General features: G+C 45.7%; 2 protein-coding genes across 3 annotated transcripts; one reads left to right on the top strand and one right to left on the bottom strand.

Annotated features, from left to right (window-relative positions):
* Positions 1-42,921: 42,921 nt before the first annotated feature.
* Positions 42,922-54,427, bottom strand: PRDX5 (peroxiredoxin 5). The gene is made up of 6 exons (XM_078605965.1): positions 54,188-54,427; positions 50,012-50,146; positions 48,275-48,406; positions 46,136-46,174; positions 45,000-45,064; positions 42,922-44,319 (listed from the first exon to the last, which is right to left on the bottom strand). Exons 1-6 carry the CDS (start codon positions 54,275-54,277, stop codon positions 44,214-44,216), a joined length of 567 nt encoding a protein of 188 aa, XP_078462091.1. The 5' UTR covers positions 54,278-54,427; the 3' UTR covers positions 42,922-44,213.
* LOC144727262 (breast cancer metastasis-suppressor 1-like protein) lies at positions 53,500-66,940 on the top strand. 2 transcript variants are annotated; one of them, XM_078605963.1, is made up of 9 exons: positions 53,500-53,759; positions 57,324-57,467; positions 59,428-59,518; positions 60,098-60,225; positions 61,549-61,628; positions 62,007-62,103; positions 62,597-62,689; positions 64,522-64,586; positions 65,512-66,940. In XM_078605963.1, the coding sequence occupies exons 1-9, from the start codon at positions 53,552-53,554 to the stop codon at positions 65,575-65,577; spliced, it is 972 nt and encodes a 323-aa protein (XP_078462089.1). In that variant the 5' UTR covers positions 53,500-53,551; the 3' UTR covers positions 65,578-66,940. The 2 variants fall into 2 exon arrangements, with proteins under 2 accessions (XP_078462089.1, XP_078462090.1); XM_078605964.1 differs by lacking the exon at positions 53,500-53,759 and having other exon boundaries at positions 57,214-57,467.
* The last annotated feature ends 5,149 nt before the right edge of the window (positions 66,941-72,089 follow it).

Below are 72,089 nucleotides of genomic sequence, written 5' to 3'. Positions count from 1 at the left end.
CATCATGTTTGCAATGACCACAACACAAGTAGTCAATAAAGCAAACAAAAAGAAGCAACTCTGATAAGGATAATAATATGCACTGTCCTTGAAGTTGATTGTCCCACACCCGAGACGGCTTTCTTTAGAGCCTAGTCCCCATTGGTGTAGGGCCAGATGACACCAGAAGGCGTACAACTCAAAAAACAGTGCAATATCAGAGTATTGAGAGTTCGGGGTAAACATTTACACTATGAGATCTCTTTTACCAGTGGCAAAATATAATGGTAGGTTTTTACCCTTTTAACTGGTACAAAACTGACACCTTTATTCAAGGCATCATGTTTGCAATGACCACAACACAAGTAGTCAATAAAGCAAACAAAAAGAAGCAACTCTGATAAGGATAATAATATGCATTATATTTTGCCACTGGTAAAAGAGATCTCATAGTGTAAATGTTTACCCCGAACTCTCAATACTCTGATATTGCACTGTTTTTTGAGTTGTACGCCTTCTGGTGTCATCTGGCCCTACACCAATGGGGACTAGGCTCTAAAGAAAGCCGTCTCGGGTGTGGGCCAATCAACTTCAAGGACAGTGCATATTATTATCCTTATCAGAGTTGCTTCTTTTTGTTTGCTTTATTGACTACTTGTGTTGTGGTCATTGCAAACATGATGCCTTGAATAAAGGTGTCAGTTTTGTACCAGTTAAAAGGGTAAAAACCTACCATTATATTTTGCCACTGGTAAAAGAGATCTCATAGTGTAAATGTTTACCCGAACTCTCAATACTCTGATATTGCACTGTTTTTTGAGTTGTACGCCTTCTGGTGTCATCTGGCCCTACACCAATGGGGACTAGGCTCTAAAGAAAGCCGTCTCGGGTGTGGGCCAATCAACTTCAAGGACAGTGCATATTATTATCCTTATCAGAGTTGCGTCTTTTTGTTTGCTTTATTGACTACTTGTGTTGTGGTCATTGCAAACATGATGCCTTGAATAAAGGTGTCAGTTTTGTACCAGTTAAAAGGGTAAAAACCTACCATTATAGACATTCTTTGTACGCATTTTAATGCGTTTGTATACTCCTATAAGTGCGATCTGAGGCTCGAACACGTGTTTAATAGTTGCATCAAGTAGGGTTTCTTCACTATCTGTATTTGGACGCCACGGTGATGAGATGCTAACTACCTGGCCTGAAATCCAGGAGGTCGTGGGTTCAATCCCAACCCTGACGCCTGTAAATTTGGAGTTTGCGTGGTCTCCCCGTGGTCGCGTGGATTTTTTTTATGAAGTCCCCCAGTTAATTGCTCCACATTTAGAAACATGCGCTTCAGAGTATTTGGCTGGTATAAATGTCCACGTGACAAGCCACTTCGTCGATGAGCACAACTGGCTACGTACGGTGCGAAAGAAATTCAACAAACAAACATACTTTGAGCTATCATTTGTGACCAGGTCGCTTTTGAAAAAAACTAAAAACGATATATCCCAGTGGGACTTACCTGGTGAAATAAAAAGTTTGTTAAAATAATAGCTCACGACGTTTCGATCGCAACACAAGCAATCGTCATCAGGTGGGACAACCACAGCAAGAAAAAAACTGCTGAAGTAGGCTTTTTAATTTAGCAGCATTTTCTAAATTATCTTCCCATAGACTGCCATCTGAAACTACGTTGATAATTCTTCATAGGGTCAATAGGCACAACTGAACCACGGATTATCACCTGCATGTGTAGTGGAGCCCTTTTGTCAATCCGCTGCTGGATCATGAGCCCCCCCCACCTCCACCCGTCAAATATGAAGGCTATTTACCCATACTATTTGCAGGTCAGTTTTGCTGGTCAGTGCGGGTTGCTGAGAGAAGCCGGCAGCACCGTATCGGACACTGCTCGTGATGGCAGCCGTGGGCGGGTTGGCAATCGCTGATCCGTCACCGTGGCTCCACAGCGCAGTCGCGCTAACCACTTGCGCCACCGCTCCACGACCACGAGTGGACATGATGGGTAGGTTACACGACGCGAGTCATTCGCTTGCACTCGTGACTCCACGTGAGCCCCGTACAACGCCTCCTCCTCCTCCTGCTGCACTCGCTCTCCACGTCACGCGCTAATCCGGTCGTAGTGCACAACCCGCTGATTGCACCCCCCTCCCCCTTTTTTTAAATAAAGGAACCATGTACGATATGAACACAAATACACAATTGCAGTGTCTTTGAAGAATCGGCTTTAACCTTTTCTGCATGTGTGTTTAACTTCTTTCGCACCGTACGTAGCCAACCGTGCCAATCGGAGGCGCGGGGGAGAGCGGAGGACAGCATCCAGCAGCAGAGGCTTGACAATAGGGCCACACGACACATGCACGTGATGAGTCGTGGTTACGTTGTGCCCATTGAACCTCGAAAGTAGTATCAACGTAGTTACAAATGGCGGTCGATGGGAAGATGATTTAGAGAATGCTGCTAAATTTACTACCTTTTTATTTTACCAGGTAAGGTCGACTGAGCTATATCGCTCGTTTCCAGAAGCGACCTGGCTATGACAAATGATTGCTCAGCGAAGTGGCTTATCGAGCGGACATTTAAAGCAGCCAAATGCTCTAAACGCACGGATCCAAATATGGAGGGAGAAACCGGAGGACCCGGAGGAAAATTCACGTGGAGAACACGCATACTCCAAATAATATACAGACGTCAGGGTCGTGATCGAGCCCACGACCTTCCGTGTACCAGGTAATAAAGTTACCATCTCGCCACCGCGACGCCCCTGTGCGTGCATTGACCCCACCCGTGTATTCCGTGAAGCGTTCCGAGATTGAGTTTGTCCTCGGGGGCATTTCTCTCTTTAAGTAATGCGTATACCTACCAGCCGCTTTGGCATTAGCCCTAAGCGTGCAATGTACCACATCAACAATTGAGATGAACAAAAATCGCTGACAATTGCGCAAAGAGAAGCTAGGAGAGACGCAAGCTTGGACTTACGGTAAGAAGACAGAGGGAGGAACACGTGGATAGGAGAACACGGATTTACGCATGCCTTTTGCGTCATCTGGTCCAACACCATGTGAGACTAGGCTCTAAAAAAAGCTGTCTCGGGTGTGGACCAATCAATTTCAAGGACAGTGCATACATTATCAAAGTTGTGTTTTTTTTTGCATTCCGACAGCAGGTACTGTGGTCAATGCAAACATGACTCCTTGTAAAAAAGGTGTCAGTTTTGTTGCCAGATAAAAGGGTAAAAAACAATTATCTGTGTATGTATGTTGAAATTATTTCAAACCGTGCATAAGCCAACCGTGCTAATCGGAGGTCCGAGAGGAGGGCAACAACGTAGACGCAAAACGCAGTTCTAAAGAAATGAATTGTTAATCCAGATTCTTTTAAAATAATCATTCTAAACTGTAAAGAAAAGTAATCGGGCTCGGGCAGAGACACGTGGCGAAAGAGGATGGCCGATGATGGCCAGAGAGAGTCCCATTGCTTCCTCGTAATCCTTGTCCCAGGAACACCTTCTGATCATCGATATAAGTATACTCTTTGGTTCTTTCGGTAACGTCACGTAGAAAGAAAATGAATGTACTAATAGAATACGACGTTTCGATTGCAGCACAAGCAATCGTCATCAGGTAGAACTACATTTGAGAGAGAGACGAAACACAGACACGGAGACACACAGACAGACACACAAGCAGAGCGAGACAACACAGACATACAGAGAGACACACAGCATAGACACACAGAGACCCAATGTCTCTATGTCGTGGCCTTAAATAGAGAGAGGGGGGGCAGAGAGAGAGGTGGGAATGCTGGAGCAGAGAAATTAGCATACCCAGCAAGACTGGTATATTTTAGAAAGAGTTGTGTGGAAATCCACCCCGCGGTGGCAGGGGGAGAGAAAGCTTAAAATCAAGTTTATAATAGTATGCTATATATATAGATGACGGTCAATGGGTTCTGGTGCTCAAATCTTCAATTTTAATTTCCAGCGAGCGGTGCCCACTGTCGCACTCATTGTACCGACCCCACCTAAAGGACGCTCTGCAATTTGAATTTCAGCTCTTTAAATATTGATGGTGGTGGTGTTTTTTAGTTGTTGCTTACCAAATTCGAAAAAAATAATCTCTTCTTGTTATTTTGGTTACCGACCCCTGTGCCAGATACTGGGGCAGTGCTGCCGAGACCCGAGTTCGATTCACCCCCCCCCCCCCCCACAGCGCACGATGCTTCAGCCATAGCCCACCGCAACAACGCACAGACACGCACCCATCCTCTCCGCCAGCCGTTGCAAGGCCCGAGCGCCCCTGACGGCCCCTAGTGGCCTTGAGTACGGCCCCTTGACGTGCCGACACCCGACACAAAACACAACGCGTGACAACCCCCCCCCCCCCAATCATCATCATCATCGCCATGCTGTCAACCCCGAATGCTGTTTCACACGTGTGCGGCGGCCCTCAACACACCGACGATGTCTTATAGGCCAAAGTGTCCCTCCCCGTTCCTTCTCAAATTTTTTGCGACGGCCACTGCCCCCACACGCCGAGGCGTAGCTAGTGGGGGGGGGGGGGGGCAGGGGGGTACATATGTCCCCGGGCGCCAAGGTAAAGGGGCGCCAAGATGAGGCTTACAACGTTACATTATAACTTATTGCGGCGGGCGCGGCAGCCTGAAACTACTGCACAAATCTACACCTCAACCTAAAAGCCTACATGTCATGTAATTACATTTTGGTATGTGATTAAACGGGGCGGGGGTGGGGGGCGCCAATTTTATAGTTCGTCTCCGGGCGCAAAATATCCTGGCTACGCCACTGCCCCTACACGAATCCATGGAGGAGCAGGTACGATAAGACGGCCCCGCGGGCGCGCGCGTGATTGCAGCGAGAGTCGCTGTGGCTCCTTTCTGTTGCGCGGCAGCGGTGGCGTGCTCGCTGCCTCCGGCACAATAGGGAAGAGGCACTCCACACCGACCCATTGTCGCGATTTGACGCAGACTCAGGACCACGCAGCTGTCGTCCGCGTGACGCACATCGAGGGGGCCCGTGCACCGCGCGAGTAATTATATCACGCGCATCATTCGACAAAGCCCTTTGTCTCTTCCTATTCTACGCTCCGCCATAAACTGCACGCCCGTGTCGGTCGTGACGGTTTGTTTGACCATACTTCGCCATGCTGGTCGGTGCGGGTTTGGGGTGGGGGGTGGGGCTGGCAGGATCGGTTCAGAATTCAGATATCATTCGCCACTGGGTCACCGCAATACAAAGACAACTATCCCCTGTATAGCCTCTAACAGACTGTTGGGGCAAGTGCTGTTCGCGAGCACCTATGAAAGCCGACACGGCACACGATGGGGTGGGTGGCCAGCAGCACGCCCGACCGCCTTTGTCTCCCCAGTGGCGATGTTTACACGTCGCAGCAGGTACTCATTTGAGGCTGAGTCGACCTAGTGAAGGCAAACAAACGACTAAGACACACACACACCCAATGGCTAATTAAGATGACTGCATTTGCGGTGTATAACGATTTGTTTCGTGGTTGACATGGGCCCTCGTGTAAGGAATGCAACGGGGGGGGGGGGGGCACCGTTCAATTCCCCTCGGGCCCCGGTGCAGTTGCACCGCCTGCACACTCGATAGCCGCGCCACTGGTTCGTGAGAGCGGGGCCAGGTCGGAGACTCATTGAGAATTCACACGCGAGCGCTGTCCGTCTCGACAGCCATCAGGATTGCAAGGAGGAGAGAGGATATCACTCATGTTTAAGAGCTCCATTGATTATAGCTGTTGATCTTCTTGGTTCTTTCGGTGAAGTCACGTAGAAGGGAAATAATAAAATAATACAAATAAAACATAATAAAATACAATTCTCACGACGTTTCGGCCACAACGCAAGCAGCCGTCCTCAGGTGAAGAACAGGTCTGTCGGAAAGACTTTACCGAAAGAACCAAGAAGATGAATCCCTGCAGTCACGAAAGCTTTAAATCGAAATTTATAGCTGTTGAGTTATATACGTTGATGTTTAAGATGTAAGTGTATGCCACGCGCCATGTTGCTTTGGCTATTAAATATTACATTTGCTTTTTGATGTATCCTTAACAATGCATTGTTTATTTTTTGTTCTGCCCATTTGGATATTACATCTAAAATAAACCTAAATGTTTCACATATATAAAACCAAATGTTTTATTTTACATAAAATGACACTATTTGTGTTTTACCAGGTAAGGCCCACTACGCTGTAGAGCCCTTTTTCAGAAGCGACCTGGCAACATATGATAGTTCAACAAAGTGGCTTATGACGTGGAAATTCATAGCAGCCAAACATTCTACAAGCATTCTAGATTTGAAGTTTTCGTGACTCCGAGGATCCATACTCTTTGGTTTTTTCGGTAAAGTCACGTAAGTGAAAACAAATAAAAATTAAACAACTTTATTAAATCACAACGTTTCGGAAGCAACACAAGCATCCGTCATCAGGTGTGACTGCTCCAGCATTTCGATTTAAAACTTTCGTGACTGCAGGGATTCATCTTCTTGGTTCTTTCGGTAAAGTCACGTAGAATGGAAATAATTCTACGTGACTTTACCGAAAGAACCAAGAAGATGCTCCAGCATGTTTATAAATGTGGAGGAAAATACCGGAGGACCCGGAGAAAAATCCACGCGATCACGGGGAGGGAGAGAGAGAGAGAGAGCGACACGCACATCTCCCAAATTGCAGCAGGCGTCAGGGTCGGGATCGAGCCCACAACCTCCTGTATACCAGGCGAGGTAGTTAACACATCGCCACCGCGGCTATGCAACCCAAACCATGGACTGTTCAGCAAACCGCTGTCGTCAGCCCTTCTTCTTCAACGGAGGAGGAGACAAGCGGCAAACTCCACGAACTGCCTTTCTCTCTCTCGACGTCACTTCGTCGTGGTCAGCAGACGTCGACATATTCATGCCTCTCGCTGCTGCCACTCTGCGCAAGGGGACAATTTTCAGCGAGCTCTCCCGTGACGGCGTCTCTCGTAGTCGTTCATCGGCGATGGTTTGGTACGGCAAAAGAAGGGTAAGAAAAAAAAATCCTTCATGACACTGCTGACACTTAAAAGAGAGAGAAAAAAAAATCACAAAAGGTGAAATGGTTCGGCACACCTTTAGACAACGGTGTTCCACTTCCTCCTCCACCTGAATTCCGCACAGCCCCGGCTCAAAATATCCAAACAAATTACGGCGCATTAATAATATATATATACACACACACACACAGGTCCCCTTTCAACGTGCAAAGGAGAACGTGACATCTGTGTGCTTATATTCCAACCAAATTCTATTTTTTCAAATTGCCCGAGATTGCCGGATGATGCTGCGTAATTGTGCATCGCTGCCTTACTCCAATTTAGCTCCATTAAAGCTGTGCTGCAGCAACACACACACACAAAGACACAGATGTCTCGTGTAGCCTTAACAGTCTGTTGAGGCAAGTGCTGCTAGCGAGCACCTATTAAGGCCGGCACGGCACAGAGGGGGAGAGTAGTGAGCACCACGCCCAACCGCCTTTGTCTCCCCAGTTGCGATGTTTACACACCGCACTAGGTAGACTCATTCGAGGCTAAGTCGACCTAGGCGATGCACAGGCCCAGGCCCAGGCTCAGATAATCGTCACCGGTGTTGGCCGTCAGCGGGAATACTAACCCGGGTCACCAGGTTCGTAGCGCAGTTGCGCTAACCACCACTACACTAGCACTGCACACTCACTCACACTCACACCTGCATCCATTGTGAGCGTTGATGTGGTATGGAGTCGCACAGACAAAATAGCCGGGATAGAACACACAAAGCGAGCAGCCATCTGACCGCGAGACGCACTCCCCCCCCCCCCCCCCAACGTTGAGCCTTCGGGGCAAGTTCTGTTCGCGAGCACCTCGTTTATATTCCAACGTTCCGGGCATTGGTCCTTTTTCAGAGCAAGCTCATTATGGAGAGGCCAGATGATCGATCAACGTCGTCACCTCTCTGGCCTCTCTCCCTCTGTGTGCTGTGAAGAATGAGCCATATATGTGCAGTGTACTGCGAACATCTCGTCACGGTGGCGAGGTGTTAACTACCTCGCTTGGTATACAGGAGGTCGTGGGTTCGATCCGGACCCTGACGCCTGCTGCTGTATATTTGGAGTTTTCATGTCTCTCTCACCGTGGTCGCGTGGATTTTTCTCCGGGTCCTCCGGTTTCCCCCTCCACTTTTACGAGCATGCGTGGAGAGTGTTTGGCTGCTGCAAATTTGCACGTGATCAGGATTTTCGTTGAGCTACGACTTTTGGCCAGGTCAATTCTGAAAATTGGCTGTGTAGCTCAGTGGGCCTTACCTGGTAAAATACGAATTGTTTAGTAGTTAAAAAATATATTTATATAAAAAGGTATCCCTCGATTTACGAAACTAATGCGTTCTTTAAAAAACGCGCATAAAACGAAATTTCGTAAATCGGAAAATGGCTTTTCCCATTTATTTCATACCAACAAAACAGGGAATGTGTTTCGGGCAGTCATCCCAATTCTACTCCTAAACTAAAACTACATACACCTCGATCACTTTTCACGATCCGAAAAGAACAATAAAAAAAAAGATGAAAACGATTGACTGATAATAATTAATGAATTAATAAAAAATCACCTTCATGAGAGAAGTCACCAAAACATCTGCCGCACGTTGCAATGAGTGGAGCGGTGATGTGAAGGCGTTACTGCTGCCAATGCGGGGACACCCTGGACGCTGTCATGGATGGACGGTGACGACGGCCACAATGATGATGACAACGATGACAGCGACGACGACCACGGTGGCGACGACGACGGTGATGACGCAGCCTCCCCAGGTGGTTTCTATTTCGTTGAGCGAAAAGTGCCCGTGTCTTTTGTTGTTGTTGTTGTTTACGTGCGTTAACGCGAAATTTCGTAAATCAAACTTTCGTAAATCGAGGGATACCTGAACACATTCCTTTCCGAGGCAGTGTTATTAACAAACACCGTTGAGTTTTGTTCCGTGTGCTTGTGCACCACTGTCAACGCAGTTCTACTCGATATTTTACTTTTGTTTGAAAGCCGACAAGGCCTCACACTAGGACGCCTTCGTCTCCCTAGCACTTCGGCGAGATGTTAACTGCCTCGCCTAGTATACAGGAGGTCGTGGGTTCGATCCCAATCCTGACGCCCGCTGTATATTTGGAGTTTGCGTGTCTCTCTCCCCGTGGTCGTGTGGATTTTTCTCCAGGTCCTCTGGTTTTTCTCTCCACATTTAGAAACATGCGTTTTATAGTATTTGGCTGATATAAATTTCCACGTGTGAAAGCCACTTGTTTGAGCTATCAGTTGTGGCCAAGTCGCTTCTGCAAAAAAAAGCTACACTACCACTGCACACTCACTTAGCTGGTAAGCTCAACACAGTTTTGTCGTTTTTACTGTGATTGAAACACGGCAAGCGGGTAAATATTTCACTTTATTTAGGGCTGAGTCGACTTAGGAGAGGTCTAGGAATGGTCAGGTGGCAATACGGTTTGCCGGTTGCCACCAACGAGGAGGTAAACAAAAATAATTCCGAACATCTCATGATCCTGGTTCCTTGAAGAATGGAGAATTACGTGTCACTGACAATACCCGGACTTCAAATGATTGATATCTCAGGAGAACTCACAGGTTCCCCAGGACAGCAGCTACGTCAACAACAAGAGGACGATCCCGGGATAACCAGGCCAGGTTGGCAACCCGAGGTGGCACGTGCCACCGATGTGATCCACAACAGGGAATCGATCCTCGGTGGCCGGGATCGTCTTAGAGCGTGCAGACGATTGCAAAATTGCTCACCAAGACACAAAAGTCCCCCGTGCAGCCTTTAACAGACTGTTGGGTGGGTGGTGGCCTCCCTCTCCCCAGTCCTGATGCTTACACAGTGCACCAGGATACTAATTTAAGGCTGAGTCGACCTAGTGGAGGCCCACGGGCGGTTTCAATATTCGTCACTGTTATTGATGGTGTGCAGGAATTGAATTCGGGTCGCTCGGTTCGTGGCGCAGTGCGCTGAACACTGCACGATCGCTTCAACAACAACCCCCATTCACCACTAAGTGGTGGTCCTCCGGTTTTTTCTTCCACATTTAGAACATGCATTTAGAGTATTTGGCTCCTGCAAATTTGCACGCAATAAGGCACTTGGCTGAGCTATAATTTGTGGCCAGATCGCTACGTAGCTCAGTGGGCATTACCTGGTAAAAAAAAAATTAGTTTATAAGTAGTTTAGTTTAAATTCTCATTTCCAACTTTCATCACCGAGCTGAGACGATGCCACTGTGGGGTAGAATGAGGTCCTAGTTGGACACCCAGCAACGCAGTGGAAAAAAGTTACATGCATTTTACAGATGACAAGCCATTGGTCAGTGGGCAGATCAATTACTTGTGCCCACATCCACTGTTCTGCCACTATATAGCCAAGCAGGTGTTCTTGCTTGACCATGGGTTGAACAGATGTTGAGCAGCCTACTATTGTTGTTATTGAGCTGATCTGGATCATGCCTTATAATAACTCTAGCCCAGGTGCCTGCGTTAGGACCCACTCAGGCATGACAGTCACCCAACAGGATGACTCTATCCCGAGGGGCCACTTTAGCCAGCACCTGTGGCAGGAGGATACATAAGGAGGCATCTGACTCATCAGCCATACCTGTATCCCTCCACTGATGTTTATCTTCGGTGGGTACATAAGCCACCACCACCATTCCTCACCTCCAGGTTGATTTTTATTTTATTTTACTTTTATTAATTTTAATGTTTAACCTACGTGACTTGACCGAAAAAAACCTAAGAATATGAATCCTTGCAGTCACGAAAGCTTCAAATCTAGAAACATGTACTACCAAAACCCTGCAGCCATAGCTGGCTACGAGCGACGTAAAGGGAACAGCTGATTGGAATCGGCCTCATCCAATGGCACTGCTCACAGCCACGACAGCCTTACCGTCCGGCACTATTGAGGATGGTGGGGGTTGTTTTTTGGCAGACAGGACCGATCCCCACACACACACACTCACAAATGTGTTAACACAAAGTTACTTTTACATTTTCTTGTCTGACCTACAGTATTCTACCGGATTAAACAAGACTCCGCCAAAGTTAGACGGACCTTCAATTTGTTCGCCGTGTCAATAAAGCTTTACAAATCTTGTTACACACACACACCGACCTCATTATAAGATGCACCCCGACCTTAGCTTTAGAATTCGGAGCGGAGGGGGGGGGAGGATTCGTGGGTCTACTAATCTGGAGAATAAGGTACATCGCAAATCGCAGTGTTCTCTGCTCAAATCTTTCCATGGTAACGTGGAATTTCAACGGGCTGGCTTCGGGAGGCCACCGATGGAGAGATGAGCATCCGCTGCATTGTTCATCTCAGCAGAGAGAGAGAGAGAGAGACACCACCGACTCTTCGACATTTCTAGGTAGAACGTGCCAGCCACTGGAAGAAGAACAACAACAAGAAGAAGCAGAGATGTACCTTGGCGTGTTTATTTTTTATTTTTGGCCTAGATGCTGCCGCGGTGTTCATGGTCGACACTTGGATTTGCAATCCACGTGTTATCCGATTCGATCAACCGGCACAGCAGTTGAAACAACGGCCGAGTAAAATGTTATTAGTATTCATCTCCCTCCCACCTCTCCGCCTCTCTCTAGCCAGCAGTATGCAGCACATCGCAATTAGTCGATCAGCATGGACATGCCTATGATGAGGTTAAATGCGGATCCTCTGACCTCTTCCAAGACGTCTTGGCAGTGTGGAAGAGAAGGCCTAATTACCCACTTCGAGGGGTCTCGAGGGCTCCCTCCCGAGGAGGGCCGCTCTGCCCTTCTCTGTATTAACAAGCACGACCAGAATGTACAAACAAAGATCCCCCGTATAGCCTGTACACAGACTGTTGGGGCAAGTGCCGTTAGCGAGCAGCACCTATGAAGGCCGGCACGGTACACGGAGCAGCGGGGGTGGCCAACATCACGCCCTAGGCAATGATTTTCCACACCGCACCAGATACTCAATTGACGATTAGTCGACTTAGGGGAGGTCCAAAACCGGTTCAGATAATCGTCACTGGGTGTTGGCCGTGAGCGAGGAATCGAACTCGGGAAACCAGGTTCGTAGCGCAGCGCGCTAACCGCTACACCACCGCTCCCCCTGCACGCACACACACGCACGCATGAACGGTAAGAGAGAGTGGGGGGGGTGGAAAAAAAAACTGCCCGAGATTAGCCTAATGTTTTGATCAGCAGTTGAACTCTGACAAGAAAACCCCGCACCCACGGTGCCGTGTGTGGACAGGACTGGGCGCGCTGCCTTGCGCTGAGACGTGGCCGTTATGCCGGGGGCCCTTGAGATGGAGAGGGTGAAAGGTTGCTGAGAACCCATCTCGAGCGAGAAGAAAGGAGCGGTTTGAAACGTGGATAACCCCCGGCGATGGGAGTGTGGTGGGCTTGGCGGTGGAAGAGGGGAGAGGGGGGGGTGACCAGTAGGGTGGTGTTTAAGGCGGGAGACGAGATCGAGACTGACCCATTTCTCTCTCTTCGCTATTAATTTCCAGCGAGCGGTGCCCACTGCAGCACTCATTGTACCGACCCCACCCAAAGAGCGCTCTGCGATTTGAATTTCGCGATCTCGCGAACGTGAGCTGCTAGCCCCGGGCTCGGCAAAGCCTGCGGGTTTCGGCTTCGCATGCGGCTCGGCTCTTTAAGGAGCGCTGCCTCGCGACGTCATCCATTGAGACTCACCGTCTCGTATCCACACAGATTGCGGCTCGTTAAATATTGATGGTGGTGGTGTTTTTGTTGTTGTCGTTGTTTACCAAATTCGGAAAATGTCTCTTCTTGTTATTTTGGTTGCCGCCCCCTGTGCCAGATACTGGGGCAGTGCTGTCGAGACCCGAGTTCGATTCACCACCCCCCCCCCCCACAGCGCACGATGATGCAGCCACAGCCCATCGCAACAACGCACAGACACACACCCATCCTCTACGCCAGCCGTTTCAAGGCCCGCGGGCCCCTGACGGCCCCTGGTGGCCTTGAGTGCGACCCCTGACGTGCGGCCCGCGACGATACGCACATTTCATTTACGGACGTTGAACTTCTAATCGCACCGTACGTCGCCAACCGTGCTACTCGGAGGCGCGGGATGTAAACCCCCCCCCCCCTATCGTGCTGCTGTCAACCCCGATGGGTTAAGATGTGTGTGGCGGCCCTCACGCCCTGATGGTGTCTTATCGGCGAAAGTGGCACCCCTCTAAGAAAATAGCGAAGGACTCAGCTGCTGCTACTGCAGCATCGGCAATGGTGCACACGTAACAATAACAGCAATAACAGTAACAATAACAACAGCAATAACAACAACAATAGCAACAATAACTACAATAACTACAATATCTTCTTGGTTCTTTCGGTAAAGTCACGTAGAAGGGAAGTAATAAAATAATAAAAATAAAACATTATAAAATAATTCTCACGACGTTTCATTCAGACGCTGTCTCTCCGACATACCTGGTCTTCACCTGAGGACGGCTGCTTGCATTGTGGCTGAAACGTCGTGAGAATTATTTTATTATGTTTTATTTTTATTATTTTATTACTTCCCTTCTACGTGACTTTACCGAAAGAACCAAGAAGATGAATCCCTGCAGTCACGAAAGCTTTAAATCGAAACTACAATATCAGCAACAAATAGCAACACATTAGTCAATGACAAAGGATATGCATGTGATGGGTAACGTTTCGGAAATATATCTATAGATAACACTTGTTTATAAGGACCGCATGGATTAATATTCATTTTTATATAAATCTATTTTGCTGCCTCGGCGAAGCGGCAGGCACGCTGAGCACACAATCCAGAGGTCTGAATCCCAAATGAAATTTTAATTTTTTCCCCGAGAAAAAACCCAATTGAGAAAAGACGCTCTTTTTCACCGCACGCTCGCCAGTTTCCATCTCCCGGCGTGGAAGTTTTAAACAATGAGCGCATTTAATAACTCCCCCGACACAGCCACGTCTGTCGACACCGAAGAATACATATGTTGAGAACACCACAGTTAGACGGTTGGCAGGTTGCGTGTGGTGGGATAAAGCGTGGCTCCTCCCATCTCCCTCCAACATATCTCGCGAGCATGAAAGAGTAGGGCAAAAAACTATCTTCTGGCAGCAGTGGCAAGAGCAGGGAATTGCAGGGCTGCGCCTTTACCTTCACTTTGTAGTCACAATACAGTGACTCCTCTACTTACAAACGAGTTAAGATCCAGAGGTCTGTTCGTAAGTCGATTTGTTCGTAAGTTCAACTTTACTCCTGTCGATTCCAAACATGCTGTACGCCGTGTACACTAAACACGGGGGATGGCTTAAATAGTTGTATAACCTCCCATAGATGTAGATGCCACTGGTTCTTCACATTCTGCCATCTATTGCGCGGCGGTTGAACTTACGACTCTCGGTCTGCACAGGCAACTGGACTTACGCACAGTTTTGTTCGTATCTCAGAAAGTTCGTAAGTCGAATGTTCGTAAGTAGAGGAGCCCCTGTATACGTAATAATATAACAAATTCATCCTCAATAATCCCTCCCTCCAGTGGACGCTCTTTCACCAGCAGTGCGGTGAGCAAGTAATTGCAGGGCTGCTCCTTTATATTAAAATTAAAATGTTAACTTCAATCCATGTAAATAGCGTCCACTGCGTCTATCTCGCCTGCATTCTGCTACGCTTTCGTTTGTTATAAATAATGTCACTTAAAATAGCGGACAGTCCCTTTGTCAATCCACTGCTTGATGATGGCGTCTGCGTTCCTTGTCGGTCGCCGTTGTTGCTTGACCATAATGCACCACGCCGCTCAGTGTGGGTTGGTGCAAGGGGTGGGTTGCTCAGGACAAGATCAGATTTCACTCGCCACTGATGTTAGACGTGGCCGGGTAATTGGACATAGGTCACAGGATTCGTAACCTAGTGATGCTAACCACTGCGCCACCACTCCCGCCCCCCTCCCCCGCCACTAAGGATACATAGCGTAATAAATCTATAGATATTTTCAAAAGATGATGACAGTGAATGCATTGTCTCAAAGTTGAAGTCACTTTTAGTTTAGGCGGATTTGAATGGAACTCAAGTTTATCGAAGTTCATCATAGCACAGTGCGCCGGCTACTGCACCACACACACACACAAACACGTGTGCATACATATATGAGAGTGTGTTTTGGATATCGCTATAGAGGGTAGCCTCATTAGCCTGCTTGTGGCCAAGTTTGTAGAAGTCCCCCATTTCCACCGCATCGATTATCGTTGCACAGGGCATGTCTCAATAATCTACACGCATCGTTATTAGCGATTGCACCGAGCTACTAATTGTTTCGGGGGAATGTCGCAGTCATTTTTGTTGGGGTCGTTTGTCAGTTTGCTCGTGACATGAGCAGCCAATAGAGAACTATTTTACACGACTCCATTCGTTTCAATGACGTTACAGACGACGTATGCATGTATGTGGAACTGTAGAGTAGCCGTCTTTCGCCAACACAATTTAACCTCGATATAAAAATGATGACTCGTAAATGCCCCGGATTTAATACGACGTTAAAAATAATCACGTACACCCCTTCGTCAATCCGTTGCTGCAGGACGGTCCCCCAAGTGCCGTGTCAGTGCTGGGTGTTTGACCATACTTCACCACACCGGTGAAGGGTTTCGTGGATGTATGTTGAACTTATTTCGCACCGTGCATAGCCAACCGCGCTAATCGGAGGTGCCTGGCTTCTCGCGAACGCTGAGGAGCCGGAAAAGCCCCTCTCTGCACCAGCGTGGACGGCACCCTCGTGTTCACCTTCTGTAGCGCTCGCTTGTGTCACCGTGGCGTGCGCGATGACCACCACCACCACCACCACGTGACTTTTCTTTCGTGTTGTGCGCGGTGCTTTTAGCGCCACAGCGCGTGGATTTGTAGCGTTTCCTTTCATTTGTTTGCTGGTGACTTTGTGTGTTTCATATCGGAATCGCCTCCAGTTCAGTTGCTGCTGGCAGCAATAAAAGTTGTTTATAAAGTCAAAAGTCTCTCAATCTCTCACTCTCACTCACGTGTGGTTTCGGATTGTGCCGCTTGCTGTCGGAGCTTCTTCAAAAGCTGAATTTGGTCTGGAGGAGCAACCGGTACGTGGGTGGAGGGGGCAAACGTCGGACATAATGCAAAACGCGGGTCAGAGCCCGACAACACGTGGGAGAGGTTGTATAATCAAGACACGTATACTCGGCGATGCTGCTGCTGCTGTTGCTGCGTTGGCAGTGGTGCACAATTAACACGAACAACAACTAGAAACATATTCGTCCACAACACTGTGGCGTTGAACGAACAAAAAGTATTTAATCGACGACGCTTCGGGCACATATATATTACATTGACTGGTAAAGAGTCGGTTATGAATATTACTACGAAGTCATTTTGCATCGCACAATGTCCCTCCTCCAACACAACAAGAAGAAGAAGGGCCATTGCCCGAAACGTCGCCGATTACATGTAAATTATTTCAAGGCTGCAGCGTCATTGGCGATCGTGTTGAGTGTTTCTTCACGCAACGGAGACTCCTGGCTGTGTCTTAGCTCAAGCAAATACTCTGGGCACGAATTCGTTGAGATAATTCGGTACGAGAAACACGAGGACACTCAACAGGCATCGGGTGGTCCCTGACTCGGTGGTAAGAGGACACATTCCGTTCACTCGCACAGCACGGAGGACAATTTGACAGGCCATACCTTTACAGATGCACACGAGTTCCCATTTCAGCACGGTTGGCACATCCGATTAGCACGGTTGGCTACGTACGGCGCGAAAGAAGCTCAACATACCATAAGTAATTCCCCCCCTTTTCGCGACCCTATTACGCTGGTTCCTATTATCCGCAGGAACTGTAGGGTCCGCGAAAAGTCCCATTATCCGTGCCCGTATTGTTCTCATTATCCGCAATTATTCACGACTTTTCCCATCATTTATTGTGGAACGACCTCTTACATTAATGGGCAACATTTGCGGATGATAAAATCCGCGATGTTTGCGCCCCACATCACCGCGAATAAGAGGGGGTTTCTTGTCCATTATTCCGTCACTCATCACATATATGTACGCACATACAAATATCCCTCGTGTAGGCTTAACAGACTGTAGGGGCAAGTGCTGTTAGCGAGCACCTATGAAGGCCGACACGGCACACGATGGGGTGATTCGCCAACACCACTCCCTGCCCCCTTTGTCTCCCCAGTGGCGATGTTTACACGCCGCACGAGGCACTCATTTGAGGCTGAGTCGACCTAGGGGAGGCCCGGGACGGTGTCAAGTAATAATCACTGGTGTTGGGCGTGAGCGGGAATCCAATTCGGGTCGCTGGGTTCGTTGTGTAGCGCGCTGACCACTACAATACCGCACATAGAGTCCACGACGCACATAGAGACGTGCACAACAATGAATGAGCCTTGCACTTTCAACTGTGTCATCTGCATGATGCATTTCTTGGCCCGAGATCAACAATGCTGCAGGGAGTTGAGCGCGGTTCGGGGGAGCGAGAGGAAAAGAGGAGCGCAGAGAGAGTGAGGGAGAGTGAGAGAGAAAGAGAGAGAGAGGAGAGAGAGAGCGCAGAGGGGAGAGCGAACGGGTGCTCACGGTCGGAGGATAAAGGAAGTGCTTTGCAGCCAGGAATGAGGAGGTACTGTAGCTGCTGCCCTTTTGTCTACCTTGCAGTAATGAGTGAATGCACCCTTAATTCGGGAGACCTATGGGAAAACCCAAGCCACCACGGGGCAAGAGAAAAGAAGAAGCCATGGACACGGATCGGTAAATTAACGAGGAGGGCCTTTGTATGCGATCCCGTTGATGGGGAGGAGGAGGAGGAGGGAGGGACTTTTTTTTCTGAGAGGGCATCGTGGGGGTAGTCGAATCCGGGGTGAGGAGGCAAAGCTTTGGAGTCTCGGATTTGTTGGGTCGGGTGGGTGGGTAGATGGGTCATGGGGTGGATATGGGGAGGAGGGCCTGCGTGTGAGTGAGAGAGGCAACGTTGCGGGAGTAGGAGGAGCTGTACAATTGCAAGTTCAGCGCACAAACAATCGCTCCGTGCTTACTTGCACACAATGGCAGGTGCACAATGGGGTCAAGGAAGGGGCTTTTTTTCTTTCCTCTCGTGAATAGAAAACTCGTACCCGAAGCGCCGCACGAGGTTGTTGCGCTCCGTACCGCGGGGTTTAGATAAAGGGGGGTGGTCAAAGTGCGCTCTGCTGTCCGCTGGACAGGTGGTTTGATTTGTGCCGATGCACGGCCACAGCAGTGGCGCTGTCACCCACTCACCCTGCCGATACTCTGGGTGATGTTGACTGAATACGCCACACGATCAGCAGCAGCATAATCATAATCAGCAGCAGCAGCCATGGTCAATCCACTGCTGGATGAAGGTCTCCCCGAGGCTGCCCCTAGCTTCTCACGATTCCACAACGCGAAAAATCAACCTGCGAGCACCCTGCACGCGAGCTGATTTTACATCGCTCAATCGCCTCGACGGGCCCGTCCCTGCGGGCGCGTTCCGTCTCCCAGGTTCACGCCACTCCGTTATCATTCACGACCATCGGCCAACGTTGGGCATGTTGACCGCGGTCGAGAGCGGCGGTCGTCATTGCGTGGCCCGCGGGCCCCTGGTGGGCCCTGGTGGCCTTGAGTGCGGCCCCTGACGTGCGGACCCACCCCGACACAAATCGTGAAAACAGCCCCCATCATCATCATCATCATAGTGATGCTGTCAAACCCCGATGGTGTTTCAAATGTGTGGCGGCACTCAGCACACTGATGTGTCATCGGCCAAAGTGTCCCCCCTGTGAAAATGTTAGTGAAGAACACCCGCTTAGCCTAGCGCCCCAACGGTTATCAACCTCCACCCAGCAGAGGCCCTTCCGCCAGCAGCGATTCGAGCACCCGGGGGGATGTTGTTTTTGTTGTTGTCAGAGCTGCTGCGGCCGCGTGTTCGTCCCCGCTGCCGCGAAGCTTCCGAAATTGACATCAGCGGACAGCATTGACGCGTCGCTACGCGCCTGGGACAAGCAAAGATTGACGTTGCATCCAGTCGATATTGATCCCCGCCCGCCCGTCCAACCTCGAGAGTGCGGGGAGCACGAGTTGCGAGCTGGGATGTGAGTGTCTCCTCTCGGACTCGCCACCCCCAATGTTTCTCCCCTTCCCTTCGTCTCCTTTTATGTTGGACATCTGTGGGAAAAAATAAGAAGAGCTTCACAGCTCATCGGATTTCGCCAGGCTATGCTCCTTCTCGTCCTCTCCGTTCACAATCCCAGCTGTCTGTCGGTCTGTCTCTCTCTCTGTTTTTTTTTACACGATCAGAGGAAGCAAGAAGATGCTCGGTGTAGTCGGCACTTTGCTTCGTTCATCATTTCGGTTTTTTTGTTTTTTGTTTTCAGTGCTTTGCTTTATGTGCCCCCCCCCCCACCCCTTTTTAAATGAAATATTTCACAAAAGATTTCACGCTCTGCTCTCCTCCTTCTTACCCCTTCCCTCTCTCTCTCTACCCCCTCTCTCTACCCCCCCCCCCCTTCTCTCTACCCCCTTTCTCCCTACTCTATGTCTATGTTCCCCCTGTTTTCTATGTAATATTTAGATTTTTTTTGTTACTACGACAAGTGCTGCATCTGCACCCAGCCCTTCTCGCAGTCCTACGGCCTCCGACGGGTATCTGATATCTGCATGCAGAGCTCCCCGTCTTTTGCCACCGAGCACACGGCCTCCTCCAGCGCCCACTGCTCATTGAAGGCCGGCGCCGCGCGGGTCAGCCGCTGTGTTCTCACTCGTAACCGTGCCCAATCGCAACTCCGTTATATATGCCCCGACGCCAGTTTAACACGTGGTAGGAGTTCTAGATTTGAAGCGCTCGTGACTGCAAGGATTCATACTCTTAGTTTTTTCGGTAAAGCCACGTAGGTAAAAAATGAAAAAAATAATAATATATTATTTTATTTTTAATAAATTATTTTATTTTTATTATTTTTAATTTCATTTTTTGCCTACGTGACTTTACCGAAAAAACTAAGTGCACGTGGAAGGAGGCTTTCGCGACCAATGTCATCCATAATAGAGGGTTTTTTTGGGTTAGATCGCGTAAATATATCAATGTGTCGTTAAACCCGCCACCACCCGACACAGGCAATTAGTAAGGTTTGTCACGTAAACAGAACGTGGCCAATTCGTTACTCGTACTGCAACACCGGTGTGTGGAGAGCCAAGCCACGACGTTTACTGGCGAAACGTCGTGCCCCTACGCGTCAAACAGAATCAGAATCTTTATTGAGCCCGAATAAAGCCGATGAGCTATGCAGCTCTTTTTCACAAACCTCAGGTAATGGGCGCGTCAAACAATCCCGCCACACTGACTATGTTCCGTTCTTCGCTAAAAAAAAATAAACTCTCACTGATTATATATTCTTAGTTTTTTCGGTAAAGTCACGTAGGTAAAAAAATGTAATTAAAATTAATAAAAAAAATAAAATAATAAAAATCACGACGTTTCGGAGGCAACACAAGTCTCCGTCGTCAGGTGGGACCGTCACAGCCAGATTTGCTGTATCAAGTGAGGCAGGGATTCCAAATCTAGAATTCTCACTGATTATCCCTCGCTTACCCCCAACTCCCCCTCCCCCCCTCCATCATGAACACCGCCATCCCTCTGATCAACCTGCCTACACCCTTCGTCGCACCCGCTCGTCCACCAACCCCTCGTCGTCACTTTCGTCGTCGTGTGTTGCACGCGCCATCATATTCGGCACGCACCAGATTGAAAACGAATTTCTTTAGAACAGTTTTTGTTGTTGTTGTTGTTGTTGTGTTCAGGTTGTTGTCCTTCCACCTCCAATTAGCGCGGTTGGCTACGTACGGTGCGAAAGAAGTTCAACAAACATACATCTCCGGAACGTATCCCACGCGAATAACGAGAGAACCAAAATCCAGGCAAGGCATGACAACAGATAAATCATTCTGGTGGTTGCACCTCGCCGTGTAATGATGGTTATGGATCGCGCAAGACCCTCTCGCTCGCTTCATCATTAGCGCTAACCTACTCGGGCTAGCCGGAGGAGACCTTCAATAGATTGTTGTGTTCCGTGAAAACGTGAAGTGTCTCATTACCGGCTCAACAGAAATGTGTCGCCGTATTGATTCGGAGAGAAGATATCATCTGGGCGTGAGTGAAAGGAAAGTTGTTAAAGTCACGCGATGCTCGCGAGGCTCGCTCTCTCTCTCGGCGTTGCCATTAAGCAGTAGCCGGGGACGAGTCCTGACGCTCTGCAACTTCGAGCGAGGAACGGACGGACGGATGATAGACAAGGCGAGTGTTCATCTTCTTGGTTCTTTCGGTAAAGACACGTAGAATGGAAATGATGAAATAAAATAAAAATAAAAACATAATAAAATCATTCCCACGACGTTCCGGCCACAATGCAAGCAGCCGTCCTCAGGTGAAGAACAGGTCTGCATAATTATTTTGTCAAGGCGCTCTCTCCCCCCCTCCATCCCAGCTTAAATAGTCGCTCCAAGCCTGGGGTTGTCATTCAGACTCTGTCCCCTTGACAGACCTGTTTTTCACCTGAGGACGGCTGCTTGCGTTGTGGCCGAAACGTCGTGGGAATTATTTTATTATGTTTTTATTTTATTTTATTATTTCCATTCTACGTGACTTTACCGAAAGAACCAAGAAGAGCAATCCCTGCAGTCACGAAAGCTTTAAATCGAAATTTAAAGTGAGTGTTGTGTGTAAAAAAAAAATGTTAATTGAAAATGCAACGCTCTCATGGAAGAATAAAAATAAACCGCGCACACACGCACACACGCGCCCAGAGTGAATGATTTTGTGTAACGCCCCTTTCTTAAAAACCCTCGAGTTAATGTTTGGCAAGGGGTAATGTAACGTACGCGTGTATGTATGTTTAACACGTAGGCTTTCGCGACCAATATCATCCATAATAGAGTTTTTTTTGGGTAAGATCGCGTAAATATCTAAATGTGTCTTTAAAACCCGCCACCACCTGACACCAATCTGGCTGTCGCCTGATGAAGCTAGTTGTAATTACTGGCGAAACGTCGTACTCAGATTGTAAATGTTGTGGCTTGGCTCTCCAACACACCGGTGTTGCTGTACTAGTGACGAATTGGCTATGTTCTGTTTACGTGACAACCGTTGCTAGTTGGTTGTGTCGGGTGGTGGCGGGTTTTAACGACACATTTATACATTTACGCGACTTAACCCAAAAATACCTCGATTATGGGTATTGAATTTCTTTCGCGCCGTACGTAGGCAACCGCACTAATCGGATGTGGGAGGGGGACAAGCGAACTAGACACAATAAAAAGCAGTTCTAAAGAAATGGGTTTTCAATCCAAGATTTAAAAAGTGCATAGCTGCAGTGGCTTCCTAATACCGGCAGGGAAGAACGTTCCAGACGGCCGCAGAAGCGCATGTGAAAGCACCCGATGCGGTGACCGTCTTTGTTCGATGATGGCGAGACAAAACCCGTTGCTGCGAGGATGACCGGAGGTTGTCGTGTTTGTTTTTGCTCCTTAGCGAAATCGGCAAGGTGTTGTGATTCATGTGTGACAAACACTGTTTGCGTGTAATGAGTGCGACCTTACGCATGCTCCCAATCATGACCAAACCCATATGCACCCGGAGTTGTTAGCCGGTCTTGTTGTCAGGTCGACGTCGAGAGCTAAGCAGGCGTTGCAGCCTGGGAAAAAAAGTGCTTGGATGGGTGACCAGCACGCAAAACGACCGGCGCTGGTGGGGAAGTATGGTCAAAATAAACCTCGATACCGCCTGTCCGCTCGCGCAGGTTATAATTCAATCCTGCAGTTGATTTACTTTTTTTGTAAAAAGGCCATACCTGCACATTTTTAACTCAACACACAACTCGACAACACTGTGGCATTAGAAGAAAACAAAATACACAGCCGGTAACGTTTCGGACCACGGCCCTTTTTCATGTTAGATTGTGCCTTCATTTGTTTCTCCGTACAGTTAACGATTTCGACCAATTGCTTGCCAATTACAGTGATCAGAATCGAAGCGTGCATCGAAAATGTGCCCCCACCGAATATCTTCCCACGCACAGCTTACAGGCGTTCCGCAACATACACCAAATCACCTCCGAGCACGACCGATTGGTCAGATTTCAAAGGCGAAGCTGTTTTCGAGCCTGGTGTAGTGCTTGGATGGATAGGTAACGACCATGGCTTGCCAGGTGTGGTCGGTTTGAAGGCGGCTGGAAGTTGACCAGAAGACGTCAACGTTGAGTGAGCAATTTACTCGTGTGTGTGGGGGGGGGCAGAATGGGTGGGGGGGGGGGAGTTCTCCCAAACGCCAAAGGCTCCTTGAGTGATAAAAAAAAAATGAGTAACAACCTCGTGCATGAGATGGTTGACAGAATAGACTGTCCCCAGAATATGAATGTAGAATTTCCATCCCCCTTGATTCAGTGGTCACCAACAGAAATTAACATCGCTCGTGTTCCCATTGGGTACGAGAACCTTGACCTTTGACTCTATATCAGTGGCGGCTCCTGCAAAATCTCTCAGGGGGGGCAAATGTCTGGATGATTGATAAGGATAAGGTCCACCCATGCAATGGATAAATTAACATCTTAAGCATGTAAAGGCAACTTCACTTCTTTAATGTTAATGAAAAATAAAGTGACTCTTAAAATACATCTTGTTTGTTTCTATACTCACTATTAATACAATCCACTCAGTTTCTTTTATTAAAGATTCCACTAGGTGGCGACAAATAATATTGTTGGATGAAACGTGCTTACGTATGATGACGTAAGCACGTTAGTGCGAGCCCTCCCGGAAGCCATAGAAAATGCATTGCAGCGCCCCCGTTCGAAAAAAAACATCTTTGAATGTAAGTCTATGGGAACACTCGGGGCGATTCTCAGCCGGAGTGAAATCGCCCAAAAAGAGGCGGTACTCCACAGAACGTGACATGACGCTGATTGGACTATATCCAGAGGCACAGTAACGGCTCGCGAAACTCTGTGGTTGAATGACATTGGTGGTGCGTCGCCCAATCGCCCTAATGAAGAAACCGCCCCTGCTCTATATAGGAAGACGAACTTTCCCACCCGGCTTCGCCCGAGACTTGGATTCTTGTCTTGGATTAATACACGGCCTACGCGGAGGGTGGGGGGGGGGGGGATGCGTGACGTCAGCAGGCACACTGCGTGACGCTGCCGCATGCGGATGACATCACAGATGTGACGTCACCGCTCACTTGCTGTGCAATATATTATATCCATTATTGCGTCCACCCCCCAAAAAAATACAAAAGCATATGTTTAGACTTTTAGCATCGTGTACAGTCTGGAAGCTACCCACATGCCAAATTTCAAGTTTGTAGCAAGTTGTGAAGTATGCTAAACATTTCGAACAGACACACATATTCACAACTTTTCCTTATATATATAGATAGCGATGTGTAGTATTGCTAACTGTACGTGGATATGTGCAGGCATTTGTCAAGTCACTGATAGATGACCCCTCCCCTCCCCGGCTCCCCATCCCCCCCTCCCAAAGCTGTACAAGTCGTGAGGGTTATTTGACCATACTTCACCACGCTGCTCAGTGCGGTTTGGTGAAGACGGGGAATATTGATATGGGAGCATAGAAGTCCAGTACAACAATGGGATTTTATTCACTGACCTGTACTGCCCACTACATATTATAGCATATGAAGTGATCGATTTCTGAGACACGTCGAGTAGAAGGCTTCTTGTTTATTAAGAGCGCACGGGGCGATACATTACGTAACGCAGCTACACATAGGCGATCCTAACACATAGCCCATCTCCGGCATACGCTACGCTAGCTGTCTGACTAGCGCAGCGACGGTGACGGAGAGGGTCTTGCAGAAGAACAGCCACGTGGTCGGAGACGAAGAGATGACAACGAGCAGCGACGCAGCCAGGACCCAGGACCCGCAACATCACCCGAACCTCTGGTTAGACCCCCCTTATATGCGCCCCGGCGCGGCTAAGCCCCGCCTCTGGCCACACCCCCTTCCAGAACCTTCGAGCAGGTTCCCGGAGACTCTGGACTAACTCCGCCTTTCACCTTTACCCCAGATACGCTCCCCTTATAATAAGGCATTACGCAATACTCCCATAACCGCAATTACCCCTTCAGGCCGACAGATGTCACCCTGTCATTACACATATAAACGTTGTTTCCAGAATTAGTAGTATTGGCTTGAAGATTATTTACTCACGAAAGTCTAACTGAATCTCAAGACTGTTTGTGCAGCAGAGTCCAGCCAAGCTTATCGCAGTAGGGGGGCGATGTTGCCTCGCTATGTCTAATCCCAATTGCGTATTTTTTTGCAGGTATACTTTTTAGCATTGGAGTGTCAAATATCAGTTACACATTATGTGTTTTTTTACCTATGGGAAAAAACCAAATAACCCGGAAGAAACCCACGCAGAACAGGAAGAGAACATACAAACTCCACACACGAAGGCTCCCGTCTCGGGGAATCTAACCCAGGTACCTCCCTGCTGTGAGGCCCGAGTATTACCACTGCGCCACCCTGCCACCCAGTCTGTACTTTAGATGGAGACACTCATCGACTGAGTTTTACAGGTCACATAGTGCTTTTGCAAATAGACCGGGCATTGAAGGAAAGAAATTGAATTAAGCGCAGTCAATGGCCCACATTTTTTTTTCCTCGTGAACAAGTCCTCCAAAAACAACAAAAAAACTAAACAAAAATTTGATTCTAACACTAGAAGTAGAAGACTTTTTTATATCGAGCACAAGAAAACAATTGCATTGAGGCAGACACAATGCAGAGGAAGTGAATTGTGTCAGAGGGTCTCTTTTGTGTAGAGACACCCAGCGTTGCCAACTCCAAACCAGGACGGGGGGTGTTGGTGGTGGTACAGCTGGCGAGAAAGCCAACCTTCACTTTCCCACAAGCAAGCCACCACCACCACCACCAAGGGTCTCGCAGGTAATCAAAAGCTCCTGCCCCCCCCCCCCCAAGCCATCACTCACCGCGGCGCGGCTGAGCTACGGGAGGGGGGCGGGTGTCTGTGAAGGAATACAAGGGGTTGCCTATACAGAGGGGGGAAGAATGGGTCTTGACGATACAGTTTCTTGGAGCCCGTCACAATAGGTAGCGGACTACGGACCACACTATACCACGCAGGCAGCCAAAAAACCAGGCCCTCAGTTTGAAATGAGTAGAATATATATTTTTTAAAAGCCCGATTTTCACCACCCTTGGAAGGGCATTCATACGGTTGGCACCTTTGTTGCGGCCGTCTCATTATCTGGCTACATGCTGCTTGTTGTTTTGGTGTTTTGTTGCTAAGAAGGAGCCAAATTCTCCAATTTGTGTGAATTTAAAAGGCTCATTCATTTTCTCCTCCTTTCTCCGATTCGCCTTTATTCCCCTCGTATCCCCAATCTGACCTCACCAGATCAACAGTAATGTCTCTTAATTGCCTCACACACACACACAAAAACTCAACGTAAAGGACAGAGAGAGAGAGAGAGGGGGGGAGGGGAAACTGTGAAAATGTGGCTGCTTTTGATTCTTGCGATAACTTTATTTTTTTAATAAACTTTCTCTGACAATGTGAAATTGCTCGTGCAAATTTTATGAAGGCAGGATTATGAATAAAAAAAACCCCCATCAATATTAAAATGTAGCATTGTAGTAAACGTGCATGCAAACATGTACGCCACATAGATTGAGGCAGTTAAAGGTACAACGTGAAGGAGCAGCCCTGCAATGTCTTGCTCACGCCACGGCTAGCGAAAGTTCCTAGCTCTAGAGGTATTTGGCCTACTCTTCCATGTTGACAGACACATCTTGCTATAGGTGGGAGTAACCACACACTACCCCACCACGTGGCGAGACCTTCCGATCAACTGTGCTGAAGCCAGTTTTAGAAATTGGAAACACCACAATATTGCAAAGTTCATAATAAACATGCTATATAATTCAGTTTAAACGAGGGATGTATAAGAGATATTTGGTCGAATCCAAAGCATATGAAAGTGGGGCCTAAATACAACATTTTGGCAATCCGACGATTTTCTCGAAATATATTTCGGAATAAATAAATAAATACATGACATGACAGGTAACGTTGTCACTTCCATGACGTCACGTCCTTACTCTTCCTGCAAACAGTGGGCATCACCTGGCATCGGCTGACGTCACTTTGTCAGCGAGAATACTTCTTCATAATACAGTTTTTTTTGGGTTAATATAAATGCGTCGTTAAAACCCGCCACCACCCGACACAGCCAATTAGCAAGGTTGTATCACGTCAACAGAACATTCCAATCCGTTATTAGTACAACACACCGGTGTGTTGAAGAGCAAATACAAAACATTTACAATCTGAGTACGACGTTTTGCGAGTAATTACAAATATCATCATCAGGCGGACAGCCAGATGTGACTTCTTCAATTTTCACGATGTGATCGAGCTGAAAAAAATATCCTCAAATGTCCTGAAAAATAATTAAAAAAATCCAAAATGTTTCAATCAATTAATAATAATAAAAAACTCAATCCCGAAACCTACAGGATGAGTTTCTGATATACATGTGCACAGTATAGACTCAGCCAATTGTCCTTTAACCCTAACCACCTCGCAAGGAGGGAAGTGAGATGGCATTCATATTCTTAGGTTTTTTCGGTAAAGTCACGTAGGTAAAACATTAAAATGAATAAAAGTAAAATAAAATAAAAAAGTAAAATTAAATAAAAATCACGACGTTTCGGAGGCAACACAAACTTGATACAGCTGTCGTGGCTGTGACGGTTCCACCTGAAGACGGAAGCTTGTGTTGCCTCCGAAACGTCGTGATTTTTATTTTATTTTACTTTTTTATTTTATTTTACTTTTATTAATTTTATTGTTTTACCTACGTGACTTTACCGAAAAAACCTAAAAATATGAATCATTGCAGTCACGAAAGCTTCAAATCTAGAATGAGATGGCATTTTTCCGCTGTGCCCTTTTGGGCAATGGGATATCTTTGCCTGCCTCGAAGAGTATTTTCCAGCGTCACAACCGTGTAAGTTAAACAAGGCGCAGAAAGAAACAAGAGGTTTACGCGTTAATGCTTCGCCGTCAGAATCCTTTACCTTCGTGTTAAAGCGACTGTAAATGAAATCTTGAGAGAGAGAGAGAAAAAAAATCACCGCTAAACACAAGGCACTGATGGACACGCATTCTATAATGGACTCATTTTCACATTCTCTTTTAATTAAAAAAAAAGATGGGTTTCGCTTTTTTTTTGCTGCTGTTGCTGCCTTTTTCCAGAAAGGAGAGGTACCATTAAGAAGCCTTTAGACTCTTCAAAATAATCAATGTCTGATTCGGTGCAAGGGTCAGGTCACCGTGAGAGCCCTGGGTTTAGATGGGACATCAGCCCGCTCGCAACCGCGCCCTTCCCTGCTCTTTGTACCGAGCGCAGCTATCCGCAGGAGAGCCATATGAACCGACTATGAGACTAATGAATCTCAACCCCCATCTCTTCATATTTACAGAGCCCCCTCCCCCACACGCCTATAAGCGCAATCCTCAAAGCACGCTCACAAAGATCAGCCCTGACGCGTTACACAATTAGGGCTAATTCCAGAAATTCATTGTAACCGTGGGCTTTATATAAAAAAAAAGGTATGAAGGAAATGTGCCAATTGATCTCTACAGGCAATGCGTTCTATAATTGAGATATTTAAACAATTCATTATAGTTGTATTATTGATCGCCTGGAATGAAGTATCGTGTTTAGATGCTTTGGTAAAAAAAACACATTTGTGTTTTCCTGTTGAGTCGTGTTGGGGATGCTACTGTGGTGAAATGGCCAGCACACTAGACTGGTTATCCACCGTTCGCCAGTTCGATCCCCCCACCCTCCACTCCGCCCACCCTCGGCGCGGTAGTTTTAACAATGAGGGCAAGTTTCTGAAATCCTGAGAATAGGTTTTTCCCTTTTTTCTGGCATCAAAACAGGTGTTGAGATGTTAAAACACCAAACTGAAACCTTTAACAGGGAATCATGTCTGCATTAACCACGATACTTGTGGTCAGAATGCAAACAAAAAACATACTCTGATAGTATATGCATTGTCTTTTAAACTGATTGGTCCACACCAGAGACAGATTTTTTTTTAGCCTAGTCCAAAACGGTGTTGGACCAGAGGACGCAAAAAGGCGTACTTCTTAAATCCTCCCGCGTCTGTCCACTCAGCAGTTTAAATTTGTACTCTTAGTTCTTTCGGTAAAGTCACGTAGGTAAAAAATGAAATTAATAAAAATAAAATAAAAATCACGACGTTTCGGAGGCAACACAAGTCTCCGTCATCAGGTGGGACCGTCACAGCCAGATTTGCTGCATCAAGTGATCAAGTAATGCAGCAAATCTGGCTGTGACGGTCCCACCTGATGACGGAGACTTGTGTTGCCTCCGAAACGTCGTGATTTTTATTTTATTTTTTATTTTATTTTTATTAATTTTAATTTCAATTTTTTACCTACGTGACTTTACCGAAAGAACAAAGAGTATGAATCCTTGCAGTCACGAAAGCTTCAAATCTAGTTTAAATTTGGTACAACACAGCCGATTTGAAGGTCACGCGGTGGTGGGGTAAAGTGTGGTTACCTCCCTACCTTTTTTTGAAGACGTCTAGGCCAGCGTGTAGAAAAGTAGGCCAAATACCCTCCAGAGGGAGAATTCCAGAGCTCTCTGGAATTCTCCCTCTGGCTATAACGGGGATCTTTGTCTTGTGTATATTGCATCTATCGCATTCTGCTTGCACGCTTGTTCTAAAATGGCTCCTTACCGCGTGATTCTCCTGTTATTGTCTCAAATGCCACATTTGTCCTCGGGAGAAGTAAGTAGTGACAGAAATCCAGACACATTATGTGCGCAACAATGCGGAGGTAAGGCAATGCAATGCACATTTGAAACGACTTAGCATAAGCTAATACATTCCAAAGGCCGCCGTGCAATTGTCAGACATTAACTGGTACGGTGACTCAAGGCCAGGCACAATGCATGCAACCCCCCCCCCCATATAAACCAAACCAAAGATGTATGAAATAGGCACTTTTGTTTACACGTTGAAAGTGAATGGTTGATGAAAATAAAATGAAGGCTGTCGCGTCCTGAGTGTGTCACATATTACACGTACCGAGTTCGAGTGTTCACGTAACCAAGACGTGTTGAAGGGTCGAATTAGCGCGCTGAACAAGACGATCGGACTCGCTGCTGTGTGCGTTGATGCTGCATTTTAGAAACACGAGTTGAGAGTAATGTGGCTGCTTGCTGTACATTTCCACGCGATGAGCCACTTCGTTGAGCTATCATTTGTGGCCAGGCAGGTCAGGTCGCTTCTGAAAAAACGAGCTGGATAGCTCAGTGGACCTTACCTGTTACTCTTTGGTTCTTTCGGTAAAGTCACGTATAAAGATAAAATAAATAAATAAATACTAGCCTACGATGTATAAAGATAAAATACAAAATTAAATACTAGTATCACAGCGATAAATACTAGTATTTAAAAAATTAAATACTAGTATTTAATTTTTTATTTTATCTTTATACGTATATTATTTTATCTTTATACGTGACTTTACCTGAAAGAACCAGAGTAATTCCTGCAGTCACGAAAGCTCCAAATTCAGATTGGACCTTACCTTGTCAAATAAGAACAAAAACTAGACGCAAACAATGTGTTTGGGAGTAGTTCTCCCCTCTGCTGTGCCCAGGAGACCTCCAATCTCTTCGGCTAAATGTTGTACGTCCGATTACAGGTTTTAACTAATCGTTTTCATCGTCTTTATTTAATTCCCTAGCAATGTCAAAAAATACCAACCATACAATGATTGATGTATCAGCCTTTAATTTTTAAACATTACCTTTCCCGGCTCTGGCTTCTCACACCTACGATGTATTTTTTTTGCTAAGTACATTTGGAAAGGTGTTTAATTGATACATATTCACTAAAAAATACACAGCAAACACATTGTCAATGTTACCAACGTGATCACCTTTCTCAATGAGTTTTCACATGGTTATTAATACATTTATATATTAATAATTCATTTTTAATACTCACTATTATGCTCACGATGACCCCAAAGTTCATGATGATATTTACGCTTGCGGAGGACACATCCATTTTTTATTCACACCATCAAACCGCGTCTCATATTCACTTGAGAACTGGACAACGAGCATTTTGCGAGCATCTGTTGAGCGACTGGCAGGAAATATCGATTGCAAAATGCCAGCCTCTCATAAGGTCGGCACTTGTCCTGACCTTCCCAGACCGTCCTCAGGTTGAGGTCAGCTGATGTCCTGCAGGAAATCTGTAAGTCTTTCCCAGGACATTAACATATGCGGTTGTTGTCAAAATTGCACGACAATCCACCACTGGAACCAACGTGTTTGTGTGTGATGCTGTCCCTCTGCTGGTGTTGTGAGATTTTCTTCATCGCGTTACATTCCACCCCCCAACCCCGCGATACGTGTTGATTTTGTTGTACCTCGAGAGGGGTGACAAAAACGAAAGAGGAGGCATCACACACAGACACACAGGCAATGCTCATTGACACCATTACCTGGCTCAACCACCTCCATATAAAAATGTACGGCTGGCTGTTGATCCACATCCGAAGGTGGCAAGCTTTGGCTCTCATCGCAACAACAACAACAACAAAATCACGGTCCACCTCAAGGGAAGGACTACCGCACCACACAAGAGAAGGGGGGGGGTGGTGGCTGAGTGCGCGTGTGTGTGTATTTAGTGCAGGCCTTTTCTTCCCTCTCTGCATTCATACCCCTGAACACACACACACACACGCGCACGCACACAACGCATGAGCAAAACAAAAAAGGGGCCAGACCCCCCCCCCCTCTTTGTAAACACGGCGCTCTCCTTTAATCAGGCTGCACGCACACAAGTAGTAGCGGCGGCGGCGGCGTGTGTGTCCACTTAGTTAATTACCCCACCCCAACGGCGACTCCATCCGGACCCTTGTTCCTACTGGGGCCGCGTCTGCGCACTCGATCTCTCTCTCACGCGCGCGCTTGACACAACACGTGGACGGGCATCACAGCGACACGCGCGCGATCTCCCGTCCCGCCACCCTTGGGGCACGTGGCCCGCTGCAGCAGCAGAAGGAGAAGAAGAAGAAAAAGCCCCGTAGCCGGCGACGATTGCTGCGTTGGCAGCGATTCGCGAGCACAATTAGCGCACTAGAAGAAAACAAAAACGTAACTCGACACACTCGTTTGTATGTCCTATGAAGAAGGGTCATTGCCCGAAACGTCGAAGATCGGTGTTGTTGATGAGAGTGTTGAATGCACAAATATCGACATGTGACCTGCAGCGGTTTTCGGGGGTTGTTGGCGCGTGGTGCTCGACACGATGTCCCACATTCTTTGGTTCTTTCGGTAAAGTCACGTAGATAGAAAAATAACAATAAATATAAAGTGAATAAAAAATAAATAAAAACACATTAATGTAAATTGTCGCCTGATTCTTAATCTGAGTGAGTGTACTGGCAGTCTATAATGTAGACTGTAGCCTGGTTATTACATTTGGTGAGTGTATTGGCAGTCTATAATGTAGACTGTAGTTGCCTGGTTATTAAATTTGGTGAGTGTATTGGCAGTCTATAATGTAAACTGTAGCCTGGTTCTTAACCTCGGTGAGTGTACTGGCAGTCTATAATGTAGACTGTAGCCTGGTTTTTAAGCTTGGTGAGCGTACTGGCAGTTTATAATGTAGACTGTACCCTGATTCTTAATCTGAGTGAGTGTACTGGCAGTTTATGATGTAGACTGTAGCCTGGTTCTTAATCTGAGTGAGTGTACTGGCAGTCTATAATGTAGACTGTAGCCTGGTTCTTAACCTGAGTGAGTGTACTAGCAGTCTATAATGTAGACTGTAGCCTGGTTCTTAACCTCGGTGAGCGTACTGACAGTCTATAATGTAGACTGTAGCCTGGATCTTAAAGTTTTGGCTCCACGCGCCGTGAGCTTCTTCAGCAAGTGAATGGAGCGGCTCATCACCGCTTGCTGTTCTTCAGCCTATTTACTATATGCCTCTGTGTGTGTGTGTTTGTGTCTTTGCGGGAGCGGCCCAGGTGTATGTTGAACTTCATTCGCACCGTACCTCGCTAATCGTAGGCGCGCGGGGGGAAGAACACAAAACTAAACGCACGCGAGAAAAAAGAAAACTGGATGTGGATGTGAAGGCTTGAGGGCTAAATGCCTCCACGGCACCCGAAAGAGGCACCACGGGCCCATGCAATGTCACCGTCACGTCTCCGCCGGTGTTCCTCGTGAGATTTTAGGTTTTTTTCACTGTACTCTACTCAGAGGTGCGAGGTTCAGGTTGCAAGCCCTGCAATTGCATGCTCGAGCCACTGCTGGCTGAACAGCCTTCACTTTAAAGGGGGCTGTGAAGACCCCAACTCGAGGGGAGTTTGCCTCCGAAGCCGGTCAGACGTCGTGGAAGAAAAGGTGGCACCCACACTTCCCCCCCCCCCAACACCACACCACACCACTGCTTGTCGAACCACGAACTTTTGGTGTCACCCATTGCACCGGGCCGCACTTTTCCCCCAACGTTTTACATCTCGGCTCTTCTCGGACAAGGACGGGGCCCGGACGGACGGACGGCCGGCTTTACTTTTCTTTTGCGGGTGTCCTCTGCCACATCATCAGCGCCATCCAAATGCTGCTGGAAAGGTTTTTCAAGGCACCCACCCTTATCGGATGAATCTCGGCTGCACCACGACAGAGTTTGCATAAAAGATTTTTTTTTAAAAACCCCGCGTCTCGGCTCGACCTACGCTAAATCAAAGCGCCACCGGCCCTGCTGATTGCCCCTTTACCTGTCGCTTGTTATCTTGGGCTGTGGCAGAGGGCCCTCCACGAGGAGCCGAAGCCAAGATAAACGCTGGCTCCAATTACCGACGGGCGACGCAGACGCAAACATCAACCGCGCGTCTTTGAAGACTCAGTCTCGACGGCTCTCAAAATGCTCCCCCCCCCCCCCACGGCTCAATTAGCTTGCCAGCGTGGTGGGCAAGGTGAGCGAGTAAGGGGCCCGCCCGGTCAGGCTAATGTGTCCCTCGCGGTGGTGAGATGTTAACTACCTCGCCTGGTACGCAGGAGTTCGTGGGTTCGATTCCGACCCAGACGCCTGCTGCTGTATATTTGGAGTTTGCGCGTGTCTCTCTCTCTCTCCCCGTGGTCGCGTGGATTTGTCTCCGGGTCCTCCGGTTTTTGCCTCCACATTTAGCTTCTTCACCTGAGGACGGCTGCTTGCGTTGTGGCCGAAACGTCGTGAGAATTATTTTATTATGTTTTGTTTTTATTATTTTATTACTTCCCTTCTACGTGACTTTACCGAAAGAACCAAGAAGATGGATCCCTACAGTCACGAAAGCTTTAAATCGAAATCAACGCGCGTTTTAGAGTATTTCGCTGATATACATTTACACTTGATAAGCCACTTCGTGAGGCTATCATTTGCGGCCAGATCGCTTCTGAAAAAAGAGCTATAAAGCTCAGCGAGCCTTACCTGGTAAAATTAAAAAAATTGTTTCGGATGCCAAGTTGTACAGAGTGGTCTAGATGTCTTGTGACCCCCAATAAAAATCGACCCATCACAAGTTTTTTCCATAATAAACATAACCCAAAAAATAACACGTTTTAGGGGATTAAATTTGGGGTCCCAATACATCTGGACCACTCTGCAGAGTCGTGTGATCACTTTTCACTTATTCTTATTCATAGTATGGTTTATCTAGCAACACTTGTAACTTTCCAGATGATTGCGTCAGCATTAGCGGAGCGGTGTGTCCCTGTGACGATAGTTCAACATACATACATGAACACAACACACATTAGAACTGCTTTTCTGTTTAGTCTTTTGTCCTTTTTCTTGGTTCTTTCGGTAAAGTCACGTAGAAGGGAAGTAATAAAATAATAAAAAGAAAACATAATAAAGCAATTATTATGTTAATAATTGTTTTATTATGTTTTATTTTAATTTTTATTATTTTATTACTTCCCTTCTACGTGACTTAACCGAAAGAACCAAGAAGATGAATGCCTGCAGTCACGAAAGCTTTAAATCGAAATCTTTTGTCCTTCTTCACGCACCTCCAATTAGCACGGTTGGCTACGTACGGTGCGAAGGAGGTTCAACATACACACATTACATGATACCGCCACTTGCGTATTTGTGAGCGGGGTGTTGTTATATGTTACCTTGCCCAAAGTGGCACATCTGGGGAGTTTCGAATTTTCCATTTGTGTAGCAAGTATTCACATCTGCCACGTTTTTTTTCACGACTCACTATATCAATAATTTGTATTTTTTTGATGCGATATCAATTGTGGCAAACAGATGACGGTTTATCGTAACGCTGTAGGTGTAATGTCATCGCATTTTGTTTTAGTACTGCATCGATGATGATGTGCTTTGGGGCCGTCCATAAATGACGTCACGCAACTGGGGGAGGGGGGGGGTCAGACATTTGTGACGATATGTGACGAGGGGGGGGGGGGAGTTTGAGAAATGTGACGTTACATCAAAATGCGCAACTTTAAATAATATAGACAACACGTTCTACTTAATTAAAGACGTTTTAATAAATGTTTTCTCCTACAACATCAGAGTGCAGCGCCACATTAAATACGCACTACAATGAAAATATATTAAAGCGATTTGAAGCATGTTTTATTTTTTTTGGGGGGGTGGCAAAGCTTTGTGACGTCATATTTGAGGGGGGGGTCTGACTTTTTATGACGCCGTGTGACGAGGGGGGGGGTCAAAAATCGTCCAAAATCGCGTGACATCATTTATGGACGGCCCCTTTGCTGTCGTTCGAGAATAAGTAGAGATGACTGTATCGCAAAGTTGTTCAACTTACGAGATCGGATCGGATCGGGGTGCGTTCCAGATTATTAGCACGGTTGGCTACGTACGGTGCGAAAGAAGTTCAACATACATACATGAGTGTGTGATTGCAATGACAATCAAGGAGTGTTTCACTAATTAAAATCATTGAACAGTGCATAGAGATGATTTCCTTGTGATGCTTTGAATACATTTCACACTTACTGTTTATATGTATGTGCATTGGATAATTTGAAACAAGGATATACATATTCTATTGTTGTTTGTATTAATCATATTACAACATGCTTTTTTAACAATGTATTACAATATTAATAACCATCCCCATAGGCAATTGAATGAAACCAGGATTTAAAGTGCAGAAAATTTAATTTCGATTTAAAGCTTTCGTGACTGCAGGAATTCATCTTCTTGGTTCTTTCGGTAAAGTCACGTAGAATGGAAATAATAAAAAATAAAACATATTATTTTATAAAAATAAAACATATTATTTTATTATTTTCATTCTACGTGACTTTACCGAAAGAACCAAGAAGATGCAGCAAGTTGGTTATGTCAGCCCAATCGCCAATGACTGCACAATAAAAACACACACACACACACTATTTATGACAACTATAACAACAGGTGCACTTGTCAATTGACGGGAGATACAATGCAATGTGATCACTATTGTCATCATCATCAGCCACGGTCAGTCCACGGCTGATGATGATGAAGGCATCCTCAAATCCAGCTGCCCTCTCTCACGACCCTGCAATGTGAATAATCCAAGTGGCACCTTGACACACGTGTGCTGTACTCGTAACGAATTGGCACGTTCTGTTCACGTGACAAAGCTAACTTATTGACTGTGTCGGGTGGTGGCGGGTTTAACGACACATTTATATTTTAACGCGATCTAACCCCCAAATACGAGTTGATTCTCACACCATTGGAACCTCAATTGCCAGTAAAACATATGATAATTGGTTTTTTACCCTTCTATCTGGCAACAAAACTGACACCTTTTTTTTACAAGGAGTAATGTTTGCATAGACCACAATACTTGCAGTCATAATGAAAAAAACCCCCATAGCTCTGTTAATGTATGCATTGTCCTTGAAGTTGATTGGTCCACACCCGAGACAGCTTTCCTTAGAGCCTAGTCTCACATGGTGTTGGACCAGATGACGCCAAAAGGCGCACGAGTTGATCCTCATTGCTCCGTCACCTCGGCGGACGTCTTCTATTCCTTGCCTGCCACTCCGTCGTTATTCTTGACCATTGGGAATCATCCCCTCTGCACGCATCACGTGACCCTTACACAATGCAAACACAAATACATTGTGGCGGTGGGGGGGGGGAAGCGGGAGGGTGGGGTGGAACGCTTTACGTATATTTTTGTTGAACTTCTTTCGCACCATACGTGGCCCGAATTGAAGGTGCGTGGGGAAGGACAACAAACTAAAAATAAAAAAGCTGTTCTCAAGAAATGAGCGTTCAATCTAGATGATTTAAAAGGGCGTAGCTCCAGTGGCTTCCTAACATCGCAGGGAAGAGCATTCCAGACGGTCGCAGAAGCGCGTCTGAAAGCGCGCAATGTGGTGGCCGTCTTTGTTCGGTGGCTTTCTGAAGCCTTAAAAAAATGACAGCTACAGCAGTATCCTCATAGAGCACAACAACTTCCCCTGAGCGCCACAATGAAAGAAAAGAAAATCCCAACAAAGGCTGTCAATCCCCCAGCAATCACCTCCAGGTAACCCACATTGCATTAGCAGTTCCGTTTGGCTATTTAATACATTTAACGCTCTCGTGAGCAGGCATTTTTACATTCTGACCCTATAACCTGAAATGTTATGAATGTGGGAATTTCAGCATTTGCCGTGTTTTGCTAAAGCAATCCTTGAAGTGGCCATTGCAGCAATGTAAATGCACATACACAAGGGATGTTGAGTATTTACGTGACATTGAGCACGCGACCTTGACCACTGTGTCCAATGATTTGTATGCAACTGCAATCGGGATTTAAACTCTGCAAGCACGTGGACCTGACAAGTTCCGGCTGTGAATTGTGTGCTGCCCATGAACACGGTGACCCACGTCTTATAGTTCCCGTCTAATGGCATTTCAGAAACCACACTTTATTCTCTCTGGCATAGTAGTATTCACGTGGTGTGTGTGTGTGCGTGACAGTTACAGATGCACGTTCCATGGCAGTGTCGTCACAAGACCTATTCGCAGGCTCGTGAAAAGAATCAACTACAACCACTCACACGCATTGTCAACCTCTCACTTACCGAAGGGACATTTCCACCAGCGTGCAAATCCGATATTGTTCGTCCACTATATACAAGCGGCTGAAAAGCAGATCCTAATAATCATTGTGCAGTCTCTATTAAAACTTAATTTGGAACTTTCGTGACTGCAGGAATTACTCTTTGGTTTTTTCGGTAAAGTCACGTATCAAGAGAAAATAATACATTAAATACTAGCATACGACGTTTCGATTGCAACACAAGCAAGTATACTAGATTTGTTTCTATTTCATTTATACCTGATGATGATTGCTTGTGTTGCAATCGAAACGTCGTATGCTATTATTTATTTTATTATTTTCTCTTTATACGTGACTTTACCGAAATAACCAAAGTGCAGTCTCTATTACTTCACCAGCTACTGAAATTATCAAAAACAGTGAAATAACAAATAAATTGCGACCTAAAAAGTCACAATCTCCCGCACAGTAAACAGTCTGGAATTCGAGAAGAATAATGATGGATTACATTTTCTCTTCAGTAACCTGGATAAAAGCCACTACTGATGTGCACCGTTCCTCAACTTGTCAAAAGCCCTTTATACCGTTAACCGTGATATTCTACTCACAAGACTTGGTCAACTAACATTTTCAGACAGTATGACAAACTGGTTTAAGAATTAACTTTTGAAATAATTAACTTGTTGAAATAAATAAAATTTCTTTACTGATGACACTGTCATGCTAGTATTAGGTACATCGCCTAATGAAGTCAAACATAATCTCCAACGTGATTTTTCGACTTAATTCAATATTAATTGTTACCCCTTCACCTATTATGGATATCAGAAACAACATAATTGAACAAACGGAGTGCCTCAAATATTTGGCTCTACCGATTGATTCAAAACATACATTCCAAACCCATATTGATTACGTCTCAAAGGAAAATCAAATTAAAAAAATTGTTTTTTTTTATACGGAAACCAACATTGTTTTCCCATTCGATTGTGCCTGAAAATTCAGAATCAAAATCCGTGTAAATACTGCACATCATGTGATGCGTGAATACATCTCCATTGGGCCCTGTTCATCCATAAAACCCTCATTGACAAATGTGCTCTCTACTTAGCCACTTTATTAACCCCATTGTCAAACCCAAAAAGCCTAAGACGTCCATCTAATACTGGTAGGAACCTCCTGGTTACATCAGCCCACAGGGGATTCGTGTGTCCGTCCGTCGTGCAGGGAGGGGCTGGGTGGGGAGGGAGGGGCTGGGTGGGGAGGGAGGGGCTGGGTGGGGAGGGGAGGGAGGGGCTGGGTGGGGGGTAGGGCTGGTTGGGGAGGGGCTGGTCACCCCGTGGTGCCCTTATAAAACTCAACGTTTAACCTACTCACGCCGGCTTGTGCCCGCCCTCACAGTCGGCCATATTTGCGGAATACACCACGCCACCGTTGACCCTGGCCATTGACCGAGCAACCCAACGTTTCTACCAGCACCCTCCGCAGGAATCTGTTTGTAACCTAACTATTCGTTAGAACAATTGAGATTGGTGACTATGCCTGTGCCGTTGAAGCACCAACATTTTGGAACGAGCTTTTTTCCCCCCACACTTAGCTTGGTGAATCTTCCTTCAGGAAATATCCTTAAGCAGATCGGTGCCGGATACTGCCACATTTGCCAATGTGTTTTGTAACTTTGACCCTTCCTCGTGTATCGAGCGTTCCATTTGAATGTGCAACGTTAGAGTGACCGCGTGTTGTCTTGTTGTGGTCTTAAGACTGCTTTTGTTGTTGTTTTACTGCCTTGCCAAAGCTTGCATTTCGTGTTGAAAAATCATCAGGAATATGTACTTGTGCAATTGGTACTTATTTTATCAATTTTTATAGCATTTTTGTTACTTGCTTACCTTTCGCCTATTTTACACTCCTATAGTTGGTTTTGTATTGTTTGTTGTTGTATCTTGGCGACCCGCTCCAACTGGACAGCTGCTAAAAAAGCTTCATAGCTAATCGGATTCCTCCAGTCGAAATAATACAATTCTGAAAAACAGCCGCCATTCACCACTAAGTAGCGGCAACGTCACCAAGGCACTTGTTCCAGGCTAGGTGCACTCCGAGGCCACATGAAGTGTCAAAGGCCCTCTGCTGGCAGGTCACGTGCCATGGGTTGACGGAGATGACCGGCAGCTATACCACCTGTACCCCCCACTGTCCCAACTTGATATTTTTAAATCCTTTATATTAAGTTCGCTTGCTTGCTTAGGACCGTGCAAATCTTTCGGTCGTTTTTTTAACCCACTTCCGTGATCCAATCGAGCTGACATTTTCCACACAGACTAGTTGTGCGTGACAATTAATGTTCGTGAAATTTTTTTTCCAAAATTTGACACTTTTTAGGACAAAAATATTATATTTAATTACCAATTGCTTAATGGTGCAATGCAATCATCTGACCCATAGGTGGCAGTCATCTCAAGCCAGAGGACGAGAGGACTCTAGCCGCCACGCATATAGAGGATTTAGTGAAAAACTTTGTTTTTACGGGTTATACTTATTAGCCATTCGGTGTTCTGCTTGTTGAACGTTGCTCATCTGCCATCACCTGTTGGAGGGCGACTGCCTGCAACTGCCCAATAGCGTCCTTCACGAGCCTCCTCCAGAGGCCAACCTTGACGCCGCTCGTACCAGTCTTCACCAAGTTCATTCAGCTCCAATTCCTCCTGTACTGCATCAGTCCATCTCTTCTCCACGTATTTGCACGTGTAAGAATCACCACCACAACCACCACCAATGCTAGATTTTTTTTTATTATATTAAGCCAAAAGTTAAATTATTGCAAACTTGATTTGAAGCTTTCATGACTGCAGGAATTACTCTTTGGTTCTTTCGGTAGTCACGTAGAAAGAAAACAAATTAAATAATAGAATACGTTCCGATTGCAACACAAGCAGTCGTGATCAGGTAGAACTAAATTTGAGACAAAACACAGACACACAAGCAGAGAGAGACAACACAGAGACACAGAGAGACACACACATTGTATCCCTCCATGAGCTTCTATTCCGTACCTCCTCTCGAGTCATATCCATTGTCCCCCAACTGCCCAAAACTCCGCTCTGTCCCTACATCGCGTGCTTACAGCAGATGTGCTTCTGCGCCCGTCTGGAACGCTCTTCCTTCCGATATTAGGAAGCCGCTGGAGCGATGCACTCTTAAATATTAGATTGAAAATTAATTTTTTCAGAACTGCTTTGTTGTGTTTAAGTTCGTTGCCCTTGATCCACACCTCCAATTAGCACGGTTGGCTACGTACGGTGCAAAAGAAGTTCAACATACTACCCTTCACCGGTGTGAAGTATGATCAAACACCCAGGAATGACACGGCACTTGAGGGACCGTCCTGCAGCAGTGGATTGACGAAGGGGGTGTAGATTATTGTTTTTAACGTCGTATTAAATCCGCGGCATTTACGAGTCATCATTTTTATATCAAGGTTAACATGTGTTTGGCGAAAGACGGCGACTCTACATTACCATAGCAATGCACGTGCTCTTTACAGAAGCCGTATTTATGCGTGGGGCTAACAATATAGCCACCTTGCACAAGGTTAAGTTCAGCTGAACCCTGATCCCATTACAACGTTCTTGCCGACAGGAATGCCAGCGATGTTTCAAAGGGCACAATGGATCCATAATAGGGACGTAAACACAATGCGTTTTAATGGACTTGCTCTGCATACAATACTCGCATGGGAGTGCCAGACAGGAGATTCGACAAACATGTTCTTCTACACTACCGAAATGCGATTGTCATTGTTAAAATGGAACACTTGAAATGCATTGCAGTGTTTCTTTGTAACCTTCACCTGTTAAACGTGTCAATGCTACAGGAAAATTAATCATTCCTCCGACTATACTTCCAGTTCGCCTTGACAGTCTCACTGCCTGCATCTGTATCTGTTAGCAGCGGTTGCATAACAACATCTCAAATCGATGGGCATTTGATCACCGGTATTCTCAAAATGGTAATAACTATTACGATGTTTCACAGCACTTTCTTTCAATCCGCTGCTGGAAGGACTCCCGACATGTCACCACTCCCGTGCAGTAACGCCAGCACCCTCCCAACCATACATGCAAGTCGGCGGCAGCAGCTCCTGCTATCGGGCCAGGCGACCTCGGCTGCTTACACATTTTTAAGTTACAAATCTGTCACGTGTGCAGTTTTCCTTAGCTTCAGGAAGTCGACGATCAGAACCCGGAGCCAAAAATGTGTCCCAAGCTCTTGTGGGCCTGAATTAGGATGTTGGGTCAACTGCACGAACACGTGTTTAATATACATGTGGGAGTAAACCAGATTACCGGGGAGAAAACCCACACACGTGCGATGTTGGGAAGTGGGGGTGTGGGAAACACCCCATCCCCGTGCAGATGGAAACCAATTGGAGATTAATACACTTGCTGTACCGCCACTTCCTGGCGAGCCAGGGTATGGCGACCTTAACGCTCGCGGAAAGGAAGTTGCACGAGATTTGCGCGATCCACCAACCCTCGTCTCCAGGTGCTACACTGCCGGTTGTTAAGCAAGAGAAAATCGATAGTTTACGATCCAATGCAAGTGGTACAACTCACCGATGCATGTGCACGCAAGAATGCAGGCACAAACCAAGTGAGCATTTCATTTTATTCAAGTGCATTTCAAGCATCCCGTTTTGACTTAATGCGATACAAGACCAGACAGCACAATTCATTTATAAAATCACCCTCTTAAGCATTGCATACATTTTACCTTGATATTTTACCTTGATATTGACCTAATACAGCTAGTTCATACGCAACACTTGTGCGTATTGCATGGAGGATATGCACATTTACCGTTGTACATCGCGTTGTTGTTTAGTTAATTCTTGCAGCATTCATGAGCAAATGTTTAAATTTTATTAATTTATCCAACTGATACCCTGTCTTTGAAACCTTAAACAAGTGTTTCAACACTATCCGTATCAGTAACATTTCACAATGGATTGGTGACGGTAGCCTTGAACACTACGAGAATGGCACCAATGTCAAATGTACCCAATTATAGTAAAAACCTTGGATTGCGAGTAACTTGGTCTGCGAGTGTTTTGCAAGACGAGCAAACTTTTTTGATACATTTTAACTTGACAAACGAGCGAGGTCTTGCAATACGAGTAGTACGTACAGTATACGCTTTGTCTGCAGAGCGTCACGTGATCACAACTGAGCCGATGGTTCTTCTCTCTCTCTCTCGCTGCGGGATTGTGGGTAATCGTCTCCCATGCTCGGTCTCAGTCGGCGTGTCTCACTCATATAGGTCAACATCCGTGCGAGCGTATACTGCTCACTGTAGTGTTGTGACCACGTGTGTGTGTGTGTGCGTAAAGCATTTTTTTATTTTGTATCCAAGTGTAGTGACTGTTCTTTAGTAACTTTATTGCAACAATGACCCCCTCCTCCTCTCCTCTCTCTCGTTTCCCTCACACCAGCCACGATTAAATGTAATTAATACATTTTATTACTTTATATTAAATTTAAATAATAATAATATAAAAAGGTATTTTGTATTAATCATTTTAACATGCATATTTTTGGGTTGTGGAACGAATCGTCTGAGTTTCCATGATTTCTTATGGGGAAATTCACTTTGATATACGAGTGCTTTGGATTACAAGCACGTTTCTGGAACGAATTATGCTCGCAATACAAGGTTTTACTCTATGTCTTAATTTCCAAGGCAAGTGCATTCTCGGTACACCTGAGCGTGCACGGCAGCTGCTTACAGACAACATCAACAGCAAGCAGAATCCTATCGTCGAGTAAATCGGGATAACAAAACGGGCAAAAGCAAGTGCTCACACATTGAGAACAGAACCTTGGAACCCCTCCTGTATGGAGGCGATGGGCTGGCTCCAGGGCGCCGGGGATGACAGCATCGGTCGGCCTACATGCGGGAAAGTATGCCCTCGGCTAGGCTGCAGGTGAGACCCGTTCCGTCTGGCTCCACGTTGAGCTGCTTGACGACGCCGTCCTCAACGAGCATGGAGTACCTGCGGGGCCAGTCGCACGCGCAACGAGCACCCAGGCGGTCAACGTCGCGCTCGGTGGCATTCCCGCCGCTCGAAGTAGTTCTGCGGAAGCGCTCTTCACCATTGCCGAGCGAATGCATTGTAAGGTCGCAGTCATTACACACGAAGTGCCTGCCACAAATGAACTACGATGCATCGTTGATCTCGTCAAGGAGCATAAACCGTCACACGAACTCCGGTCATCCTCGCAGCAACGGCTTTTGGCTGGCCATTGAACAAAGACGGTCACCGCATCACACGCTTTCAGATGCGCTTCCGCGGCCGTCTGGAACGCTCTTCTTCATGATATGCACTTTTTATATCTAGATTGAAAACTAATTTCTTTGGAACTGCTTTCTGTGTTTAGGTTGTTGTCCTTTCCCTCCGCACCACCAATTCGAACGGTTGGCTATGTACGGTGCGAGAGAAGTTCATACATATATCGTTCCCCACCCTCCCGCTTCCACCCCCCCCCACCGCCATTGTGTGAGGACCACATTATACAAGCAGAGGGGATCATGCCCAATGCTCAAGAATAACAAAGGCGTAGCAGTTCATGTTAACGTTACTGAAGCGGAAGTGGAGTCTGGGACGAATGTAGCCGCTGTCCACTTCTATTGAGGCGAGCACGCTGTGGCAATAGGAGGCAAACTCCGCAATACCTCTGCGAGCGTTTGTTTCCCAGGATCGAGATGAGTGGCTCCTTGTCAATCACCAAGTCCACAGCCTGCAAAAAAAACACAGCGGCAGTCAAGCAAGCGTTTAAGTCCGAACATTTTTCGCGCACCCTTAAAAGTCCAGTCCATCACGAACGCACCGCCGCGTTGATTACACACAGTGCAAGCTCAATGGAATAACACGACAGTTTTAAGTCTGTTGCAAAGCGGACTCGGACTCCGGGTCGGTATCGAATCCACGACCTCCGGCATACCAGGCGAGGTAGTTAACATCGCCACTGTGGCGCCCCCTTCTACGTTCCCATCGCTCACTACGGGGAGACCAATGCCCAATTGCAGACTGTTACTGCATTCACCTTGTACTGCACACAGGGACAGCTGCCACGTGGGGCCCCCCCCCCTCTGGCTAGACCGAAGCAGGGCACCGCAATGGTGAGGAAATTAAATATTAGGCGGTTTAGTTGGGGTCAATGAAGCGGCCAGAAAAAAAAACATGAATTTCATTTGCATAGTCAGCGAAGGACCGTTGTGCCAAACATGTGACCTCTTGCGACACCATTCGCATAAACTGCTCTAGCCGCCATACACCGGCGTCGAGTGCGAGTGATTTGTTTGATCCACGGATCACGGGGGGGCGGGGGGGGGGCGATGGTCGGTCAACTTCAAACGTCAACCGCCAATTGAAGCGAGCGCAATTTGCTGCAGGAGTTTGTGCATCAAGATGGGCGATGTGTCCAAAATGTGACGGCTCGTTTCCCCACGAACGAAGCTCTCAAATCGCCAGTAAAAAACGCAAATCCTTATTCATTTTTTTACGCCTTTGGATTTTGGAAGGTTGTGAATTGACAGTCTGGGAGTTGACCACATTGAGCAAGGACTTCACGGGAAGTCAAGCAGGGGTCATCCAATGGAGAGACTGCCTCCTGCCATGGGGGAATGAAACATTTCTAGCACTGGATCAGTATGGACAAGTGACAGGCTCGGCCACACTGCTCATTGGCACAAGGAGTGACTCTGTCCCGACTTACTGTTGTACTTGCTCAGCTTGTACGAGGTTCATAAGCAATGCATCTCGTCACCTCACAGTTAGAAGAGGATGAAAGCACAAATCACACGAGTACCTTTGCGAATGCTCCAGTAGGATCGGCCAACATCTGCACCTAAAAAAAAAACACCCATCACAATATCCATTACATTTCGTAAACGTTAAACATTTTCTGCGTCAGGTTATCGCGGCTGTGGTGTTTATCGCCCAGACAGATGTGTTCTCGGTGTTATTTTGCACGTTGTCCGACGGTTCGCTCTGCGTTCTGGGAGCTTATCCAGCTCCCGAACAAGTGCTCCCAGCATGTGCGGCAAAAATGTCGGACATCGCGCCGAATTACAAGCGGCACATCTCGAAATCATATCAGGAGAACTTGAAACCATGTTGGTTGGGAAAAGTGGCCTTTGTCAGTAACACAGTGCTTTGGAAGAAGAAGAGTCGACGGATTAAACAAATGTTGTTTACTGTGAGACTCCAAACTTTAAAAAGGACCATGAGATGGACCAGCACATGCCAATACAGAAAACAAGTCCCATACTCTTTTCACTTGAGTGTTATATTCCATCGTGAGCATGTGTTTTCATAGAGTAACGTCAACTTCCCTCTCGCACGTAACAACACGTATACCGTACAGGCTTTCGCCTGCCAGTGCGGGTTGGTGATGCCAGGCAGCATACAAGTTGGAGCATAGTGCAGTACAATAATGAGTTTTGCTGCCCTGCCCTCTCCTGACGTGACCCAGCAGTAGCCAACCACGTCTGTTTGAAACTTGGTGCGTTTCCCATCCCAATACCATCAAAGCTCAACCCTGCTTAGCATGGGCGATTTGCGTCACGGGTAAAACACTCAAATACCCATGAAAGAATTGGCCTACCATCCCGAGTGCCCTCCAAACAAAATGCACGTCGGGGCTCTTCCTAAGCAAAGGATATTATTACACTTAAAACAAGAAAATAACATGTGCACGCACCATCGTAACTACGTTCTGCAACTCCACTGGACTACAAGTGCCTCTCAAGTTCAGAACGTAATGACATTTCGTTTCTCCGCGATTACCGCCGCGTTTGAACATCTGACACATCGGAAGGAACTCATTGGTCGGAATTATCCAAGAATAAAGCGATGCCCCTATTATTTCTACCCACCCCCTTCCCCTTGCAAAAGATTGGTTTAATTTTTGTATTCCATTGATACAATCCCCTCTCTCTCTGTATTCCCCGTCTTTGATATGGATAGACGTATTACAAAAACACGCCCGCGGCCGAGAATCCTTTGCGACACGAAACCCTCTCGTCTTCTCTTGCAACGGGAGACCCCGTGGCTGTTGCACGAGAAACACGCCGAAGCGAACATTTCCCTCTTACACCGATTCAGATAACAAACCAAGGGAGAATGACAATCACTGGAACGCTGCCGCGGTGCAATGGCTAAGCCCGCTGGACTTGCAATCCAGGAGTTGGCCGGTTCATCTTCAGGCGCGGCGGTTAAAACGACCGTGGCAAGTTTCTTAAATCACCTCCCCCACCATCCTCGACTATGTACATCCAGTAGTATAACATGGGTACACCAGGGAGGAGTTTATTGGTAGGTTATGCGCTGGGGTTGTGTGGGTATTCCACTTCTAACAAGACTGTAGGCCCCTAGTGGAGGTCTTTCTGCCAGTTGTGGTCTAAGAAATGTATTGCAGGGCTGCACCTTTATCTTTGATAAATACCGTTATGCAACAGACCCCATGACACAAAGATATTAAAATGGTGATCATCATACTTCTCGTAAAACTGGTACTCCTGTAAATGTCAGGTCGTAAATTCAGCTATTAATATTGCTTATTAAGCTCACGGTACATGGAATCGGCATTTTACAATTCGTACATGCATATATGTACATGTACAGGGGTTCAGCTTTCAGCCACTAGTTGATGCGATATTGACGACAATGTAAACAGAAAATCACACGTGATGTCATGTTAATGGCATAACATGTGGCTTTTATGGAAGTGGCATCCCATAAAAAGCGCATCGGTGATGTCATTAACATGACATTAACATGACATTAACATGACATCACGTCTCTTTATGGGTCACATTTTCAGATCGATCCTAAACCACCAAAAAAAATCCAGAACATTCAAAATGTAATTGACCAATTTTTTTCAAAAAATGTCATATTAGTACAAACATCGGGAACATCCCAAGTACAGATGGTTGAACCGTACCTTTCCGGCTGCGTTGTGCGCGTCGCCCCACGCGGTCATCACAAACACGTCATTGACGGCCACGCAGGCGATCACGTCAATCCCCTTCGACTTGAGCTCCTCAGCCTTGGCGATGTAGCCCGGCAAGTGGGTCTGCGGAGCATCAACGGAACGTGCAATTTCTCGTCGTTTTCTTTGCCTTTACATTGGTGCTGCACTCTTGTCATCGTCAAGACGGGAGCGGACGATGACAGCCTTCACGTGGCCCATTCTGTTATCCCTTTCCCGTTCCGATCACGTATGTGCACGTCATAAGTTTTTCTTCCGGTTCTGTTCTGACGACGTACAGGTACGTCATTGGAAGAAACATCGCCGAATCAGAATAAAAACTAAAAATAACTTTATCTGTACCGAGGCTCTCACAAGGCCATGTGCGAGGGGGTCTATGGCATAGTTTGGCAACAACTATCAGAGTGTGGTCGTGTCACGACAGTTCTTTGCCTGCGAGTACAATGTCTTTAAAAACAACGGCGGTGACCGGGACCCATCTGCAGTCGTCTCCAAAACGGGAAAGGGTTAAGTGAGAAATCATGATTAATGCCATGAACCCGGCGACCGAACATCTATCAATGATCTCCTGGCCTCCAGGAGCAACAACTCAATGCACAACAATGGCCCTTGCTTTTCCAGGGCCAAACGACACACTTCCAGATAGGTCCTGCAATGAGGATCCTCCAACTCAACATTGAGGGACTTACCCGGGCAAAATCTCCAATGACCAACAGGCCGGTTACTAACGTATCCATGGATACGACCTCACACGACCAGCCACTATAACCCAAAACTTGGTTTGGCCACACAAGGGCGAATCATTAACAAAGCCTTAGAAGAGAACAGAATGTTGGCTAATGTGTCTGACATCTTACCAAGAGCAGAAAGCAGCCAAAAATGGCAACGAAAAATGTGAAAAGGGTATAAAACCTGTGTGGTGCCTCGATGAAAGTTGATATATGAACAGGTTTCAATAAAACAGTTTTCCATTGTTAGATAATAAATAGCAGACACAGACTTACAGTTATAACAGATGCATAAACTCAATGTTTCAAATGATGTAGAAATTTAACACTGTGGATCCAAACCATGAGAGGTCAACTGAAGATATGTTTAATGTGTTCTTTTACACCCCACAGACAATGTAAGACATATGTTTTATGCTTTCATTTTATCATGACTTACATAAGCAATGTGCTACTGCAATTGTGGCTCAGAAACAAAGAATGAAATAAGCAAGGGTGTTGATGATGATTAAACCAAGGTAATATGGTAGTTTAAATACACTTGTGTTTAGCAACAGCTGGCGAGCCACCACTCAAATGAAAGCTTTGTCAACAGAACGATGCACCTCGATCACGGTTTCAAATTCCTCTCCACACACTGGGCTCAATGGACAAACAAAAGGCGACTCTCTCAATGCGCCATGTGCCATGGCTTAGCCAGTGTAACATTTAGAAACATGCATTTAGATGCGGAGGGAAAAACTGGAGGATCCGGAGAAAAAGCCACGCGACCACGGGGAGAACACGCAAACTCCAAGTATACAGGCGTCAGGGTCTTGATCGAATCCACGACCATCTGTATATATACCGGGCGAGGTTGTTAATAACATCCTCACCACCGTGACGCCCAATCCCGCACGCATTAAAAGCACGGGGCAAAATGTTGCACATCTGCTGTATACTCAGCTGCCACTGCCCCCACCTTTGAGCAGCCAGGAGTGAAAGCCCCGGGTACGGCAAAGAGGATTCCTTTTTTCCCAGAGAAGAGCTTGGCAACGTTGACCGTGTTGCCGGGCTGGCCTTCCTGCAGCTCCACGCTGGGCAGTCGTTCTCCTACCTGCACCAGAAACGGGACAGCGGAACTTAGCAGCAGTGCATGGGTGACCTTGCCCAACGGTATTGGTAAAGCCTATGTGCAATTTACAAGTGACAGCGTGTCATGTGCATAAGAGTGTGAGAAAGTAGCACACGTGACTGGGTGCCAACCGTGGCAGACCACTCAACTTGCAACCTGAATGGGCGCAAGTTCAAAGACCTGGGAGTGTGTTCACTCGAGTCTTACATTTCATGCTGGGACTCACGGAGTTACGGCTGAGGTTGAGGCCAGGAGCCTTTTGGTTCGAGACAGGTGTCAAGGTCGGTTAAGGCCGGCTCCTCTAAGCCAAGGCTAAGGACAAGAGCTGAGACAATGCTCTCAACGACCGAATGCTGGTTTACTCAGGCCGTTTATTTTTTGGTTTGATAAAATAGAGTATCACTTTGATGAAAGTCAAAAGTGGTTGCCTTGTAGCAAGACTGGCCTCCGTCATAGTAATGTTCAATTTCCACCATAACTTCAGAGTCCTAAGGTAACTACCACCCCATGCACATGTAAACAGACACAATGGACAATAGGAGGCATTGAAGCAAATTGCTGGTGGTTTTAACCAGCACAGGGGTGGAGAGTTGAGTACAGGTAGTCCCCGAGTTACGATGGTCCGACTTAACGATATTTAGATCTAACGATGGCGATACGACAAAATTGCCATCAACAACCTAACATCGTTCAAGTATGCAGACAACGGACATAATCTTGGTGAGTACAGCATGTACAATACGTAGCTTTAGCGATTTCATTTTAATTTTACCATGATACGATACGTTCAATGCATGTTACAAGTTTTTATAGCAGATAGGATTGTTTCTTGAAAAAACTTATTAAATTGCAGTTCATATAGGTAGGCTAAGAATTGACCTTGTTTTTTTACTTTACATTTTACTGTGCAATACAGTATTATAATTAATAAATACAGTATATAGTTTATACAATACGGTACTGTAAATTGCTCTGTTTTGCTAAATTATCACCATTCTTTAAGAATCCTGGGTAGGCTAAGCCATTTTCGACTTACGATATTTTCGACTTACGATGGGGTCGTCGTAATGCATCTCCATCGTAAGTAGAGGACTACCTTTATTGTGTCTTACTGTATTATGCTATGCACCGCTGCATCCTCCTCCTGATCATCAACCCCTTCATCTGCAGCAGTGGTGGGAAACCCATGGCGTGCAGACCGCATCCAGTCCGCAAATCCATTTCATATGGTCCATGGCCACACGAGGCCTACCACTTTGACACAGCCCACAATCGATATGTATGCGTCACTGCAAGCGTCTTAGCTGAACTAATCGGATAGGAGATGGGAATATGTTCGACCTGCCAACAACGTTTAATTTTAGCACACATGTAGTCGTGCTCCTGTCACTGCAAGGACCTCGAGCAGTAGCAGAAACGACCGAGCGCCGTGTCCGTCCGTATGTTGGTGTGGCCTTCATAGGTGCTGACTAACAGCACTTTGAAAGGCTATAGTGGGGATCTTTGTCCGGTGTGGTTTGACCACCAAAGTTAATTAAAATTCCTATTCGGTTCACAGTAAGAAAAGCGTTCCCTAACCCTGCCCTGAGGGCAATCCATGATGTATTTATACGTCTATTAAATTTAAGTGGAGTTGTATCAGCCTGCAAGTAGTGCACATTCACAGGAGTGCATTTTAAAAGTGTTGGTGACCTCGGGCTCAAACACGGACTGGGTAGTGCTCAAATCTGCATGTTTTGTTTACATTTTTGTTTGCATGTTCACCACAATTGTGTGGTTAATGCAGACATGAATCATTGCCAAAGGTTCTGTTTGGCGTTTGAACATCTTAACAGCGGTTTTATTCCCATAAAGGGTGAAACCTTTTCTTATACAAAGCTCCATTGTCGAACCTTTGTCACGTGTGCTGTTTTTCAGCAGATGCAATACTGAAACGCATTAAAAATGTTTACTGTTTCTACATTCTCAATTGACAAATGTTGCAGCACGAAGCTCGAATGGTGGGCCCTGATTCAGTGATGGAAATTCCACAATCCCATGACGGGGGCCAGTCGCCACACAGGACGAGTTGGCTTCCAATGAGTAACGATATCAGGAGCACGAATGAAATCATTACATTGCAAGATGGACGATAACATACAGATAGTCCCCGAGTTACGATGGTCCGACTTACGATATTTTAAATTTGGCGCGGCAGGAAAACGCAGCAGCGTACGAGGTACGATGCTGTACGTTGGGACGCTACCGGGATGTACTGAACGCATCTTCCGCCTTGTGTGGTGATGCCTCAGTCTCAATGCATGTTAAAAGTGTTTTTTTTTTTATAGCAGATGGGATTGTTTCCTGAAAATTGTTTATATTAAATTGCAGTTCATATAGGTAGGCTAAGAATTTACCTTGTTTTTTTACTTTCATTTTACTGTGCAATACAGTATTCTAATTAATAAATACATACAGTATATAGCTTATACATTACGGTACTGTAAATTGCTCTGTTTTGCTAAATCATCACCATTCTTTAAGACTCCTGGGTAGGCTAGGCCATCTTCGACTTACGATATTTTTGACTTACGATGGGGTCGTCGTAACGCATCTCCATCGTAAGTAGACGACTACCTGTACGTACATTATATTTCAATTGTCAATCCGCTGTTGGATGAAGGCGTTAACCCCTGATGGATCATGGGGGAGGGGGTTGACCATACTTCACCACACTAGTTAGTTCGGGTTGGTTGAGAGGGTGGGGTTCATACATCACTCGCCACAAAAGCAGTTTGTGGGGAATAATAGCCAATTTCTGTACTTTAGAGGCATAAGCAATTAGGAAATAACGTACTACCCAGGCACAAAAAAAATGTTTGTTACAGTGTTATTGAGTGAATTATTAACTTGGCTTGTGTCCTGGTCACAAAAGCAAAGTTTGTGGGGAGTAATAGCCATTTTCTATACTTTTGAGGCATAAGCAATTAGAAAATAACACTTACTACCCAGGAACAAAGAACATGTTTTTGCTACACAGTGTTATTAATGCAATCCGCTGTTGTTTCTCCTGCATAGATGGAACTAACCCCAACACGTGTTCATCTTCTTGGTTCTTTCGGTAAAGTCACGTAGAATGGAAATAATAAAATAATAAAACATAATAAAATTCTTCTCACGACGTTTCGGCCACAACGCAAGCAGCCGTCCTCAGGTGGAGAATAGGTCTGTCGAGAAGAATAGGTCTGTCGAGAAGACAGACCTACTCTTCACCTGAGGACGGCTGCTTGCATTGTGGCCGAAACGTCGTGAGAATTATTTTATTATGTTTTATTTTTATTATTTCCATTCTACGTAACTTTACCGAAAGAACAAGAAGATCAATCCGCTGTTGTTTCTCCTGCATAGATGGAACTAACCCCAACACGTGTGTTTGTGTCACGCAATGCCCCCAACTGCAATGGTGGCACAATGGGGGCCCCACTCACACACGAGCCCCTCCTCCACTGGCGTCGTTACAGAGGGCATTGCTGGCACAGGCCGCGCTCACAGCGCGTACTCGACACGACCACAACAACTACCAACAGCAACGATACAACAGATGCTGCAGTACGAGGTGGTGATGATGATGATGATGACGGTGGTGATGGTAATGGTGGTGATGATGGTGGTTAGCGCGCTGCACTACGAACCCGGCCCACCCCAGTTCCAATCCCGCTCACGGTTCCCAATGTCAGCGATGAATATCCGAACCGTTCCTGAGCCGCCCCCCCATCCCACACAGCCCCCCGCACCTAGATAGACTCAGCCTCAAAGGAGTACCCGGTGCGGTGTTTAAAAACAAAGACGGCCGCGGCGCTAACCACTCGCCCACCCCTCCCGCCACGCCGACCTTCACCGGCAATCGTCAACAGCGCTTGGCCCCACACAGCAACCCGCTGTTGTTGTTGTTGTTGGAGGCTGTAATGCGCGTGGTGGTGATTGATGATGGTGGTGGTGTGGGGGGGGCAGAGGAATCTTTATCTACGAAGCTGGCGCACTCACCTTGATGGGCATGCTGAGCGCTGCTCTTCCCGTGTGTAGCAGCGACCTTTGGATCCGGGGTAACAGCGCGGAAGCGAGGATGAGACGCATCACTACCACCGCAGGGATAATTAAACCACGAGGTGTGTGTTGTGGGTGTGGTGGTAGTGTTGGTTACAGGGGTTCGGCTCTGCAGTGCGACACGGACAGAGGGCAAACCGGGGCGAGTCTGGTGGAGGCGGGGCGGAGTCGGGTAGAGGTGCAGCCCTGCAACGGCGCGCTCACGCCACTGCTGGTGGAAGAATACCCATAGAAAGTAACATCCAGAGCAGGGTTTGCCAAACTTCAGATGTTGCGGTCCACCACTGTATTTCCGCGTTCACCAATTTACATCCACCCCCCCCCCACCCCCCCTACAATATTTAATTTCAAATTAACTCGTCCCACGCTGAACGCGCCTGATGATTGTCAATGAACGATGTGGTGGGTTAAAGTGTGGTAAACGCGGAAAGATGTCCAGTGCTGGGTCGCGAGGACTCGAGTTTGGGAAAGCTTGATCGAGATCAGGGGTGGGGAACCTTTTTCCTGCCAAGGGCCATTTGGATATTTATAACATCAAAATTTGCCTGTTATATTTGGTCAAACATTTAATCAACTCACCCCTGATGCGATGGCTAGAACTGCTTCTCTTTGGCGAGGCGTGTGATGTTGGCTGGTATTGATGATGTTGCTGCTACTCACAACTACTTTTCCAGGTTTGCTCCGAGATGTATTGAATTTCGAGTTCCGCCTGCGGTTGCATTGGCAGGGCCACACCAAATGATTTCGCGGGCCTCTAGTCTTCGATTATATAATCGGCCTACTCCTTCATCACTAGTTGGCCAATCGTCTCGAAAGTGATGGGATTACCCACACGTTAACCCACCACAGGTGACCAAACCCATTTATACTGCTGGGTAGGACAAAGACGTCGGGATTTAAGAAACTTGCCCCAATTGTTTAAACTGCCTCGCCCCGGAGATCGAATCTTACCATTGACCTCTGGATCGCGAGCCCAGTGTGTGTTGACCATTATAACCACGGCAGCACAGTGTTCGTGGTGGTTTATTAAAATCATGCTGAGCATGCAAAAGGCCCAAAACGCCAAGCGGTCAGCAACAAACGGCACTCTCGCAGTTTTGTTAGTTGTTTATTTACACAGGAGAGCTACACTAAGATGAATCGATGAGCGAAGTTCACAGGAACAGTAACCATTCTAGTAGCGATATGAGAGCGATAAGGAGGTGATTGACCTGCACCGGTCAGCGGGTGAATCAGTCAGCATGATTGATAATGATCAATTTCAAGGCCGTAGCCATGGAGTCAACGTTGGGGGGGGGGGACCAAATCCTCCAGGGGGTCTGGGGGTCCCCCCCCCCGATTTTTTTTTTATAAATTTGAAAACTAATTTCCTGCCTAAAATATAAAAAAAATTTCACTAACACATAGGATGGACTTTTTATTTAATGTTTTACAATAATGTCCAATAGTGTATTTATTACATTGCTCTGTTTTTTTCTTTTTTACCTTTTCTTGTTTCATTGTATGTAATGGCAGAGATTATGGATTAATAAAGTACAACCATAACCGCAATCATATAAACAGAAATCTATTTTATAGCAATATATTGGGGGGGACATTTTGAGCATATTTGAATATTGGGGGGAGATGTGTCTCCCTCCCAATATATGTCCCCTCCCCAATATATATTCTAATTACGCCTTGATCAATTTACGTCGATCCTTTCAAGTTGCACCGTACCTAGCCAACCATTCTCATCGGAGGTCCGTGGGAAGGACAACAAACTAAAGACAAAAATAAATTCTAAAGAAATGAGTTTTCAATCTAGATTTAAAAGTGAATAAGCTTTAGTGACTTCCTAATAACAGTATTCCAGCTTCAAGTGAGCATGTGCTTTAATTGGTAGCAATAATTGTTCAGAGTTTAAAGAATGCTTTTGAAGTACCGACGGCTAATCTTCTTCGATGCATCCTTATGCTAGAATAGTAATACTGTACAGACATTCAATGAAAGATGTGAGAAATTGTGGATTTGCCCGTCTCGTATGATATTATCATTGACTGGGTTTTAGTTTAATGTTGCCAGGATGTTGTCATCCCAATTAAGAATCATGTTCAAGTCAATGGTGATTAATAATTATACATGTGTCTATGACCTTCAGCTTGTGATTTAAATGCGTATGATGCATGGAGTGGCATGCCATCTTAAATACATATGACTCCTTGTTATTATATACTTTTTTCTACGTGACTTTACCGAAAGAACCAAAGAATACATAAGACTCCTCTACTTACGAACGCGTTAGATGTTCCAGGGGTCTGTTCGTAAGTCGATTTGTTCGTAAGTGCAAATTTACTCCTGTTGATTTCATGTTGTTCAGCATGTACACTAACCACGGGGACTGGCTTTAAGAGTTGAATACTCTTTTGCAGATGTAGATGCCACTGGTTCTTCATGTTCTGCAGATGTAGATGCCATCACCGTCATTTATTTCGCGGTGGTTGAACTTACGAATCTCGGTCTTAACGGCCAACTGGACATACGGAAAGGTTTGTTAATATCTCTAAAAAGTTCGTAAGTCGAATGTTCGTAAGTAAAGGAGTCCCTGTGTTGCGTCTTATAAGGAGAATACGGTACAAGTATTTACTTTTTGCACTGCACTCTGGTATTGGGGGACTTCTGATTGGTCAGAATAACCAGGGGGGGTGGAATTCTCCCGCGCTTATTTAACCCCGCCCTATATAGGGCTCGCGCTCCGCTTTCCTCGATTGTGATTGGCCGAAGCCTCGGCTTCTGCTAACGTCATGACGTCAACACAGTCGCTTCGCGGATTGACGTCATCACGCTCGGTGAACCCCGGAATGCGTGATTACGTCACTGCGCGCCCTGTGAGTCAACGATTACGACCTGATGGCACTCTGGTCGCCTGCGCGCGATCACGTGGTCGCTCAGCTCGGCTCGTGATTGGTGGAGCTCTCCACGCCCCCCTTCCCCCGCCCCACTCTCGCGCTGGGTATAGAGCCAGGCGAGGTACGCGGCGTCTTTAAAATTTAAAGCTGTTCATTGTTAATTTTTAAATAGATTAAAAATTTTACAGCCATGCCGAGCCTCTCGAAGACGGTGGGCAGCAAGAGGGAAGAGCGCGCCGTGGGATACATGAGCCGCTTCGCGCTGGAGCGAGACGAGAGCTCGGACGCCGGCAGCAGCCTCTCCGCTACCGAGGACGATGACGCCTCCTCGGGTAACGTGGCCAGGCGAGGTCGAGGCTTCGGCCTATGCTCGCTTCGGGGTGTGGTGGAATTCGTACGCGTTTATCGCGTGGTGTGCGAAACAAGTTCTATATACATACATGACGATAACCCAGTGCCCTTCCGCACGCACTTTTACCAATCCCTCGCGGTTCCGCGATGTAAAAAAAAAAAATCGACCGACTGTAAGCGAGCTGAATCCATCGCTCCATCTCCGCGGTGGAGGTACTCTTGGACACGCGGTCTATGCACATCCCGCAATTACACCACAATGCCCTGTGTAAGTGTTGCAGGGTAATAACAACAACATGCGATAGGGAGAGGTTACAGTAAAGCCATAATGTACTGTATACTGTACACGTGTTGACCAAAACAACCAGGAATGGGCCCGATCCCGTTAGACTTCGAAAACTGAATAGGGTGAAACCCTGGGTGGTGCTTTTATTCGTGATCACAATGCATAGGAAGGTGTTACAGGCCACTGGGCAGCGTGGTGGTCATCAGAGGGCAGTGCATCCAAATAATTGTTATATTGTACTTCTATGTTCCCCTCTTTCACTAATCCGCACGGACCAGCGTGGCGGAGTCTGGTGAAATATCTCCCATGATCGACACGGCGTGTGGGAGAGTGGGCCTCCGTTAGTGTATTGACAATAAAGGGTGAGAGGAGATGGAGAGACCTTCACCAAACGAGTCCCGGGCGAGTCGGGACAACACTAATGAATTCCAGGGCAGACACACAGGCAGATAACGCCAAATGCAGATACACAAGGCAGTGGCGCATGCTATTCGAAATGAGAAAAAAAACATTTTCCTGGCTGGGTGCCTGCTTGGATTCCTGATTGCCTGACACAGCCAAGTGTGCATCAGAATATTTATTTTTACTGCAGAAATCCGATGATCTATAAAGCTCTTTTTCACACGTCCATTGGGGGTAAGGCCAACGTTATACCTACACGGTGGTGGTGATGTCACCGCGCGGATTTGTGTAATAACGTTGCCTCCACATCCCACAGCGTAAAATTTGCGGAATACACTATAACACTATCAAATCATATCAGACTGTTCCAAAAGCGTTTAGATAGCTGGAACAATGAGGGACGGACAGACGGTTACGTACAAAATATGTGCAGGCTACCAAATTTAGCTTTTGAGTAAAATGCCATTGTTTATAATAATATAATAGGTCCGCAGTTGACTTTTTTTCGAAATGCTGAACATTACCTACTATAATCACCCAGAAATGACTGTCCATCCCGCGCGTGACGTCACTCCACATGAGGCCCACCCCCCCGCGTGACGTCACTCCACATGAGGCCCACCCCCCTCATTAATATTCATGAGTGGGTGGATTTTTAAACCAACACAGTAAGGTCGAGCTGAATTTAAAAAAATACGCAAAGTCGCTTCAAATATGATGTTTCTTTACGGAAAGTGACTGTAAAAAATAAATATATACGTAGCACAGTGCTACATCCGTGCGTGACGTCACTGCAAAAGAGCCCTCTCCCTTCATTAATATTCATGTCTGCGTGGAAATTTACACTAACGCACAAGAAGGTCGCGCACTCTACATGCTGCACCCCTCCACAATAACCATGAGGGGCTGACGTCACTTCACATGCCGCACCCCTCCACAATAACAATTCGAAGGTGACGTCACTCCACATGAGGCAACCCCCCCCCCCTCATTAATAATCATGAGCTGAACAATTTTTAAACATGATGCAAACGTTACCAAAAGAACCAAGCATATGAATTCCTGCAGTCACGAAAGTTTTAAGTCAAACATTTTCAATTGACCATTTCAGATTTACTGCAATATACACTCGTCCTTGGACGGGCAAAAAAGCTAGTACTTTATTGTTTAAGTAAAACACGTTCCTTTGAAAACAAATCGAATATTTAACGTTTCCATGTATTAATGTTCATTCTTGTGTGTGCCGTGTGCAGAGCTTGATGAGACTGATTGTGAAAGGAGAAGGATGGAGTGTCTGGACGAGATGTCTGATTTGGAGCAACAATTTATGGACATCAGAGACCAGTATGTGTAGTCTCATACTCATGAATGACTCGTATAATCTCGTGCACTACAGGTCTAATTTTATTTTTGTGTGCACTCTAAAGTTACGCTCACTGACATTGAGAATGCTTAATTTATAGTGATGCAACAAGGCCGTTTTGTTTTCTCTACAACATTACATATACATATTTTTGAAAAATACAGGCTTTGGTATTTGCCACCATCTGTTCGAGGGTTATCATTTGAAACTATCCTCGTTTGTATGAACCATTTTATTGGAGGGGTTCAATCATCATTGGCAAAGTATAATAACCATTGGAGAATTTTGTCACGTGCTCCCATTATTGACTGGCATCTGCCACAGGAATGTAGAATTTCCATGACTGGCCACCAGCAGATATGAGCGAAATAATCATGGGAGAAAGTGAGCTGCTCAATTCAGTCCTGAAGAAGCTGCCAGCCACATTAAGCGACACACAAATAACACTGCGGTTCAACCCGTTAACATGTCGGAGAGCTATAAAATACTGAAGTTTGGAACTTGGGGGCCCACACCATTTAGGTTTTGTCTAATATTAACGTATCTTGGACTTGTTGTAGGCTTTACCGTGAGCGCCTCAACCAGGTGGACAGCAAACTGGAAGAGGTGACGGCAGAGAGGGGGCCAGAGTACATGGAGCCCCTCAATGCCCTGAGACGAAACATGGAGATCCGTACAGAGGTGGCAGGTATTCATCATCATGAAATCATCTTCAACATCAGCATCTTCATCACAATCAGCATCTTCATCACTGTCCGCATCTTCATCACAATCATCATGAAATCATCTTCATCATCAGCATCTTCATCACAATCAGCATCTTCATCACCGTCCGCATCTTCATCACAATCATCATGAAATCATCTTCATCAGCATCTTCATCACAATCAACATCTTCATCACAATCAGCATCTTCATCGCCGTCCGCATCTTCATCACCACCAGCATCTTGGACATTGTCTACCTAGAAATATTGAACTTGCACCTAAAAGTAACATGAACAAACCATGTTAGCTGAATATACATTGTTGCCTCTACGGAAGAAAATAATAGACACCTTTACGCATAGCAATTACGTTTGTGAGCGGCTGTATAGGTTGCGTATTGATTCAGGTGGCAGTGAGTGACCACGTGGTGAATAGCCAACGAACTTTCTTATGGAATATTTAACACTGATTGATCATGATTGTAATGGGTAGTTCATAAGTGTATACGGTATGCAGTATAAACATAAATGCTGCATTAAGGTAAATGCCATGCCCTGAAATTGCTTTCTCACGTGTGTAGACAACTGACGTTGCGTATAATGTCGTACATGCTCAATTATTTTTATATTACCATTGCTGAATGTAGTAACAAACAGACCACAGACCTGATAGGCAATGTTTATCAAAACAATGTATTGCCTTAAACTTTACATTTTAAACTTGGTTGTTTTATTACAGTTAATGTTTTCTTCTTGTGTACTGTAGTCAATTGCAATCACCGTGTCAATAATGTGTATACTCTTAGTTCTTTCGGTAAAGTCACGTAGGTAAAAAATGAAATTAAAATTAATAAAAATAAAATAATAAAATCACGACGTTTCGGAGGCAACACAAGTCTCCGTCATCAGGTGCCTCCATCCATCCAACACCTGATGCAGCAAATCTGGCTGTGACGGTCCCACCTGATGACGGAGACTTGTGTTGCCTCCGAAACGTCGTGATTTTATTATTTTATTTTTATAAATTTTAATTTCATTTTTTACCTACGTGACTTTACCGAAAGAACTAAGAGTATGAATCCTTGCAGTCACTAAAGCTTCAAATCTAGAATCAATAATGTGTGTTTATGGGAAAAGGCTCCCACTCGCTTGCCCCCAGCTACAGCTTGGGCTGTCCATACTCGTTGTTTAATTTGTCTTGTAATGCCTGAGCCAAACCAACCTCTTACAGTCACATTTTTCAACCAGATATTTGTACAAGATGCTTCACCCACTGAAGTGTTTTTCTTTTCTTTTTTCACACAGGCGTCTACAGAGAATTGTGCCTCATTGGTGTAAAAAACAAGCATGAGTGTGAGAAGCAGGCAGCCATGCAAAACCTGCAGGTGTGTGCGTCTCTGAGTAACAGCAGTGCTGTGTTGTGTGTTTTAAGCTGATCTGCTTGTTTAAAACCTCTCGGGGGGGTGGGTGGGGGGGTCCTTGGGTCTATTTTCTCATTGTTTGTCAAGGCAACCGAAGGATTGAGAGCTGGTTTTAGAAGTAAAAGAACACATCCAGCAGAAGCTTTTCAAAATAGCATACACTGAATTAAAAGTGGAGGTATTAAATATTACTTTGGCATCACCATTTAGTTTGTCACGGAAATGTCCAAAACCCTTTAGTTGTTAGAAAACAAAAGTTATTTTATTTAGTCACGTGGTTGTTTGGCTCGCTGTAGAACACATTGAGACGAATATTTAATTTTCGGTAACCTCTCCTGGCAGAATGAAAAGGTACTTGTGTTTGAAGCTCTGCGCGGGGATCTTGAAGAAAGAATCCGCCGTCTGGAGGAGGATCGATGCAATGCAGACATCACATCTGGTTTGCAAATCTTTAACATGAATTCACAAACATTACTTTACATCGATGTGGTCCCATTCATAAAAGTGTATGAGATCAACCCCCACCCCTCTGTTTACCTCCATCCATCCAACAGTATAAATGGGTACACCAGTTAATCGATTGGCAGGCTACGTGTGGTGTGGTAAAGTGACGTATCTCTACTTACTCTCTCAGAGGAGCTCTCTAGTGGAGGCACTTTCGTGAGTATTCTTGTGAGCAAGGGATTGTATGTCTGCAACCTTGCCTTTACCCTACCGTATGGGTGATTAAACGTAAATATCATGGACCATATGTAATCAAGTAATATATTGTTTGATGGGAAAATACAGCCATCATCACAGCTGATTCAATTATAGATGAAGGTGTGATTACCACGTCCATATTCAAGGGGTGGTATTAGCACGACAAGAAGATTATGTACTCTTTGTAATAGAACATACGACCTCACCTCGCATTTTAATTTTGTTTGCAGAACAATGGGGTGACGACGCGCCCTCCAAGTGGAACAAACGAAAGTCCGATGTCTTTGGTGCTGCGAAACGAAAGAAGCCCGTGACTGTCGCAAATATCCTTTGTGTTGAAAGTTTGCATCATGTTTATCACATGCACGACTTACCAGCAACATTTAACGAACGTACTTTTGTGCAAAATTTGTTTATTTAGTAATATGTTTTGATTTTGGAAAGGTTTGCTGCTAATATGTAACTTCATATTCCCATATAAAAACTGTTGATTAAAAAATATATATTATCAGTCCCCATGGTGTAAAGTACAGGCTGCAACTCTGATGTACTATGAAGAAGGGTCAGTGCCTAAAACGTCACCTATTATACTTTGCCTTGTAAGGCCACAGTATTATTCATGAATGTGTTGAGTATTTTGTTACATGTACTAGTCACCGTTGCTCTGTTTGAGGAATATGCATAGTCTGTCCAGGGTTGTCTAAACTTGGATTAGAAGCTTAGTTGCCTCTGCATCCAATGGTGGAAATGGGAACACCGGTTAGTCGAAAGATTGTGGAGTAAAGTGATGTCGCGCTACCATGGAAGAGTAGGCCTCTTATCCTCTTAGAGGAGCTCTAGTGTAGGAACTTTTGCTAGTAGTAGTCTGAGCAGGAGATTGCAGGAATGCAACCTTGCCATTACCCTGCCTTTATAGGTAACAGTTAACTAACATGAATTAACTTATTGTTTGAAGTTAATCAGGAGTAGAATATATATTTTTTATAACGTTATTAAAACTCAACTAATTTGTCCCCATGGTCAAACTAATAATGGGACAGAACTACATTTGTTTTATAGGCTTGAGCCAGTGTTGAGAATTCCACTTTACTTTAGTGGAGGCCAGTCTCCATAAAAAAGTACTGTTAACTTTCATTCACCTAAAATGGATGATCAGTCCCTGACAAGGTTTTCAATTTGAAACATTCTAGTTGCAAGTAGGGCCTTTGATCCACAGCACAGCACTGTCTGGTAGACTTAACACTTTGCTGAATAAACCCATAATGCAATCATGACATTATTTTCAAAAGTGCATGTGAGAAATAAAAATTGTTGAAGCTCTTTCCAAATGGCCACTTAAGGGTTGAAGTTAATATTGGCACCATTCGATAAAAAGGCCAAAGTTTAATTGAAATAATATAATCAACGAATAGGCAGATTAGTCAGTTTGTGAACGCTATGCTAAATTAGAACTGAAGCTAAAATTCAGAATATGTAGACTAAATTGCGGCAAAAATTAACGGCCATCATAGTTGACTAGATTTACTTAACAGATTTAATCATTTCAATGCAAAGTAAAATGCCACTACTTTCAGTTTCAAGGTGAAAAATGCATTTTAATGAATTTTATTTAAAGACAATGGACCAGTGTTAGCCAGCAATTCACTATTGTGCTACCAGTCTTACAATTTACATTCATAGTTTCTAAATGCAACTGAAAGTAGAGGTCACGTATTACAATAATTCATAACCATTTGTTTTGCATAACTACAATTAGTCTAAATATATGCCCATTTAAAAACTGGTCATAGAAAATTAACAAAAATGTCATACTAATCAGGCCCCATGGAGTTAAGAGCAGTCTCTAGTCATTATTAACTCTATCTATTTGGCCTCGGTTCATGTGCAACGAAGCAGGTACATTGCCTGAAACGTCAACATTTTATTTTCTTATATAAAGCCACTGCGGTCGACGAGCGTGGGTTTCATGTACAATTAAGTAGTATCTCGTCGTGAGGGTTGTTAGGTTTTATTGAGTTGTAATCCTATTCGAAGGCATGTCATAATATACATGACTGATAATGGTAGTCGGTCCGAGCACAGAGTCGTTACAAGATTATTTTCTCAAGGCCAGCGCCACAGCAAATGTTTTTGTTTCCCCTTAATCACTTTGCACGCCCGTACATTGTCTACATGCTGAAGGAGGTGGATATACTGGAAGACTGGACTGCAATCAAAAAGGCAAGCCGTATTGCATTTTCATAAATATTGTTCACAGGAGTAGTATAGCTCACTCCCGAGTGCATTGATCTTCTAAGATACCAGCTGGCGGGGTGGTATCACGTGAGAACTGGTTGTCACTGTGACCGGCTCTGATGTCTGGCAGTGATTCAAATCAATGACAGTAATTTCTGCAAGGAAGTTGCAGAGTACGTTGTTTGTAAATTGGACGTCTATCTACAATAGTAAACCATTGTTTTACTTGTTTTGTAATACACTGATTGCGTGTAAATGGCCTACAATTTTGAAAAAAAATCTTGCGTAATGGCAGGCACTGTGTCTCTGTCAATCGACCGTGATAGGTCCACATTTGATGACAGAATATCTTGCTGTTAAGACAATCATTCGAAGAATTGTAATTTAGAATCTACTTTTAAGAAGTATAAATCAACCAATCTGTCGGCACCCATCCCGAGTGCCGCTGCTGCTCTCTCCTACCCCTCGCTGGGAGACGTAAATAACAAATGTCTCTTACCTTGTAGCTATACGCAACCAAAGCCCCCCTCAACCCAGTGTATTGTCAAGAGAATATAAGCTGCATATGTCGAACATGAACAGAAGTGTATAGTTTTTTGTGCAAGACCTGACATATTTGTATAACCTGTTTCTCTCCCCACAAATAATCACTGATCTTCAGTTGCTTGTTACACATTTGCATTGACAGATGTAACAACACACACAAGGTGTGCTGCTCACAAACAGCAGGAAGGCACGACTCGCATCATGCCATGCATGACCTCCACATTGCATGTCCAATGCTCTAGGCCTTGCCCAAGCCACTTGCTCGGCAGAGCTGAACGCGTGGCCGTATGATTGTTTCACGGTTGTTGGCGATGGGTTTTCTCGTCATTTACACGACGCGTTGGATTTGAATTTGTGTTGACAGTGCTACAACAACCACTACCCGCACTGGAGGGGCATTGGTCAAGAGAACAGGTGGAACCAAGACTGAGCAACTTTGAAGGACTTCAAGAAAGGATGTTCCTTCCCCGATTACTGGGCATGCTGGGATGCTATATTACGTTGAGTGTGTGTTTTTGACATGGGGGTGGGGGGCGAAACAATCGCGTTGATTTGTGTGCCTGCCAGAAAAACTAAGTGTTTGGCATGTGCTGTATTAGGAGGGCTCCCCCCCCCCACTCCTCTCACTGATCATAACCCATTGTATAGGCATGCGGGTTCTATTAATGGCGATATGCTGTGCATTTTGTGCCATGTGCTGTTCATTCACAAGAGCTGTGCACTGCACATGTTGGAGGGTGCGGTTGCTCACTTGTTTTCCCACGGGAGACTTTCCCTGTATGAGAATCTGTTTTATTAGTGAGCTGTAAGTACGGTTGTATTTCTTTTGCCTGCAGCACACGGGTCAATATTTTTACGCGTTCATTCAATGTAGTTGCTATGTTCGTAAGTGTTGAAAATGGTGCTGAGTTGTGCATTTCCCAACATTTTGAAGCCCTTTAAAGACATTTCAGGAAAAGGAAATTAATCCATTGCATTATGCCCTTGTAAATTTTGGTAAGGACCAACACACCAGTAGGTTTAGTAAACTAATGTCAAGTAAGGCTGAGGTTGCAGTAGAACTTTTTCACCTGAAACCAATTGAGGTCAACACGTGAAACTTAATGGCATAAATAACTACTTTGAATTTGGTAGGAAATTATGCTTACATTATTGATTTTGTGATTCATGTATGGATGTGCAGTGTTTTGCGTGTGTAAATAGCCATTTTGACATTGGTATATTCATTCACGTGTAGTATAAACATTTTTATGCAATGCAGTTTTAAAAAAAAGAAGTGTTTTTTTTTCAACTATCGAAGTAATGTTGAGAATTTATTTTCACTGCTAAGTCAGCTTTGTTTAGGAATCACCTGATTGGATTATATTGAGATATATATATGCAGCCATTGTGAGCATTTGTGTTGCAGTTACATTTTTTTGGTGCATCGTTGAGATTTTGCGTTCAAACCTGACCGACGATTATGATCCGAAGTGTGGCCGATTGATTATCTCAGCCGGTCACGAATGACAGCATGCCAAAAAAACCCCCGTGACATTACATTTGAGCGTTCGTTTAAATTGGATGAATTCCCTCTCCTTAGAGTCGGACATTTCATTTTACTTGGCATGCGATGAGCACTCGTTGCAAATCATTTAAAAGGTGTGCCTCTCGTGCGGATAAGAAGTAGTTCTTGAACATTTTTCAGGGCCATTCTATGAATTAAACATGGCAATATCGTCTCGTAACAATGCCGATACCGCAATTGGATTGTTACTGTGGGTAAAAAGCAAACAATTGCAATAAACTTTTATTTAAAACTAATAAAATAGTAAAACGAGTAGAGAGCAGCCGTTTTGAAGCAAGACGAATATAATAAATAGAAATAATTACATTTGACAAGATGAAATAGAGCTGATCTTGTTAAAAAAAGTTGTCACCAGTGTTGCCCTGCTCGTACAAACGATGGTGCTCATTCCTGTCCTTTGGGCCCGCGGGAAATTCCACATTTCCAATGCATGACTCAGTATCTTGGAGAACACCCACCATGGGAATGATAACACGGTTATGTATTCTATCATAATATAAAAAGGGCGATATATTCACGAAAAAAGTCCATGGCTATGACATTGGCTTGTGTTAATTTAAAACCGAAACAAAAGTCTTGTCAAACTGCATTGAAATCATAGCCTCATCGTCCTTTTGAATGACCCAAGTAACTAGTTTCAAACGTAATTTTTTTTTAAGTATGGGTTGTAATACTGACAAATGGATTAACCTTGAAAGTGAAAATGAGCAAAGCTATTTTTATAAATTGCGTGGCCATTTTGTGTAACCGTTTAGCAAATGTTTTCTTCCCCCTTTCTTTTAAGCGGGAATAGCTTGTGACCCCGTGTGTGTGCACCGTGTGTATTATCTCGTACGTAATATTAGTGTCTGTTTACAGTCGCCAGCAATGGCACGAACGTGTGCAATATGACGGGCCCGGCGAAGTGTATTTAATGAGGAGTTGGTGGTGATGGTGAACTCCATCTTGGAAAGAGAAGTGATCCGATCAAATAAGTTCGTCATGTAATCTGTTGAACTGTTTATACCGTATTTGAATAATGGGATATGAGTATAGAGTGTACCGTAATACATTTCATTAGTTGGTAGACGATTTTGCTTTGAGTCACGTCAAGTATAGTTAGATTGTGAGTGTACGTCACATATAACACGATGTAACACAGTTTTGTTCCTGGGTACTAATTCTTATTTTTTATTACGTATGCCTAAAAAGTATATAAAATGTTATTATTCCCCACTAACTTTGCTTTTGTGACCAGGACTTTACGTGAACGAAAGACACAAATTCGCCCGTTTTCTCATTGAAAATAGGTAAATTTCAAAATATCACTGTCCTGGTCACAAGCAAAGTTTGTGGGGAATAATAGCCATGTTCTGCACTTTTGAGGCATACGCAATTAGGAAATAACACTACCCAAGAACAAAAACAAATGTTACACAGCGTATAATTACCGCATTAAGTTTACAAATCAATAAAGTAGTGACGAAGAAATGCTGACCTCCCAAGTTAGGAGGTGGCTGATGTGTAATTGGCCACGGGAAGAGGACCAGGTTGGCTAGTGATGGCGTGAGCCCCGCAATTGCGGTGCAGAGGGAGTGGTTGCGCTGGTGCTACTTTACCAGGAGACGTTACTTATTGGCCTTTTCCATCACTCGATGAATTGCCGTGGGTTCGGGGCAGAGGTCGCAAACGGATTTTGATTCCTTACCCGTACCCGGCCGCACCAGGGTCGCAAACGGGTACCCGTACCTGGCCGTACCCGTACCCTACCCGTATCCGGCCGGGTACGGGTAGGGTACAGGTATCGGGTACCTGATTGCGACCTCTGGGATGAAGCCATGTTGCAGGCACGGGTGGGTTGATTCTAGGAACTTGAATTGTGAGAAGAGACAAGACGTTGGGAAATGAGTGACAAACGGTTACTCACCAGTGACTCACGGCCTACCCGTACCCGGCCGCACCAGGGTCGCAAATGGGTACCCGTACCCGGCCGGGTACGGGTAGCCGGGTATCGGGTAGGGTACGGGTATCGGGTACCCGGTTGCGACCTCTGGTTTGGGGTGACAATTCGTTTCGCTCACTGCCGCGCACATTTTTGTTGTTAGTATCTCGGTTGTGCTTTGCAGCCCCCTGCCGCTTGTTTTCACTTCGTTGTACCCCGCTGTGCGTGCTGTTTCGACGCAGTGCTCGGATGTTCCTCTCCATGTGGCTTGGGGAGCAATTCCGGAAGCTCCCAGCCACGTGGAGCAATAACGTCAAGACGGTCCCAACAACAACAGCACGCGCGCTACAAACGAAACCCGTGTGGTGTGCGTCGACTCTGTAATGCTTCAGATTTCCACCAATCGAGTCGCGTGCATGAATTGAAAATAGTGCTTTCTTGCACACTGGCACGGAGTGCAGTGGGTAGTTGAAGAACGCTTTGTTAATTGGTGAATTGTTAAGCGCAAAGCCTCGTTATTTGGCTGGACGGAGATGGTGGTACAATGTTACGAGGCTGTTTAAATTACATACAAGGGAGAGGTGGTGGGCGCAACAAGTGTGTACACGTGCAGCCGTTTTGTATGGGGACCTCCCCGAGCCGCGTGGGCCACGGGGGTTATTCGACCATACGTCCAACGCTGTGTCGGTGCAGGTTGGTTAAGGCAGGGCTCCTATACGCGGGATCATATAAAGGACGGTACAACAATGGGAATGTCCTGCGATGCTGCTGCTGCGAACATGCTTTGTCGGCCATGCACGCCGCTCGACGAGCACCGCTTGGCTTTCTCAGAGCTGACGAGATCCGGCGCATGCCGGGCGATTTGGTGATGTGCTCCAAATGTCGTGCGCGTAGAGCGGTGGTTGTCACCCGAGAGGGGGGGGGGCACGTGGCAATGTCCCGCGGGGTTACGCGAGTTGGCTTATAAATTCGTGAAATTGTGTCGTGAGAGTCGTTGGTGAGCAATTTTGTATGACTGCCAATGTAAAATAACTATGATAAAATGTAAATCCAGATGGTACCCTGGAACGATATGAAAGACAGTTGAACACGCAGTAGGAGTAGGCTTTCGCGACCAATATCCATAATAGAGGTTTTTGGGTTAAATCGCGTAAGTCTATAAATGTGTCGTTAAACCCGCCACCACCCGACACAGCCAACTAGGTAAGGGTTGTCACGTCAACAGAATGTGGCCAATTGGTCACTAGTACAGCTCATTGATCGTAAACAATGCGGTGTCCAAGAGTAATCAGCAAGCGTGAACAAGCTACGTCGTACATGCAGAGTCTCGTTGAATTCGCTTTTATTCGCTTTTATTCGCTTGCAGTTACTCATTATAGACGACTAGGTTACAATAGTGATACTCTTAGGTTTTTTTCGGTAAAGTCACGTTGGTAAAAATATATTTAAAAAATTATAGAAATAATATTAATAAAATAAGTTGTTGATTTATTATTTTATTTCTATTATTCTATTATTTTTATTATATATTTTTTGATTATTTATTTTTGCCTACGTGACTTTACCGAAAAAAAACCTAAGAGTATGAATCCTTGCAGTCACGAAAGCTTCAAATCTAGAATACAATATTGATGCTTATTATTCATACAATTATTGCTCAAGACCATGTTGAGTCACGGGGGGGTGGGGTGGTGGGTGCTCCTCGGTTGAAACAACATTCAACAAGGGTATGGTACAGTAACCAAAAAAAGTTTGAGAACCACGGTGTCGAAGGCGTGAGAATCAGCACTCGTGACAGGAGAGCACGATCGGTGTCAGAGTGGTCACGCCAAAATACTGGAGTCGGTGCGTTAACCACTGCCCTCCCCCCCACCACCTGGTTAAGAACTGAGTTTTTATTAAAATCGTGTTTCAATTGCTCGCCTGATCTCACAAGAAGTGGTTGGTAATTGAGTTCCCCACTCGGCACTTACTGTGCACAAAAAGGTGACAATGGCCCTGGTGTTACGAGTCAAGGTATTTTTTTTGGCCAGGAATACTAAAATCTATTCTGTTTAGAATTCATTTGACGTCCCTTTTCCAGGGCGCTTCGCAACACAAACCGACAACCGCACACACAGGGGAGCAACAGGTGAGGTGGTGGAGCCGGCTGTTAGTGAGGGAGGTGATGGAGGGACAGGGGCTGGGACAGCAGCGGATGTTGCAGGGGTAGTGAAGCAGGGACGACGGTGGAGTGTGGTGGATAGGTGCAATGTGAATGAGAGGCAGCGTGGTACGGGGCACGTGCGTAGAGTGATGAGAAAGATCGATGCTATGGCTGGGCATGGATGAGGGTAGGTGAAGGTTGGTAGGGGCAGAGGTCTGGTGGCCGGACATTTGGGCTGATTGAGGGGCACAGTGGAGGGCCGGATGAAAGATATGTGCACACAGAGCGAGACGTGGGAGTCAGGAAATAGTTGGAGAGTGTTGCTTTGCAAGGGACACACGTGGGTGACTCCACGGTTGACACCTGGGTTATGGCAAGAGCAAACTCAAGAGTAACGACGCACTGCACACAATATCAGAATATTCCATCAGACTGGAGGAATCCGATGAGTTGTGAAGCTCTTTTGCACAATGTCCAGTAGGGCCGGCTCAGAAAATTTACAACAACAATGCAAAAACCGGTAAGAGTGCAAAGTATGGGAAAGGTAAGCAAGTCACTAAACATAAATACATCCTGAACGAGAGTGCCGCTGTACTTTTTGCGATACCACAATCACGGCAGCGTTAAAGTATCGGCACACCTGGGTACTACGAACATTTAATCATTGAACAGCCTGTAGAAGTGTCGTGATGTCAAGCATCTGCGGTCTTTCGGTAAAGTCACATAGAAGGGAAATAAAAATAAAACAATTATCAAGAACATGTTCTTGCCGTGGTTTTCACACCTGATGAAGATTGCTTGTGTTGCAATCGAAACGTCGTGAGAATTGTATTGTTTTACTTTTATTATTTCCCTTCTACGTGACTTTACCGAAAGAACCAAGAATATGAATCCCTGCGGTCACGAAAGCTTTAAATCCAAATTCATCTGCGGTCTGTTTATATAACCGTATAAAAAAAACAGTTAACATTAATACATACAAAAAAGTAATATAAGCCAAAACTATACGTGAAGAGATGTGGTGCTTTAGATCTTTAACATCTATCGTGACTTTGCTGCTAAGTGGAGAGCGTTACAAAGTGTGTACAGCGTTGTGGAAAATGCGAGCGATTTGCATAGAACTTGGGACAGGGTCTTTTGATTGATGTCTGAACCGAATAAAGGTTTAATAGAATTGGTGTGAAGAAGGCATAGCCTGCTGACGAGTTTGCCAGGGTGTGGTTCTGGCTTGCCTTGTAAAATGCGTGCACGAGTGATGGGATGTGGCCCACATGCTGGCTGGTGTCTTGATTTGAAAGTGTCTGTGTT

Source organism: Lampetra planeri, chromosome 25 (genome assembly GCF_965212315.1).
Source record: "Lampetra planeri chromosome 25, kcLamPlan1.2.h2, whole genome shotgun sequence".
Lineage (NCBI taxonomy): Eukaryota > Metazoa > Chordata > Hyperoartia > Petromyzontiformes > Petromyzontidae > Lampetra > Lampetra planeri.
Note: the sequence above shows the minus strand (reverse complement) of the source record. Positions and strands in the feature narration are given on the sequence as shown.

Bases quoted from the DNA above. Each gene is read 5' to 3' on its own strand.
- PRDX5 (XM_078605965.1), bottom strand. From the start codon at position 54,277: ATGCGTCTCATCCTCGCTTCCGCGCTGTTACCCCGGATCCAAAGGTCG. The intron at 48,407-50,011 runs GTGGGGGCAGTG...GATGCTCCGCAG, and splicing joins TCACTCCTGGCTGCTCAAAG to ACCCACTTGCCGGGCTACAT. The intron at 45,065-46,135 runs GTACTCGTGTGA...TTTTTTTTGCAG, and splicing joins CTACTGGAGCATTCGCAAAG to GCTGTGGACTTGGTGATTGA.
- LOC144727262 (XM_078605963.1), top strand. From the start codon at position 53,552: ATGGAACTAACCCCAACACGTGTGTTTGTGTCACGCAATGCCCCCAAC. The intron at 57,468-59,427 runs GTAACGTGGCCA...TGCCGTGTGCAG, and splicing joins GGACGATGACGCCTCCTCGG to AGCTTGATGAGACTGATTGT. The intron at 62,690-64,521 runs ATATCCTTTGTG...ATCACTTTGCAC, and splicing joins GAAGCCCGTGACTGTCGCAA to GCCCGTACATTGTCTACATG.